Source organism: Biomphalaria glabrata, chromosome 12 (genome assembly GCF_947242115.1).
Source record: "Biomphalaria glabrata chromosome 12, xgBioGlab47.1, whole genome shotgun sequence".
NCBI classification, from domain to species: Eukaryota; Metazoa; Mollusca; class Gastropoda; family Planorbidae; genus Biomphalaria; species Biomphalaria glabrata.
In genome coordinates, this window is record NC_074722.1 from 28783491 (window position 1) to 28855579 (window position 72089).

Sequence of the window (72089 nt, forward strand, 5' to 3'; positions counted from 1 at the left end):
TTCAGCTTACAATGTTGTCTGTACAGTAGGCTATCTTGATGAAACGGTGATCAATATTCTCGTAAGAAAGCTACGTATTTATGAGCAATACGGGAAAAAACTTTGCCAGGCAATGACTTGACTTATTCCTGTGAACTTTCAGGGGAGCAAAGGGCCACAGCCATACCTCTCCACCGAACTCGGTTCCGAACAGCTTCCTTCATCTGATCCAATATCATTCCAGTACCTTTAGATTCGCTGTTTGGGCCTGCCCATTTTCTTCTTTCTTTGTGACATTGGTACTTAGTTTTCGCAGGGGTTGTCCTATCCAGCTCCTATTTCTCTTTATAATATCCTGGATTGTGAATTTTTTTTCATGGATCTCTCACACAAGTTGACAGTACATATCTTTTCGGGTCACCTAATTCCCAATATTCTGCGTAGGCAACTGTTTGTGACGGTCTGGAGTTTTTCCACATTGGTTTTTGTGCTTCTCTATGTCTCGGAACCGTGCATTCAATGTTTTGATGTTACGGCTACTTTTTTCATTTCTGAAAGCAAAAAATCTAATTTTCTAAATCACTTATGCAAGCATTGTTTTCATAAATTACACCACTTTTATAACTATTCACTATTCATACACTGGAGGCTCTTTAGTAGTGGATACATATGTTATACATATGTTATCCATATGTTAGACTTATTTATGCAAATGGTTTTAGATTTTTTTGTAATTTTTTTTTTTTTTTACATTTGTATTGCTAAGTTAAGTAAGTTAGTTATGTTATACTAACTACTACATTTACACACACACACAAATGTTTACTTTTTTTTAAAGAGAAAAAATCTATTTAGTATGCATATAAGTTGGACATAATTAAAAACAACAATTAATAAGTAGTTTTTCATATTATCGCGTGAACTGCAGATCGACACTCCCACCGCAGAATACTGAACTACAGGAAACATTTTTTTCAAACAAACAAACAAATGGCAACTATGAAAACATGAACTTATCACAATGAATTCAATAAGGCTGCAAGAAACACATGTCAAAATTCTAAATATTAAAAAACAAAAACAAAAAAAACAAAAACAAAAAAACAATAAAAAAATACAGTAAAGAAATGGTAAATATGTTTGAAATAACCATGCGAACATTTCTCAGGTCCTAGGCCTACAAAAAATGTATTCTAAAGATAATGGCCCAATAAAAACATGTATGTAATAGTGTAAGTTGAAGAACAATCACATTCACAATGACTCTGTACTACTCAACACAAAGCAACGTTGAAAAAATATTGACTTTGGTCAAATATACATTTCATTTACGAGCATAATATTATACAGAATGAGCAGCATCTATATACATTAAGCGTCCTTGGCAACCGTGTAACCGGAAGTGGGCTCAATTTTTTTTTTGCTTGCTTACAGTATGACGAGTTTTTTTTGTTTTGTTTTGTTTCTTGTTATTATTATAATCACGGTAAAAAAAAGTTAGGTGTATTGTAAAGTAAGTAAAGTTCCCCTTTCAGACCTTGTGATCTATGGGGCAGATGATGTAAAGGTCATCTGTTTCTGTGGGCCACGGTTAACGAGGGTATCATGTGGCCAGCACAAAGACCAAACGCCTTTACTTTTCCCCAACTAATGTCATGCAAGGTCGGTGAGAAGAAAGACAATGCATTGCCAACTCAGTGACAGGGAAAGTCAATGTCATGTCAATGGACTGGTGACGACGACAGTGTTCTGTCTCATCATTCAACAGCTCGAAGACTCGTATTAGGTTCTGAGGACTCTGGTACTGCTTTATATTAATTACAACACAAGCATAAACAACAAACATACACACATAGACGACTGTGTCAAGGCCGTTTCACTAGACGTCACATCCCCACAATGTCACTTGAGCTCTCCATCTTGTGTACAGCATTATTTGAATGAAAGACTTGGTTGCTTGACATATACAAGCGCTGCAGACCTAAATCAAGGGCCTCAATCGTAACGAGAAGTTCATAAGCCTGATAGAGAACGAGGAGTAAAAGGAAAAAAAAATCACTAAACATCTTTTATCTAATAAGTTTATAAATGTGCTAATATAGGTCACGTTGGCATTATTTAAGGTCATCTGTCCCTTTAATAAGCTTCAATCTTGATGCTTTCCGAAAATATAATACTGAATACTTCATAGTCCAATATTAAACAAGTTAATTATAAAGAATCCATGACCATTTCCCCGTACAGACTGTAAATTCATTGTTTATTTTGAATCAATATTGACATTCATTTTTAATGTATCTCGACTCTAGACTAACAAGAAATGTGTGCGATAGGGGACTATTTATAGGAATTGTTTTTGTTTAGCGCAACTCTCGTGCTTATAGCAGGCTCAGTTCAATCACTCTTGTAGACCCTGGGTGGGGAGAGGGAATAAAAGGGCCTAACCTTTTTAAACGTAATTAACAAAAACAAAAACGTGGTTCGCGTCTAAATTCTAATATCGAGCCTCCATGATGGAAGGACGACGTGTTTCGCCACTGAGCTTATCAAGTACTTATAAAAGTAGAAGGTTTTATTAGTCTATTGTTAGCTATGAGAAACGACTCAACTCTGTACACAAAGTCTATCTACCCTTAGCTAAGTTCATTATCTATATAAAACATAATTAAATACGACTAATTGATTGATAAAATGTTATATGTTTTCATTGACAATAATTAATTTTGCAAAGTTTCAACTTGATCTGCGAATGGGAAGTGGGAGAATTAGCGTTAAGAAATGTTTTGACCAGACAGACAGACAATAAAAAAAACAAAGTCCAGCCTTAGCTGATTTTCACGGCGCTTGTCCAGATGTAAAGATAAAGTTTATTTTTATGTTAGTGTTTCTATACAAAATATTACAGACATATTTCAATTTAAAACAATGAACACTAAAATTAACAATTTCATCTTTCGCTAAAAAAAAAAGAGAATACAAACTTTTTATATAAACTTGATTCAAGTGTTTATTCCCACATACAAACTTTTTATATAAACTGGATTGAAGTGTTTATTCCCACATACAAACTCTATGACCGGGTCTCAGTCCATTGTTTTTTACATGAGCAGAGGAATGATGTCAATTGATAAAGAACGAATCATCCAAAATGTTCGCAATATATTCTATTATTATTGGTCATAAGCGATCTGTACAAATGAGAATATAGTGACCACTAAAATCGTCAATCTGTTCATATAATAGGTAGGTCTTCTTTGTTTATGTGAACTGACCAGCCCATTATAAACCAGCCATTCAGTCCACAACATTTTATTTGAATACATACTTAAATCCACAAAAAGAGAGCATCGTAAACCAGGCCCTAGACTGGAACCCACGGGGGAAGAGAAAGGCTGGAAGACCACAGCAAACATGGAGAAGATAGGTTGACCAAGAGACAAAGACACATGAACCAAACTGAGAGGGAATTGCAAAAAAAACAAACAAACTTAAAAATAATATTAAAAAAGCAGATATAAGGAAAAGAGAAGCGCACATTTACAGCCATACATCTAAACATCGTATCATTTTTTTTCCTTTCTATATCAAACAAAATAAATGACCACTAATTATTCTATAAGGTAAAATACTTCCTGTTAATGTCGATCGTGATCTCGGTGTCCACAAAAGTTCCCCTTTCAGACCTGACGATCCAAAGGGGAGATGATGTTAAGGTCATCAGTTTATTTAACGTTAACGGGCAGGGTGTCACGTGGCCAAACGATCAACCGCCTTTACTTTCCCAACTTGAGTCAGGTACCCACCCATTAGATTTCGATGGACTTAGGGGCGCCCTAAAAAGTCTGAAAATTCAAAATCCCAGTGTTCACCGATATTCGAACCCAGGAGGTTCGGAAGCCAAGCGCGTAACCACTGAGCCACCGCGCCCCCAATTATTCAATATAATTGGTCAATTTGTCTTTTGATCGATTCATGCCTTGTTATGGACGATGAATAATTCTGCAAAGTTTCAGCTAGATGGGAAAGTGGGAGAAGTCACGTGTTCAAATTGTGTACCACGAAAGACATGCGCAGTGACATGCGCAGTGAGTGACACAAAGTTAGTCAAAGGAAAAAAAAGGAGCTAGAAACACAAAGACTGGGAGATAGAGAGAGATAGAGGGGGGGGGGGAACATAAGGTCCAGTTTGAGCACATAAAAAATGTATCTCTCACCGTTGTTTAAAAAGATCACTGAGGCGTGTTAACCTTAAACTGACCCCTCTCTCTCTCTCTCTCACACAACTGACCTCACACTAACAGTCAAGTAGCCAACCACTTCTGAACCCCAGACACTTGTACAGTGGACAGGGCGGTACGGTCAGATTGAATAATTGACTAGATTTGTATCGGTCGCCATAGCCCGAAAGACCACTGGCCATGCGACCAGCATTGGTGGACCGTCATATTGGCCCACAGCCACTATTTATGCTAACTTCAGCAGACAATTTTGTGGTCGTTTTTTGTTTCTTCCTTTGGGCAGACGAGTGTAACTCAATGTTCCCTAAAGTGCTATAACTATGAATATATAATTATAGACATTATAACTGACCCCACGATAACCTTTCACGTGAGGAATGATAATATATGTGCTAATGACCTATGGATAAGTTTTCAATAATCATATTACTGTTGCTTTTTTAAAAATGGTCTTTTGTGTTGTGCACTGATTTAAAAAAAAAATTTATCGAAAAGATAATAAATCTTTAGTACCCAGTGATTCTCAAACGTTCACTTGTGACACCCTCATAAATATAAAACTTTTCCAGCGTCGTCGAAGGGGCTGAGCGCCAAACCCGAAGCGCTAAACTGCATTCTGTTCTTCAGAAGTTCATTCCCTTGGCGTCTACAACGTAATGTTTTGCCAAGTGATGGAGGTGCATGAAGTGAAAAAGAAAGTAGGAGGGATAGAGCGGGACTTGACTGACGTGAAGGAGATGTTCGAGGCTGTTCTGCAGATGTTCCAGACTGTTCTGCAGATGTTCCAGGCTGTTCTGCAGATGTTCCAGACTGTTCTACAGATGTTACAGACTGTTCTGCAGATGTTCCAGGCTGTTCTGCATGTTCGTTCGTTCGTAATGAGTTGTGAGATCATCTTCAGCTTCAGCCAGAAGTCTATCAGCGGGTCTGTTTTAACCCAGAAGACGTCAACACGGCTTAGAGTTAACGAAGGTGTCATGCGGCCACCACGATGACCAAAGGTCTTTCATTCACCAACGTATGTCAGGTAGCCTACCACTCCTGAACCAGACATCAGAGTAAGGTGGACTCGAGAGAGCGTTTTAAAAATGCCGCAGTTCAAAGTCCCAGTTTTCACCGGGATTCAAACCCGAGGTCTCTCAGTTCGGGAGACATGGGCTTTACCACTCAGCCACAAAGCTCCATAACGATGCTATATTAGACGGGAGAATGTGGACTGTTATGGAGTATGAAAGATGGGTGGTTCTAGAATTACATTGTCCAAGACTTATTGAATTAGCTTAGACTTTAAAAAAAAATGTAATCCATCGCAGTGCAGAATCCTCTTTAGAAAGTCTAACTTACAAGATGAAACTTTTTTTTTTTCAAGGGCGGGGGACAAATCCAATTTATCTTGTTGTTTACATTTTAACCTATAGGTCAAGGTTAATGTGAACTCCCAGTTACACGGTTCTCTCATTTGTTACAGTGAAACAAATTTTTATCTATTTTTCACTAATTTAAAATTGACATAATGCATTACAATTATAAGACATTAATTTTGTTTTATTAACACAAGTCATTGAGGCAAACAAGTATTAAAGCAAAAAAATCTTCCGAAGTTGAGGTGACTTTGATGACCTTTCTGGGTTCACACTGCATGCTGGACTCATGCATTGGAATTCTCTTTATATAAAAAGGTTAAACTCAACCTTATGACAGTAAAAATAACAAAAGTCTAAAAAAAAAAAATGCCATAAATGGTGTCAGAAGTTTAAAAAGGCTTCTCCTTTGGAGAATCTCGCTAAACAAGTTGAATTAGCTTCGCGAAATATTTTGAAAAAAACACCTATTGTGTTTGGATATTGATCTCGTCAATTTTGTTTATTTTCCGTTTTACAAATGAAGCCTACACTACTTTCGGCAATATGGCGTACATTCTTTATCTTAGGCAAACCATGTGACAACAGATGAGCACAGAAACTCACATGGAGCTCAACTGAGAGCATAGAACTATTTCTGACTGTTTAGAGACCAAAGCAATGAGTTTGTTTTGCTTAGTATAAATCTATGGGTGCATCACTTGACTCAATGTTTAATTCAACATGGCGGACGCGTGCGCGCCTAAAGCTCATGCAATATTTCAAACGAAACGCCTTTTTTTTCCTTTCCTGCTCAAAGACAATATTGGAACTGAAGTAAAAAGATTTATATTCCTTCGTAACCATGGAAACACAGGCGGATTCTTAAAACATGTAAAACCATTCATATACACGTGATATTGATATCACAGCGTCCTAATATGAAACACATTCTAATGTGGCATATTAATTTTTAAAATCACGTTACTGAAAGATGAACAGGAAGGTGTTTGTGAATTTAGGAGTGTCGATCTAGGCCTAACCTGGATCTATTTTTGTTTAACTATTTACATTTTAATATAATTAAAGTTTGTCCGAAATGAAACAAAAAAAAACAAACAATATGATAAAAAAAAAGTTCAGGTTAGATGCGCAAAACACACCCATAAAAATCAGATCCAAGAGTTGTTTTTTTTAATTTTTGTTATTATAAATTTTGTGTATTGTGAGGTAATGTTTCCCGCTTGAATAGAAAGTTAAAGTTTAAAGTTAGCGCCCTTTCATTAAAGACATTAATTTAAACGCTTATATTTAGACCGGAAGTGAATTCTGGGTTTTGTAGCACTGACCCATATATGAATATATATATATAGAGAGAGAAGATAAATTTATAAGGAAATCAAAACCGGAAGATGCTTTTGTCTCATCTTTTTTTGTGTGCACACAAAGTTCAGACATATGTTTGCACGTGTTAGGTCTCGTCTATATATAGCCTATGATTGTACGTAACAAAACAAAACAGGGTCACACATCCAAAGTGTAGAAATTGAGGAGCCGTGGTGAGGGCGATTCCTCAAGAGGATTTCTGTTTCCCAGCTACACGCCGGCAGTTGTCATCCCAACAGGTCAGGAGAGTCGCTCCCGCCGCCCCCAGAGTACCGGTGATCCACCTGCATCTCGGCAGCGCCCCGAGTGGACACGGCGGCGATGCTGGAACCGGAGCTGCTCAGCGTCTCGCTGCTGTCGTGGAAGGTCTCCGCTGCGGGGAGAGAAACAAGGAAGGTCATTGAGGTGGCCGAGGGGATGGTGCAATGAATGTGTGCTGTGTATGTCTAGGTGACTGTGTGTGTATATGCGTGCACCAGTGTTGATGAATGTCATGTGTAAAGCGTTTGTCTGCTTGGGAGTGTGTGTGTGTATATATGTGTACACGGGTGTTTTTTGAATGTTATGTAGCATATATAATGTCAAGCGGATAGAGAAGGAACAAAAAATGTTAATGATATCTTACTCACAACACATGCAGATATACATAACATAGAAATGAGGCGCGGTGGATGAGTGGTAAAGCGCTTGGCTTCCGAACCGAAGTATCCAGGGTTCGAATCCTGGCGAAGACTTGGAATTTTTATGTCGGAATCTTTCTCAGAGTCCACCGATCTCTATTGGGTACCTGACGTTAATTTGAGAAAGGTAAAAGCGATTGGTCGTTGTGCTGGCCACCAAACACCCTCGTTAAAAGTGGGCCGCATCATCTGCACGTAAGGCCTGAATGGTGAACTTTTTTACTTTTTTTTATAACATAGAAATAACCTAAACAAAACAACAACCCCCCCCCCCCCAAACAAAGCAACTAAATACAACAAGGAATGGATACAGAAAATATTCGAGATCGACTAATACGTACGATAGATTAAATACATAGGAGTGGGGGAGGTGGGAATGTTTATAAAAACATGATGAGATTGAGGTATAGACGACAATGGGGAGGGGGGGATGCTGTATCCAAGTGGTAAAAAGCTTGCACACGTTATTTCTCCCACACCCATTTTTGGATCAAGCTGAAATTTTGCATAATCATTTCTTTAACATGACAACCCTCGACCAATAAAACATCAACACCAACGAATGATTAACTATTGGTAATTAATTATACTGTTTGGTATCTCAAACAAGGGTAAGAAATTGTACTTGACTAAAGTACATAAGCTGAATTAGTTCCTGTTGTAAGTCACCGCTTTAAAGTAAGTTTGAAACAAACAATACACAACTATAAAATCTTCTATAGTCATAAGCACCTCACCAGCAGATTGGTTAGTATATTTGTCAATTAATTACTGGTCACTAACTATTTTGTTTGATATCAAAAAGGAAAATTAATCCTTCAGTATTCACAGATATGGCTAAATATGTAGGGTCCTCTTAGATAATTTTGCACATTATTTCTCCACCGGATGAAAATTTTTAAAAATATTTATTGAACCTAACAAAACATGAATCAGTTTAAAAATCAATCAATTTATTATTGTGAATTAATTTATTCGATATCGAATAAGTGAAATAACTTACATTATTGAGAGGTATAGGTAAGTGCGCAGATAAGCTTTTTTTTTTTTTTTGCTTGTTCTGGAATATAATAGATACCTTCTCCTTCCAATCCACCCAGTTCTCTTATTGGACATTTGGGGGAGGAGGTCTAGAAAGCAATATGCAGAATTGTCTGTATCAGGAAATGGACAATGTCACGATACAATTTGATACGACTGGTTTGGTCCATAGCTTTAAAAGTGAGTAAGTACGCAAGCGATTAAAAAACAAAATTTAGTTTTCGTACTGATCGTACAGCTAGTCGTTTGTTCAATACTGCTTGCGCATGCGCAGTCGATGGATGACGTCCTCAGAGGAAAAAAAAAAGCAAACGGGCAGACTTAAAACGTTGACGGCATTAGCGAACAGTGGCAATGACAAGGTCATGAGGCTGTTACTCCAATCAAACTGTTGGAAGCCATCATAGCTCTGAAAGGCAAAAAAGGCGGGAAGACCACGTGCGGTATGTGCGTAAAGGTGCGGCAAAATAACTTCAATAACTTCGGCTTGAACTAGGTTTGGATAGGGGTGGAAAAAAAAGAGGGGGGGGGGAGAAAAATAAAACTCCCAACTGGGATAATGCTTTCGCGAGTGGGTGCTTCTATAAGGGAGGATGGCCAGGGCTGTCCACGAGCTGGACGCAGGAGGTCGACAACAAGTGGAAAGGGGCACCGCTGAATCGCAGAGGGGCACGGCGCACGACAACCTTAATCATCGTTAGCTTATCTTCAGGAGGCCCCCCCACTGTTTTTTTGTCCGCTCCAGCAATGTTCCGGCTGGTTGCCCGGCTCTGGCCTCACAGTTTATCCCTGGTATGTGACAATTCCCAGAATGCTGCTCTTTTGCTCTCCCTACAATTGTAATTTTCTCTTATCAAAACTGGTATCGAAACAGTCCGGGCGTGTCCGGGGGAAATCGCCCCTCATAGGCACTCCATCGCTTAACTCCCTTGACACATGCGTCGAAATCGTGTTATTATAAGATTTGCGCGCGCGTGTGTGTGCTGTGTTGCGTTTAAACACCCGACAGCTTCAAATTAGGCGTACACATAAAAATATATCATTTATTCATATAAAAGAAATGTTCGCCAGCAATGAGTCTACAAAAAAAAAAACGCCTTCTCATTCTATTTTCATATTCTGTCCTAGAAAGCTGAGGGGGGGCCCCATTTTGTACGAAGTCCGCAGTATTGAACACTTGACCACTGGGTAATCTGTTCCTGTAGTGAGACCTTTAGAGTACAAAGGGTGGCAGGCGTTTGGTAAGTGAACAGAAAATCGTGACTTTGACGCCACAGGTGAGGAGATAATTCTTGTCTTAGTTGAGGCGTTTCCTTGAGGTATGATTTTTTTCTTTTCTTTAATAAGCACACGTCTTCACTCGTCACACCACATGTGGCAATAAGATGCTCAAATAAATGTGGGTAGTGCTGTGCATAAAAGGGGGGAGGGGTAATAACTATAGAATAATGGTTCTTTAATACCCTGATAGTCAGTCGAGCTAAATATGAAAAATTTAAAAATAAATACTTTAAAAAACAACAAAGCTTATATTGAGTGAAATTGCATCCATTACTTTGAATCAATCATGTCATTAATTGTAATAGATGAAGTTGCGTGTCAATGTGTTATGCGCCAGGAGGCCCTTTCTTTCTGGGTGTGCTCCCATAGCCTTTGATCATCCAAGATCATCTGCAAGGCAGCAGTTTGTGTTTATTTTCGGAGTTTTCTCTCCTAGATGAACTACTATCCCTAGCTAACGAGTTTCATCTACCCGGGTTTAGAGTTAGAGCGCTCTATACTCGCTTTTTTGCAATCATTTCCCTGGATCTCTGAGATGTTTTTAGTAAATATTCTAACCACTGGAATACTTCACCTCATCCTCCATGACTGCAAACCAGTTGGTCCGCGGCTGTTTATTTGCTATTCACAGCTAACCCTTATATCTAAGGGTCTTTCCCCTATCCGCTACCTGGGGACGCGCTTGGTAGAAGGTGGTTGCCTCCCCAAGGGTTAGGGTTATAAAAAGTAACTATATGGAGAGCTCCCTGATTCGGAAACCACTGCGCAGTTCATCTCATGTATTGGTCTAGTCATCTGAACACTCAAACATAACAATTGGAACGAAGAAGAAGAAGAAGATTAATTGTAATCGATCTAGACTAACAATAAGAAATCTGTTCGATTGGAAATATTTTTATTCGTAATTTTGGTCTAGCGCTACGTTCATACTTGCAGCATGCTCAGTGCGCTATGGTCCAATCACTTTTGTGCACCAGATGAAAAAAGAAGGGGTGGGAGTAATCTAGGAGAAGTTTTCCGTGCTGCCTTTTCAAATGCAATTTAAAAAAAAAAAAAAAGTTGACCGAGTCTGAATTTGAACTCGAGGTCTTGAGCCTCCAAGATGGAAGATCGAAGTGCTGGCCACAGAACTATTCAAATACTTAGAAGTCTATTGTTAGTTTATGTTTTTTTCTTTCAACGACCTGATTCTCAACACCAGGCTTATTACCCCCCAACCCCTTTAGCTTAGTACATTTTCTATATAAAACACACACACACAAGCTTATATAATGGAAAGAAGCGAACGGTTACTCCCATATATATATATATATATTTCTCAATTCTGCAAAAGTATATCAACCTTTTCCTACAAAAAAAAAATAAATTAGCAATTGCAATTAATTATTAACTGTTTTGTGATTGATTCAGGTGCTGCCGTAGACAAAGAGTCATTGCGCAAAGTTTCAAGTTGACCCGAGAATAGGAAGTGGAAGAAATGACATGTACAAGATTCCAGAGACAGAAGAAAGTTAATCTAAGCTTTATACTAAAACTAATGAGTTTTAATAACATTTCTAATTAGACAATACTCTAGGCTTGTTTGGAGGATACGTTTTGGTTTTATAGTACAGAAGTCCGAATTGACATTACGAAATGTTTCTTTTCTGTATTTTAAACTTTACGACTGTGACGAACTGGCCGAAGGATTGTATTAATAAGTTGATGAATTCATATGAAATGACGATCACACTTGCCGGGGATTATATGATTAAACTTGACAATTCAATGAAATGAAGAAAGAAACATCTCTCTGTATTTTCTTCAAACTTCTTTAATAACTTCTTCAACTTTCACATCAAATTAACTTCTTAATTCAATAACAACTTGACACTTCATAAATAAAACTTAAAGATACATAAAACTTCACTTAGTATAACTTCAACTTCAACTACTAAAACTTTATTTAATGGACCCGCTAATATCACAAAACTTATTACTAATCAAGAACTGAGCGAGGACCCCGTCTAACTGACTTTCCCTCAATTTATACTTTTCTTAATCGTACATTCCAGAATCATGGAAACTTCTCCCCTAATTATTTTAATAACTTTGACCTTCTAGAAGCTGACGTGTGCTATTTTTTTCCTTAACCCCTTTCTTTGATTGGATACCTAAAATTAACTTGTTTACGCTGAACACTTGCACTGGTTTGAACTCGAGCTTCTAGAAACTGGTCGAAATAGGTCACAGACTCGACTCGTGACAACGACATTGACAAGAGCCCCCTGTGTGACATTGACAAGAGCCCCCTGTGTGACAATGACAAGAGCCCCCTGTGTGACAATGACAAGAGCCCCCTGTGTGACATTGACAAGAGCCCCCTGTGTGACAATGACAAGAGCCCCCTGTGTGACATTGACAAGAGCCCCCTGTGTGACAATGACAAGAGCCCCCTGTGTGACAATGACAAGAGCCCCCCTGTGTGATACAATCAACAGAAAACGATAGTCGTAAAACAAGGTCGTATTTTATCGAGCATGTCATTTGGTAAGACTTCGTTTTTCTGTACCAAGCCTATGTTGTGAATGTTCACATTTTGTCTGTCAACGAGGTCTACTTTATTGTTTTTTTTTCTATTTTGTCCTGGTTTCTCTTAAAACCTAGCTTCAAAGGACAGTTTCCCCCCTTTATGAAGTATCACGTGGGATTATTGTTCTGACCAGATCTCAGAATAGTCGAAACTTTAACAGACGTCTGCTTCTCTCAAACGTCTGCTCGGGAACGGTGACGAGGTGAGCAACGGGAGAGTTTGGGGTTGAGACCAAGTTCGATCAAACTTAATCCTCTCTCTTTCAACTCGGACTATTCACTGCGGGACTGCGTTAGTAAAACGGAAGTGGTCTACAGGATACATTCACTGACGAGCTGATATTTTTCTACGAGGAAAAAAAAATCGCTCGCTGAAGCACCCCACCCCACTCAATTAGCCACCATAATAGGAGACCTTCTTGTATGAGAAATATTAAACTTGCATGACATGGGCACCTCTTGCATAAGAAATATCAACTGCAATAACAGGGGCCCCTCTTGCAAACAAAATATCAGCTGGCATAGCAGGGGCCCCTCTAGTATGACTAATATTAAACTTGCATGACAGTGGGCGCCTCTTGCATAACAAGTATCAACTGCTATAACAGGGGCCCCTCTGCATAAACAATGGACAACCGCTGAACGGGCATCCTTTGACAGCCCACCCACCAAAGTATCCCGCTACCATAATAGGAGCCCCTCTTGCATGCGAAATATTAAACTTGCCTGACAAGAGACCCTCTTGCATAACAAATATCAACTTGTATGAAAGGGGCCCATCTAGAATTAAAAAGTCGCGATTGCTTGACAAGGGACACTCTTAAATAACTGAGGCTCCACTTACTTACACAATGATATTCCGCTAGCTTACTGTTGGGCCCATTGGCGTGAAGAGGGTGCCGGGACCTTATACAGTGTCCCACTACGATAAACGGGGCCCAAAATTCATGCAAAAGGTTCCAAAGTATGGGGTTATGTTATGGAGTGTGTGTGTGTGTGTGTGTGTGACGGTGGGAAGAAGTGTGCTTTGTAGTGTAAATGATGCATGATAAGCGGCACTGTCGTAAGAGGTCTTAGGTAGGACAGACGTCTCCAGAACGCCAGTCTAAAAAGACGTGTTTTTGTAGTGAGTAGAAATTGTTCAGAATACCATTTTATATCACTACTAAAGTCTGCTACATTTATTGCATTTCATCTCAAGTTGGATTTGCTTATATTGTAATAAAAGTTACATATAACATTGTTCACAAAAAAGTTATTCACGTCATTTCACGTTGTATAAGTTAAGATATATTACGCCTACAGTGGTTTAGTAATCTACCAGCAGTTTGGTGCTACAAGTCAACGACCGTCAACAACAAGGCCCCAATGTCACAAGCGGCCGTGAGCATTAAATTCTAATGTAAAGGGTCTTCAACACCAATTCAAAAGATTATTGAGAACAAGAACACCCACTTTCCGCCCTCCATATTTAAAAAAAAAAGCTAACAAAAAAAAAAAAACACCACTTTAGTAATTGGGCAGTAGGACAATCAGGGCGCCCTTAAGTTGACCAAAACTATTAAAAAGGGGGAGCAGTAATAAAAAAAAGTGGCGGTACATTAAAATGGAACAGTGAATACAACATTTTGGCTAATTTGGCGAAGGACATTCTGACTATTACTAAACCATGTCGCCTACACATTCAAATTTCTCTTTGCTAGTTCCTGTCATTGTTCTCTTCGGTTCTGATTGGGATACGACGCAGCAGCAGCGCGGGCAGACCCAATATCCCCCCCCCCACCACCTCCCGCCTTTTTTTTTCTTTCTTTTTTTCTTTCTAAAATCGTTCTCTTTTCATTTTCATTCCAACAATGTCAACATGAAACAAAAGGTGAAAGAGGGAGATAACAAAGAGATTATGTCTAGAACTGATCTACCACATAGGCGACACAAGAATGTAGGATGAATGACTCAGAGACCGAAAAACCGCTTGGCTATCCAACACTTGGGATCGAACTGGAGTCCCGACTCGAGCAGAGTTGTGACAGATGAGCGCCTAAAGACAGGACGGAAAACCTTCTCCCCCTTACTCCTCCACAAAAGAGATTGGGCCCGCAACGAGCATGCTACACGCACGAAAGGTGCCATAAATAAAAAGCTATTTGAACCAAACAAAAAAATGTTACATTCACGTCAATAATCTATGACCAAATAAGAAGGAAGAAAGAATCTGATGGAAAATGAGACATGCGGAGATTGAATGCAGACCTCAAATAGATGTCAGTGAGTTTAGAGCAGAATGCGGAAAAGTCGTATAACATTTTGTGTTTAAAATTATGTTCCCGATATTACTAGTCACATTGTTCATGAGAAAACAAAAATAGTTATGATGCTTCGAGCAAGGATGATGCAAATGTTGGCTGAATTCTGGAGAGAATCATAGACACCATTTATCCATATTCTTCGTTTCTACACTATTCAATGAATGTTAGAATTACAAATAGAAACACATTCACAAATTAAAAATGAAATGTCTATAGCGCAGCTTTCGTTTGCACTATATGTTAGTGTCCCGAGACGCCAAATGGCTGATTTGTGATTAAAACCTCGGGTTAAACATTGCCTTGAACTGAGATTAAAACCTCAGGTTAAACGGTGCCATGGGCCGAGATTAAAACCTCAGGTTAAACGGTGCCATGGGCCGAGATTAAAACCTCAGGTTAAACGGTGCCATGGGCAGAGATTCAAACCTCAGGTTAAACGGTGCCATGGGCCGAGATTCAAACCTCAGGTTAAACGGTGCCATGGGCCGAGATTCAAACCTCAGGTTAAACGGTGCCATGGGCCGAGATTAAAACCTCAGGTTAAACGGTGCCATGGGCCGAGATTAAAACCTCAGGTTAAACGGTGCCATTGGCCGAGATTCAAACCTCAGGTTAAACGGTGCCATGGGCCGAGATTAAAACCTCAGGTTAAACGGTGCCATGGGCCGAGATTCAAACCTCAGGTTAAACGGTGCCATGGGCCGAGATTAAAACCTCAGGTTAAACGGTGCCATGGGCCGAGATTAATACCTCAGGTTAAACGGTGCCATGGGCCGAGATTAAAACCTCAGGTTAAACGGTGCCATGGGCCGAGATTAAAACCTCAGGTTAAACGGTGCCATGGGCCGAGATTAAAACCTCAGGTTAAACGGTGCCATGGGCCGAGATTAAAACCTCAGGTTAAACGGTGCCATGGGCAGAGATTAAAACCTCCCCCTTGCCCTTAATTCTTGGATGTTCACGTGACTTTTGGCAATAGTTAGGAGTTAAATTGTTGACAAATATTACTTATCATCACTGGCAACATACAAGGACTCCGGTGGTTAAGGAGGAACGCAGTATTTCACGTGGATACGCAGACCTAGTTATGACCTAGATATTTTACCCATCTCAACGCAGAGAAAATCTTTCTCTGCATTTAAACGATTAACAAATTATTATTTTTTTCGAGATACATATATATATATATATATATATATATATATATATATACCAAAATGTGTTATTGAAAGTTAAATGTTTCTTTTTTTTTTTTATAAACCCTGGTAAACCCTCCAATGGTTCATTTCGAGAATTGGCTGGCCCAAGCCCAAAGTAGGTCATTTATTTAATAAAGTGCACCGAGGAAAAACAACGGGCTGATTTTCTGAGCAAATTGCGGCTAATGGCCGTAAAATCCCCCAACAATACTGTATCGGCCAATAAGAAAGCTGTCATCTTGCTTGGTGTGGGGGCGTGGAGGGGTAGTCCAAACAATCAACACCTCCATGTTTTTCGTGAAAAAAAACAACAACAAAAACCTAGCCCCCCTAATGAGTTCTGGAGTAGATTAACGCCGGAAGAGCTTAGAACCAGTTCATTATTTTCAGAAAAAAAAAAAAAAAAAAAAAAAACGAAATCAAACAATGCCGAACACAAATCGATGCAATCAGCATCAGCAATGTCACCGAACACAAAAATCAATCAGCGGCCGCCACACCGTCGCCAAATTTGGTCTTCAGAGTTCGGGACAAGGGGGGAAATCAAGAGAAACTTAAAATGCATTTCAAATTCTCCTTTGTGAGGGCCGTGTTCTGTTTACAAGTGTGTCAGCGAGCGTGTGTGTGTGTGTGTACCAATGTTGACTTTGTAAGTCAACGCTGATGGCGCAGTTTAGTTCCTACAGGAAGCGACACCCTTCTTCCGTGTCCAGCCCAGCAAAGCTTTCTCACGCCCGATAATGTGCAAAGCTTGTTTGGTGGGTTTTATTTTTTTTTTTTTTAAATCTTGTTTTTTCTTAAGCCCATATTCGCTCGTTGTCCTGTAGTCTAGCGCCCTGCTTCCTGTCACAGACTTGGCCACTAATCGCAGGCGGTTGTGGGGCGCCTTTCACTCGTAGCGTACCGCCCTTCTCACCTCACCTGATTCACTTGAGTGAGTACAGAGACTAGAGCCGCCATTTTTCTTTGTTAGCATCCTTCCCTTCATGCCAAGGAAACTCTCTGTGGTCAGCCCACTGACCAACTCGGCATGCCAATGAAACTCTGTGGCCAGCCCACTCTCCAACTCGGCATTCTAAGGAAACTCTGTGGTCAGCCCACTGACCAACTCGACATGCCAATGAAACTTATGGTCAGCCCACTGACCAACTCGACATGCCAATGAAACTCTTTGTGGTCAGCCCACTGACAAACTCGGCATTCTAAGGAAACTATGTGGTCAGCCCACTGACCAACTCGACATTCTAAGGAAACTCTGTGGTCAGCCCACTGACCAACTCGACATTCTAAGGAAACTCTGTGGTCAGCCCACTGACCAACTCGGCATTCTAAGGAAACTCTGTGGTCAGCCCACTGACCAACTCGACATTCTAAGGAAACTCTGTGGTCAGCCCACTGACCAACTCGACATTCTAAGGAAACTCTGTGGTCAGCCCACTGACAAACTCGGCATTCTAAGGAAACTCTGTGGTCAACTCACTGACCAACTCGACATTCTAAGGAAACTCTGTGGTCAGCCCACTGACCAACTCGGCATTCTAAGGAAACTCTGTGGTCAGCCCACTGACCAACTCGACATTCTAAGGAAACTCTGTGGTCAGCCCACTGACCAACTCGGCATTCTAAGGAAACTCTGTGGTCAGCCCACTGACCAACTCGGCATTCTAAGGAAACTCTGTGGTCAACTCACTGACCAACTCGACATGCCAATAAAACTCTTTGTGGTCAGCCCACTGACAAACTCGCCATTCTAAGGAAACTATTTGTGGTCAACTCACTGACTAACTCGTCATTCTAAGGAAACTATTTGTGGTCAACTCACTGACTAACTCGTCATTCTAAGGAAACTATGTGTGGTCAGCCCACTGACAAACTCGCCATTCTAAGGAAACTATGTGTGGTCAGCCCACTGACAACTCGGCATTCATGTCAGAAATGAAATGTTAAGGCAATGCAGTAATCGTGGATAAAATGTGTACACAAATGACGCATCACTGTTTTGTACTGTTTGTTATATATTGTCTGATTGTTCCTCAAGAATCGAACACTATTATATTTCAGTCCTCTTGATACCATTTCAAGTATTTGTGTTTTTCACAAATCAGCAACTAACATTCTCCTGGTTTAGGAAGATTGCATACCTAGTTGAGACGTCTGGTTTTAAAAACCTAGCCTTCTTTCCATTCAAGATACATTTTTAGTGTGTCAGGTTTTCCTTGCCTTTATTCCATGAGTGTTTTAAAGTTTTTATTTTTTCTTAAACTAATTTTAAAACTAGGAACAAATTTAAAGAGAAGGACAAAAGAGAAACTAAGCTCGCCCAATATGGCCAGAGAGGGGCTTTTAGTCCAGTTACTTCCCTGGTAAGAGTATGGGCGGCAAGAAACAGCCGACTGTGAGGGTATCGGTGTATTTACGAGGACTCGAGACTGAGTACTTGGGTTTCCTAACCACTAATAGTTACACTACCTTTTCTACACAGTGGAAGTTGGTAACAGAATGATCGAAGATCGACCGGAACATAAAAAAAGAAAAACTTGGCTTGAATAACAACTACAATAGAGCCTAATGGCAAAACGTAAAAGATCTATAAATTACTAGATGGAAATAAGGTTAAAGCAACAACATTACATATTCCTAAATAAACTAGCACATACGTACGTTAACCTAAAGAAGAAGGGGAAAATAAAAACAGCCTCCATTCCCAAAAAAAAACAGCCCCCATTCCCAGAAACACATTCTTTTAGAACGCGACATAAAAGTTTGACAGTAATTGCTGACGAGCCATAACATGACATGTTTAATACAAGAGGAACAAATCTTGCGATGCTATCTCCGTTAGGGCGACGAGTTGGCCCGCAATCTGGACGTTTTATTGCATGTAGCCCCCCATTTCGCGCTAGTTTTACGCTGAACCCACCCACGAGAGTGCACATTTATTTTTTTTATTTTTGGTTGGCAAGGAACTAAAAAAAAAAAAAAGGTTTAACGCTTCGGCTAGGTCTGGGGTGTAAAGAATTTAAAATTTGCTGAATCGGAAATGAAGTAGCGTAGAATTCAGAACTGGAGACTTCTGGGGGGGGGGGGCGGTCAGTACGTAGCAATTTATCGGTCAAGTCACTGATGAACAGGACGTTGTTAATGTGTGAAGTGAAAGTTGGTTAAAAATAAAAAAGAATGTTCGTACATGACATAGAGATACGTTCAATCTAAAGTTCGTGCTACTAAAAGAAGTGCAGAAAGATTCAGGTGCGAAAAGAAAGAGAGAGAGAGACAGACAGACAGACCGACAGACAGACAGAAGGGGCAGGGATAGTTGGAGGGGATAAAGTACAGAATAACAGAATCGAATAAAGAGAATAATAGAATAAGATAGATATATAAGTTGATAGATAGATAGATAGATAGATAGATAGATAGATAGATAGATAGATAGATAGATAGATAGATAGATAGATAGATAGATAGATAGATAGATAGATAGTACAGCTATCATGGTTGCCTTCCTTTGTTTTCAACGTTTTAACTTTAAAAGAACCAAGAACGGATCCTAATCCCAGACTAAAATAAGAACTTGAACGCATGCCGTCACGACAACAATCAGACTACGGGGAGTGTCTCGGAACAATGTAGAGATAGCCACCACAATACAGTCCTCGTACTCACTGCCAGGTAAGATGAGCTCACGGAAGAGTGCTATCTGGCACCGACTCACCCTGGGGTTCAACCAGGGCGTTCGTTTCCCCTCCCCCCTTTGCCTGCTTCTTTTTTTTTCTTCTCTCCCCTAAAAAAAAAAGTGTATCAAAGCACCGCATGCCACCAACTTCGCAGCTAAGCACTCCGGCAAGTTGACGTCGCCGGCAATTTTGCAGATATGTTTTTGAAGTGCCGCTTCTTTCACACATTAATAGATGATGAAAAGGAAAATTGGAATTTCTCCCCTCACCCCCCTTAAAGACCCATCCCTCCCACGACAATTGCCAGAAGTGCCTGTTACGCCGATGGCTATTGGTTCATTCATCTTCATAAGTGAATAAGATTCGCATAAACTCTTGTGTCCCCCTCTACCCCCCTCCCCTCTTCCCAAAGCTCATCCATTTTTATTTTCTTCTCTTTTGCTCTCAACCAAAATTTCATTGCACTTTCTTTACCTATTTAATTTTTTTGGCTTAGACTGTTGCAGAAATCCGGCATATTGAGCTGTGTGAGACGATCTGAGGGACCAGATAGGAGTGAGGAAGTTGCTCCTCAAGTCATTATAAATGAGAGACGTGCGCACCGCTGTAACGCTGTTTAAACAAAAAAAAAAGGCAAGAAAAAAAAAAGGATAGCGGGTTAGGGAGGTTAAGATGAGGGGAGGGGGGGGGACACGCACAACATCGTTAGTATTTCATATATATTTTATGTCTACAACTGGATCTGGCCAGACAAAATGGCGCCGAGAAAGAGAATTATCAAAGATGGCCAAGGGCTTCAAACTTGAACCGAATTATTATTTTTTTTTCCTTTTTGAAAGCGAAAGTTTGGTCTTCGCCTTAATTAAGCAACTAGTTCAGCACAAGAGGCTTACTTCACAGTACGTTGTCTACAAGTTGAACACTTCTTTCTCCAAACTTAAGAAAACAAAAACACAGAATGTCGGAGTGCGTACCGGGATTTCGTTTCTATAAGACAATAGATAGCGCTAGATACCTGGGAGAATGTCTTTGCGAAAACTTACTTGAGTTTAATCTCGTCTCTAGATCCTATCACAATAGAGGAAGTGACCTCGACATACCAAGATAAACTTCACATTTCACGTAATGACCTTTCAACTTTGTCGAATTCTGATTTCAGGTTGTGAGGTGCAACCCCCCCCCCCCCCCCATAAAAGATCGGCATTTCGCCCTTGTGGAGTCTCACCAGAGAATGCTGACCATGTCCGTCAAAAACTGTATTGTCCATCGAGAGACCCAAACAAAACACTGTCCCCAAAATAGTCCTATGGAAAGAAAACTATACTGCCTAATATGAAAACCACTGCTTAGTTCATCTCACTGTCATCTGAACCCTCCAAAGAGTTACGAGAACGAAGATGAAGAAGCACTGCATCATGCTATAAGAACGGCCACGATAAGATGAGCTACAGCTGAACATGTCGGGCACAGATAAGCCTCACCTGCCACTCGAGGAGACACACAAATGCAAAGCCAAGCCTTCAGGATGACACAGGTGGGCTTCATCAACATCCATTGACGAACTATATATATATATATCCCTTATTCTGTCAGCCTAGTGGCCAGATTTAGAACAAATATCCCAGTATTCACCAGGATTCGAACGCGGAACCCTCGGTTCGAAAGCCAAGCGCTTTACCGCTCAGCCACCGCACCTCCAAATATTAATTAAGTGTGTATATATAAAACAGTGGATATTGCCAAGTCTGGGCTTCTTCTTCTTCGTTTTCATTTTGTTTAATGTTAGAAGGTTCACAATAAGTGAGATGAACTGCGCAGTGGTTTCCAGACCTGGCAGTTCTCCATACATCTTTTGTTCTATAGGGGGGTTTATGGGCCTGTGCCTTGTTCGGGCCTCTTGACAGAGTATGTAGCCTTGAAGGACATTCTGGTGATGCTCTACAAGGGCTAATCTCACTGAGTCCTTATTTTTAGCTTCCGGAACAAATGTGATATCTCATTCTGCTGTGTCCGGTGCTGAGACGTTGGTGAGATGTTGGTCGTGTCAGGACAGCTTGGCGTAGTTTTTCTAAGGCTAAGTACCCATTCCTTCGAACGCTCCCAGTCTACTTGAAATCCATTACGGATTCTACCTTGAACACGCCATCCATAAGCCTTTCACAGTTCTTCTGGATCCAACAGTAGAGTAGCATCCAAGCATAGGTCTTAAAACGAGGGTGGAGAAAGGAGTACTATTCGTTTCGTTTACTACTCTACCTGGGGTCCTGGGTTCGAATCTCGTGTGAAGTTTGAATTTCAGGATTTTTAGGGCGCACCTGAGTCCACCCAATTCTAATGGGTACCTGACTTAAGTTGCGGAAAGTAAAGGCGGTTGGTCGTTGTGCTGACCACATGACACCCTCTGTAACCGTTGACCACAGAAACAGATGACATTTACATCATCTGGCCTAAGGATCGCAAGGTCTGAAAGGGGAACTTTTTTTTTACTCTATTTGGCGACCAAAACGGTCCTATCATTTACTTTATTTTTATAATCCCTCTATTCAACTCGGAACTTCGTGGAAACTTGTGGGTCGGTGTGTGGAACCTGAACACATATCTCAACACGGCTCTAACGATTTTCCTATAAATTTGACAGTTGCTATATATCATTGAAAAGAACTACTAGCTCGTTGGCCACACTGGGAAAAACTCTAGTTTGACCGTAACAATTTTATCAAAGAAAAAAAAAATTGGCTTGAAAAATAGAAAAAAAAACATAATCGAGAACGGCACGATACGTCTTCGGGTATTTCCGCAACCATTCAAGAGTTGCATAAATGAATGTTCAGGCGCATATTGAGCATCGCTTTCTAATCTAAACAGCTTGGGGGTTAGGGCGTGGAGAGGAAAGACCCAGGAGATGTGGAGGGGTGTGTTGAAGCAGGCCAGAGCCCCTCCATGCGCTGCAGCGCCACTGGGATGGATGGATGGATAGTAGACCTATACATTCGCTTAACTCTTTCTCTCCGTAATTATTTACCACATTCTGGTGGAATCAACGCTGGTATCGTCAGTTAGGAGAGAAAGAGTTAACTAGGAGTTTTTGTCAGGGGAAAGGGGGGAATGGGGCGAGGTAAAAGAAAATGTTCTATAGTTTTCAATCTTACATTCATTAGTTATTCAAAGAAAAACAATCGCTAAATAAATTACATAAAAGGCGAATTGTCTTTTTTTTTTTTTTTTTTTTAACTATTTTCTTTTTCTTGTTAAATGAAATAAAAAAACGGGCAAGGCAGCTGGCGTATTCTTGTTAAGCTTCTCTTGAAATATTCAAGACGAACGTCATTACTGCAATACCCCAACATCATTAGGAAAGAGAACTCGCAGAATGCTAAGAGAAATATAAAGGCCGACAGTAGTACGGCACAAAATGGGTCCTTTCAAAAGAAGTGGATAAAAACAAACAGCGGCCTCAAGTTAATTAATAAAAACAAAAGTGTCCATGACCCAGTCATTGAGCAGCAAGGCCAGTGTCCACCGTGTAGTTATAACTTCACTAGATATCTGTAAAATTACAGGCCAGGGCGCCACGGGGGCTGCGGTAATTAAACATCATACCCCTGCGTTGCCGTTGTTTTTTTTTTCTCCCCCTCCTCCTCCTCAAAGAATTTAAAAAAAAAGAATAATAATAAAAGGTCAAAGGGAGTTAATCACGAAAAAGGCAACAAGCACGAGCCACACAGAAGTAGACGCACGAGTTACTGCCCTTACTTGTTTATCCCAATAACAGAGCTGTGTGTCGGAAAAAAAAAGGGGGGGGGGGAATAATGACACAGAGGAGCTGTTTGGGGAGGGAGAGTTCATTAATTTTCATTAACTCGGCAGGGGCAGGCTATTCATTTCACGTCCGTATGGTCACTTTAGTTAGATGCACCTTTTTTTTTTTTTCTTCTTCCACTCACGCGCTGACATTCCAAACTCCTATTAACACACGCACACAAATACACACAAACACACACACACACACCGTACAACCAACATAGGCATTGTGTTTTAAAAAAAAAAAAGACAAAAAGCCAAACTTTTGCTTATTAGAAATGGATACTGGACATAGATAAAGTTAAATACTCAGAATTCAAGCATACACAATTACAGAACATTCAACTACCACCTGATTTATTTTCCAAACGTATTCCGAGGCAGAAGACAAAGAAGTAACTTAGCAATAATACATAAATACAACAATAAATCATTACTTTAAAAAAAACAATAGTAAATGATGGTTAACAAGGGAGTTATGTGGCAAACACAACGACCAACTGCCATTACTTCCCCAACATAAGAGTTAAGAAGACTCAGGGGTGGCCTAAAAATTATGAAAGTTCAAACTCCCAGACTTTACCTAGATTTGAACCCGAGACACTCAGTGAAATAAAAAAAAAGGGATGCAGACAAGAGTTGGTTGAATGACACCAAAGAACTGCTTAAAGTTTTTCAGACTCCAGAACAGCAGAAGAATGAAATGTATGGTGTTAACATTGTCAAGTACAGGTGGCCAATGGCTGGGAGGGGGAGTTTAAGAAACCTCAGTGATATAAATATAAATCTGTAGTGGATATGCAAAAAAACAAACAAAAAAAAAACAACTTTTGTGTCTTAGTAAATGACATGAAAACTTTTGTTTAATTTGTTTATTTTACTTTCATCTCCCAGTTTAATTAAAAAAAAAACAACTATCCTCACATTTGTAAGTAAAAAGTCTCATCTGATTAAGGTAGCCATTAAAGGTTTTACAAGCCAAATAGGCCTTTATAACCAACAGTGTAGTTTTAAATAGTCATTTTTCAGTTATTCCCTTTGTATACCAAATGGCATAACTGAAAGGGTTATGTCTGCAATGAATTAGCAAAATATGTAGGTCGCAGCTGGGGCTGCGGAGCCATGTGAAATACTGCACTCGTCATTAATCTTTGGCTTCGAAGCAAAGCCTTATAGGGAAATAATGCATTAAAAGGTTCTACACTGGACCCACATGGAAGTCTGGGAGACCAAAGCAAACATGAATGAGATCAGTTGACCAAGAAGAAAAGCTGGCGGGATGGACAAGGACTCAACTGAGGGGCATATTGCCCAGATCAGAGTTGGATAGCGACAATGGCGTAGCTGGTGGTGTGTTCAAATGTGAAAATTCCCCCCAGGCCACCACTTGAGGGGTACCCCAAATGAGCGTCCAAAATGTGTTTTGACTTAAATATTATGCTCTTATCTCATGTCATGTTGTTGAACGTCAAAATGCAGGGGACCCATAAAAAGGTCAATCCCGCTGGGCCCAAAATCCCTTGATATGCCACTGTTGCGGTTCAACTGGGAGTCAAAAGCTTTTAAGTCAAGTAAGTCAACTAAGTCAGTAAAGTTCCCTTTCAGACCATGCAGCCTATACGGCAGATGATGCTAAGGTCATCTGTTTCTTTGGCCAATGGTTAATGAGCGGGGTGTCATGTGGCCAGCACAACGACGAACCGCCTTTGCTTTCCCCAACTTAAGTCAGGTACCCATTAGAGTCAAGTAAGGCAATATGACCTAAATAGTTGGAAAAATGGAATTTAGAGATTTCTAAAACAATTATTTAATGAAAGTAAAAATTGTAAGACCTTAAACATAGGTCAAATTTAAAAAAAAAAAGAAAATCAAATGATAAATATATTTGACTTTTTTTAGCATTAAGTAAGGCCTACAGAGATAGGCGAACTCGAGTGGGAAGGTATTATCTTATCAATATTAAAGTGCAATACTAAGCAAAGTCTTCCACTTTATAATCTGACCCTAAAGATGCTGTCCTACCATGGCAATCGATCTACACCAACGGATCTAGCTTGAGACTAATAATCTACACATAAATTATGTATGTACAGATTTCATGGTAGATTGGAGGGTGGTGGTGGTATGGCAATTGTATCCTTCCCCATCTCAACTGAACATACGAAACATGCACCTCAATTGTACCTCAAACTCCAGTGTCAGTCAGTGCCTTCTACTGTCATTTATTTGACTTAATTTTGTTAGCATCTATAGTGGTGTGCTATAGGCACCAGGAGAATGAATTTGTACAGAATAAAAAAAAGTGCTTGCTGTACATTTTATATAGGTCCTTCTCAATTTAATATAGATCCTTCTTTTGATTGTATTCTTTATGCTTAAAGAGTTAAGATTTTCTGAAGGTTTTGTGTTTAATTGTACCACCGTCCCCCAATTCAAAAGTTCAGGATCTGCCCTTGTAGGCTGTATGGGATAATAATAGTGATTTCTTAAGTTCTTTAGGTTAGAGGTTATACGGCATTGTGCTAATAAAGACTATGTACCAAAGTAAATTTGGAAGAAAAGATTCTTATTAGTTTTATTAAGCTTTTGAATATGCTTATTCTTGACCATAAATTGAAAAATAAATTGCTGAATTCCGTGTCACGACCCATGGTATAACAAGTTGACATTATCAGTGTCATACAGATGGCATGACACATGGTATGACTAGCTGACATTAACTGTGTTTTACAGATGACATGGCACATGGTATGACTACATATAGAATGACTTTACATCAACAGTGAATCTAGCCTGCTATATTGCACAAAAGAAAAACAATAATTAATTCATTAGAGTTAATGAATTTAACATCTTATTGTGGTCAACTAGGCAAGACCATCACTATACAGCCTCAAAACCTCTCTTGAAATAGCTGCAATTATGCGCAACGGGCTATGCACCTATGTCACTGTAACGTTTAAGACCTAGTGGCCTCACAGACCTCCCAATGGAATTCAGCAAGTTTGGGGACAGTCGAAATGAAAAGCAAGTCAATGAACCAATGAAGATGTACTTTAAATGGAGATCTCATTATAACACAACACATCAACCAATGTCATACATCAAAATAGTTATCACTGAGATTCATCTCTTGGCAGGTACTCACTTTCTCTGTCGGCACAGTTGGGTCCACCCTCGTGTGCTGGGGACTCCATCATGGCCTCCTCCAATGTCCTCCTCACCCTGTCTTCCTCCTCCTCACTGCTACGGGGCTGGTGGAGGATGGTGGACTCTGTCCACTCGCTGAACACATCACTCAGAATGGGAGACTGCTCATAGCTTCCTAAGGGTTGTCAAATCAACATTTATGTTAAGGAAATGTCAAGTTTCATTAATTAAAAAATTAAACTAGTCATTCAATGAACACTTTATATTTGTGTCTGTTCTATTTATGTGAATGTTATTTGTTTGTAGTCTTTGCTATCCCAATGAATTTCCATAAGGATCAATAAATCAGTCTTAGTCTTAGTCTATACTTGACATTGAATATATAGCTAAAACAAAATCATACAAATGTGTTACTAAAGAGCAATAATTATCAGGAAGGAGAATTTGTATAAAAGTTGAGCAAAGATGTGAGAAGGGGTGTGGGGGGAGAGAGAAGGAATGGGAGAGCTATTTTGAGATTTTGTTAAATCCAACATTTAATGAAAATTATTCTTTCAATGGACATAGAAGAAAAGGTATATTTAGACAGGGTTTGAAGAGTTTTCTGAGTGAGCTCTGTGCTTAGAATACAATTAGAAATGATAGAATGGCACATTACAGGCAGCTCTAATAAAACACCCCAGAGTATTGGTTAGGAAAAAAGAATGCAGTTTGTATCTGGTTGTTTTTTTTTTCAAAGCTTACATTAACTCTTGTCTGTCTGTCTGTCTGGGTAGAAATGATTTCTCCCACTTCCCATTCTCAGATCAAGTTGAAACTTTGCAAATTTATTAATTTTCTATGACAACACATAAATCAATGAAAAAAATTTATTATTTTATCAATAAATCCTAATTAATTTATTTTGTTTTAAATAAAGAAAATAGGGTCTACTAAGCAAAGAGGAGATAAGTCTTGTGTAGAGTATTACGTCATTAGGCCTCTAAAATTTTTAAACTAACCATCTATTTTTGTAAGTATTTGGATAGCTCAGTGGCTAACAAGTCGGCTTACCATCATGGAAGCTAAGTTCAAATCCAGACTTGAGCAACTTAAAAAAAATGTTTTTAAAAAAAGGAAGCATAGAAACCTTCCAGATACCCCCACCCCCACCCCCCACCTGATTGGTCCATGACAGTGCTTGGACCATAGCCCACTGAGCATGCTATAAGCAAGACAGTTTTGTTACACAAAAACAGTTCATACAAATACTTCCAATCATACAAATGTATTCTTGTTAGTCTAACTCTACAAAAGATTAATTACCTGATTCAAAATAATTGATGCCATTTAACTCAAAATAATAGTTTTAAAAACACCCTGTTATATTTGACTGATTTTCTTTTATTCTCTTTATAACTGTTGACATTATAATTTTGTTTTTTGTAAGATTTATCTTGTGTGATCCAATATAACAAAATTTAACTGTGTATATCAGAACATTTATAAGATGTAGAATGCACTTCAGGACTTTTGTGATTGTCCCGAGTCTAAGCCATAGCAGCTTCATCTACTTTCACCCAACGAGTTTGGGCTAAGCTGTAATTATCTTTATATCTGAAGGAACATTACAAACTTATAAAACAAAAAAAATAAAATATTCATCAGTGGCTAGACCAGTGACTGTGTGGTTAAGCACTTAGCTTGGGGTTCTGGGTTCAAATCTCTGTGAAGACAGGGATTTTAAATTTTGGAATTTTTTGGGCGCCCATGAGTCCACCCAACTCTAATGGGTACCAAACTTTAGTTGGGGAAAGTAAAGGTGGTTGGTTGTTGTGCTGGCCACACGACACCCTTCTCATTAACAGTTGGCGAAAGAAACAGAAACAGAACAGATGACCAGCTAGAAAGAGTGGGTTAAAATAAATACAAATAAATTTTTTTTTCTAGAAATAATAAGATCACACTGACCTGCTTCTATATACATAGGTGCTGAGTTGGTACTTCTGCCTGGGCTAGTTGTTCGCTCACTGGTGGACGACCTTCTGTAGGCAGGCCGTATATTAGGCATAGCCACTGGGCTTGACCGGCTAGGATGGAGTCTGTAATGATTTGAAGTAAACTCATAATTTAGGTACAATCAGTAGATTTACTGGACACAGTAAACACTGGAACAGAAGCAATTCAATAATAAACCTTGAATCAAATTGAAAATCCATATATAACATTAACACCCATATCTATACTATAACAAATAGGCATGTATTAAAAACTCCTGGCTTATAATCAAAGGGGCATCACTCATATAAAAAAGCAATCACTTTTTTATGCTTCATTTCTCTTCTTCAAATGTGAGCAACTCTGTAGCCTCTGTTACAGCCGACTCATTTCTTGACTTCTTGGTCAATATTTTCGCCAATCGCTAAACTCTACTCAACGTAACTTTCCGATCTTTTCTTTACAGCTCAAGACAACAATGCCTCAATATTTTTGTAATGGTTTGTTTTAGAATGCATATGTTATGTTACTTAAAACCATTACTGTACAGATCAAACATATTGACTTATTATGTTCCACAAATAAAAAGATTTATCCACTTTTCCTGAAAGTTTCAACTTCCAATTCTGTTTCTTTGACCATCCCATTTCAATAACTAACAAATGTTACATGGAACGGCACCAATCATGTTGGTGTCAGAAGAACACGAATCAAAATGATGCAGAAAAGATGCGCTGTGTTATACACATGAGATGTCAAGGACACGGCTAGCTCAAGACAGCCACAGAACTATCCAAGACTCTAAAACAACTGTTAATTCTTGTCGCCGAAAAAAAGTAAACTTGTGTTCTTATAGAAAAAAATAATTTAATGTGACTACTACAAGACGAAAAATTAGAATGAAATCCATCAAAGAAAAAGTGAATCCTAACATAGAAAATAAATTTTTCAACCTTTTTTTATTTTTTTGTTTCCTATCTTTTGTGCCGATGTTTTGGCGGGCTGGTCTGAACTACATCACAGGCCCGTGGGCTGTAGTTTGGGCATCACTGGCTTAGAGTGATCAAGACCAATCATTACAGTAGGTCTGAACACAAACATGTGATGTGGCAACAAGCCGTTGGTCTCTACTGACCACAGGTTGCCACGTCACAGGTCTGTGTTCAGGCCTACTATAATGATGGGTCTCATAGCGATTCTTTGTCGTAAAAATGTATTTTTTGCTTTATACAGCTGCATAACAAAGTTCACAGTTTACAGAGTTACAAGCCAACAACACAATTCACTTAGAGAGAACCTAAATGTGTGCTACACTGTACAGAGGATATTACCCAACTTACGGAGCCAACTTACGGAGGATATTACCCAACTTACGGAGGATATTACCTAACTTAAGGAGGATATTACCCAACTTAAGGAGGATATTACCCAACTTACGGAGGATATTACCTAACTTAAGGAGGATATTACCCAACTTACGGAGGATATTACCTAACTTAAGGAGAATATTACCTAACTTAAGGAGGATATTACCTAACTTAAGGAGGATATTACCTAACTTAAGGAGGATATTACCTAACTTAAGGAGGATATTACCCAACTTACGGAGGATATTACCTAACTTAAGGAGAATATTACCTAACTTACTGAGGTTATTACCTAACTTAAGGAGGATATTACCCAACTTACGGAGGATATTACCTAACTTAAGGAGGATATTACCCAACTTAAGGAGGATATTACCCAACTTACGGAGGATATTACCTAACTTAAGGAGGATATTACCCAACTTACGGAGGATATTACCCAACTTAAGGAGGATATTACCTAACTTAAGGAGAATATTACCTAACTTAAGGAGGATATTACCTAACTTAAGGAGGATATTACCTAACTTAAGGAGGATATTACCTAACTTAAGGAGGATATTACCCAACTTACGGAGGATATTACCTAACTTAAGGAGAATATTACCTAACTTACTGAGGTTATTACCTAACTTAAGGAGGATATTACCCAACTTACGGAGGATATTACCTAACTTAAGGAGGATATTACCTAATTTAAGGAGGATATTACCCAACTTACGGAGGATATTACCTAACTTAAGGAGAATATTACCTAACTTACTGAGGTTATTACCTAACTTAAGGAGGATATTACCTAACTTACTGAGGATATTACCTAACTTAAGGATGATATTACCTAACTTACTGAGGTTATTACCTAACTTACAGAGGATATTACCTAACTTACGGAGGATATTACCTAACTTACGGAGGATATTATCCAACTTATGGAGGATATTACCTAACTTAAGGAGAATATTACCCAACTTACGGAGGATATTATCTAACTTAAGGAAGATATTACCTAACTTAGGAGGATATTACCCAACTTACTGAGGTTATTACCTAACTTAAGGAGGATATTACCTAACTTACTGAGGATATTACCTAACTTACTGAGGTTATTACCTAACTTACTGAGGTTATTACCTAACTTACTGAGGTTATTACCTAACTTACAGAGGATATTACCTAACTTACAGAGGATATTACCTAACGTCCTGAGGTTATTACCTAACTTACTGAGGATATTGCCTAACTTAAGGAGGATATTACCTAACTAGATTCAGCTAAGTTTGATTACACTATTATTGAAAAAGAAGCTTGATATTCTTTATTTATGAACTCACTTTAAACTCTCCAGGTCACAGTCGTCAGTCAAAATGTCCATAGTGGTCACGTGAGCATTGGCTTCTGGGCTGCCAGAGAACAATGAGGAGGATGAAGATGAGAGAACTGTGGTGGACTGAGGGTTCTGGTAGGTCTTGAAAGAGAACTGGGGGCCCATCCACAGGCGACGATGGGGGCCCACGTGAGTTATTATCTCCACCTGTTAAATGAGTATATAAAAAAATAAAATAAAATATAAATTGTAGTAACCTTATAAAACACTACAGGAAGACATGTCTTGATCCTAGGCTTTATTGTACAAAGAAAGACAAAACAGTTCACAATAACACAGTATACACACACAAGCTGACCTGGACACCATGACATTTTGACACACCAGTACAGACAGATCACAACATACAACAAGAAATATAAATAAAATTTGAACCAATCATTGTATAGAGCAGATGATGTCAAGTGTTTTATCAATCAGTTTATAGAGCAGATGATGTAAATAAATTTATAAAGGTAATGAGAGGGCCGGCTATGACATTCTGTGTCCCATTGGTAAGAGAATATTAAATCATTTGATGTATTACGAACCATACTTCAATTCCAACTTTGGGATCTTTAGGGTGCCACTGATCCCACCAAACTTTAATGGATACCTAAAATTAGTTTGGGAAAAGTGAATGTGGTTGGTCACATTGCTGGCCACATGACACCCTTGTTAACTGTGGGCCACAGAAACAGATGACCTTTACATCATTTACTCAATAGATCGCAAGGTCTGAAAGGGGGAACCACTGGGCATTTGCCCAAACAGTCCCTGAACCAATGATTTTAATTTCCTTAAAAAAATATCATGCATAATTAAAGCTGAGTAGATTCAGGAACTTCCTACAAAACCTGAATCATTGACTTCATAAGAATTCAAGCTCAGGGTCTTTATATTTAGATACCAAGCGAACTAACACTCAGCCAACATATGTACAAAATATTCTATGTTAATGTATGACTTGGCTTCTCAATGTTATCTGTGCAAATGAAACACAAATTCAGTCTGTTCAGTGACAAGTTGAGACAAGGGGAGATAATCCATTTTATTTATTTTATTAACAAAAGCTGAACCCAAGGTTCCTTACTGTACCTGGGATACCCATTGCTCATCAGTTTCCTCTTTAGTTCCACTGGATCCAAAGTCACTGGTCAAGCTGTCCTTGGACCCGTATCTGGTCACAGTGGCAGGCTCAGAGCCCTCTAAACATAATTCAATAGAAGAAAAGGCTTACATCTTCATCAACTCAATTCTCTAGCAGTCAAGAATAGAAATGTTAGGTGAAATGGACAAGATCATTTTAACCAGCAGCACTTCAAGGTATGAAAAAAAAGTATACTTCTATACATTTTTTTAAGGTGTCATGAGGTCGTGACAAGGTTGACAAAAAAAACAACTCTTCAGGGACACCCACACAGCCTTCACCATTGACCCTGCCTTCTGGGAGACGGAATCACATGATAGAGCATCCATCATGTCATCGCACTAACTAAATTTGGTTTTCAACAAAATTTCTAATCAAGGACCTTTAAGTAACTGACTTACAAAGTCTCCTGTCACTAAACACATCTCCTTCAAATTTTTTTTTTCATAAATGGTATTCTTTAACTTTATTCTTTCACTGCGCCCACCCTTATGAAACCGTAAACCATATCCTCTTTGAATGCCCCTTCCTAAACCACCTTAGGCAGACCCTACTTCCACTACAGCCCAACATAAACAACACCCTGTATGGCAGTGCTGAACAACTGAAGAAAACAGCACACTATTTGTCTGCAAAAGAGCTCACAGCTCAGCAGTAATAAAGCTGGCTAGAAGAAGAAGAAGTATTCCTTTAAAATAAATGTCCAAAGTTGGAACATGGCCGTCTTCACAGGTCAGAAATGTTAAAAAAATATTTTCAAGTATCCAGACCTTCTGATTGTTTAGTAGTAGTAGGTCAATATTTTTTTCCTTTCTTAATTTTATTTAGCTATGACTATTTGAAGGGTCATAAGAGTTAAATGACTAGAAAAAAAAAACATTTATTTTTCCTGGCCCTTTCTGATGATCAGTAGGGCCTATTTGTAATATAAATAGCTTTTAAAAAAAAAATAGGAAAAAAATTCACGCATAGCAATTCAAAGGCTACAATAAAGGAAAACAAAAAGTAGAAAGAAAATAATATACAGGACGGCATGTGTTCCATACCTGCGGAGAAAGTGGCTTGTTGGGTCTGTACAGCTTCTGCCGCTACGATAAGTGGATTATTGGATGCCAGAGGAGGCTTAACCTCACTTGATGACCTTGATCTGGGCATTAAAAAAAAAAAAAAAGCAAAACTTTATTTTGTCTAATTCACTGAATTCAGAAATAAGAAATAGAACATTACATTGACGACAAAATGTGGTTCTTATGACCGTGAAGTACCATCTTAAATTACTTAATATATTCTTAAAAACTATTTTCATGAAGGTTCTTTTATTTAATGTGTAAATTTAGAAGTTGGCAGCATTCATCGAAGAAAAAAATGTAGCCAAATGACTCACCGCTGTAGGTTCCACTGGACAAGTCCTTTCACTTCCAGCTCTATAGGCGCGTCATCCAAGTGTTTCTCTGCACCACTCACCTGCTTAGGGTGTGGCTCGAGATGATACTCTGTCAAGATACCATTCTGGTTTAGAATGAAGAGTGAGTCCACGGCAGTCTTCTTTAGATGATCTATAAGATGACAAAAAATGATAAGAATAAATTTAGGATCTCTCCGTTTATTGCAGTTAATGCCAACATGTAGATTTTCTAAATGTTACATAAAGTAGAATCTCTTTTAGAATATTTACTTTCAAATATTCATTCAGAAATAACTAATATTACTTTCTGACTAGCTTTAAGCACTCAATTTATCAATTTAAAAAAAAAAGAGCTGCACTACAATTTTAAACAATTAAAATAAAATAAAACCCTGACCTCGTCTCTCCATGGTTGTGGTCCACAGCCTCTCTGGGGCAAAAGCTGCGCACACTGCAAACACATTGTCATGTGAAGAACTGGAGTGTGTTGGGCTCTTGGGGCGCGGCGAGGCCCCTGAAGTAGGCCCCAAGCCAGGAATGGAAAGGAGCTGTTTTATCTGGGCCAGCGGAGCTATTGGGGTCGGATGAGGATAGGGTGGGAGCCGAGGGTTGCCCATATTGTTTCTCAGAGCATTTTGTCTAATAAGACTTGGGTAACCCTCTTGAGGACCTGAAGAGAAAGTGAAATAGAAAAGAAAAAAAAAACATAGAAAAAACATAGAAAAAAACAGAAAAAAAACATAGAAAACTTATTATCAGCTAAAAAAGAATTTTAATTGGCTGGTCACTAATTGGACTCATATAGGTAATTGTGGTTACATAGTGTTAACGCCAAACTGATACCTACAACATATAGTAGGCCAAAACATACTTTCTCTCACTAACAGATGACAAAAAAAAAAAAGAACAACAACCTATTTGACCCAAAAAGATATATTTACATTATAAATCAATGGAGGCGCAGTGGCTGAGTGGTTAAGCGCTTGGCTACTGAACCGGGGTTCCTGAGTTCAAATCCAGGTGAAGACTGGGATTTTTAATTTTGGGATCATTGGGTGCCTCTGAGTCAACCCAGCTCTAATGGGTACCTGACAATAGTTGGGAAAAAGTAAAGGTGGTAGGCCACATAAAAAGAGGACCTTTACATCATCTGCCCTATAGACCACAAGGTCTGAAAGGGGAGCTCTCTTTTAATTAGAAAAAAAAAACAATAAGAGAAGATCATAAAACATCTCCACACACACAGAGGTGTAGCTAGGTATGGGGGGGGGGGGGAGAATTTGAAAATCCCCCCGGGCATCAACTTGAGGGGATGCAAAATGAGTGTTTTTTAACATTAAATGTTCAATATTATGCAATATGCAGAGGCCCCCAAAGAGGTCAAGCCCCCAAATGATGGCAAATTCCTAGCTACCCCCATAGTACACACAATTCTCTTTTAAACTACTGATGACCAGATTTCACACACACCTATGCACTAAGGATGTAACCCTTGAACTCTGGGTGCAATTTGAAGAACAATTCTTAAGCATCTTGAACCAGCGGTTAAAGAATATATTGAGACCTGTTAGGCAAACAGTGTAGGAAAACTTAGAATGTTTCTGCAGAAATAAAGATCACTGCGCCCTAGTCCAAACTTTCTTCAGGCTGGAAGGGGGTGGCAGTGGGCAGGAATTCAATATGCATATCACAAGACCAGGCTGCCATCCAAAATAGTACAGAATGATACCAAGAGGGCCAGTAGATGAAAGGTAATGAAGTAATGTAATATATACATATTATTTCTGTAAGTATATTTGGTAAAAGTAGGGACTGAGTGCCAAAAACCGCTAGGCCACCTATCAAGGAGTCTTGAGTTCAAATCCCAACTTGAACTGAGTTGTGTTTGCAGTTAAGAAGCACTGTAAGATAAATGGAACCAAGTTTTTTATTCAAGACAGAAAATGTTGAAAAACAAACTAAGAACTTTGATGAGTCCTGACTTAGTGTGTATTTGTGAGATCCTAAAGGAGACAAATTTATGGAGTGGGGGAGCTGGATCCCTACCAGGTGAATGTCCTGACTTGTGTGGTGATGCGGTCAGGAACTTGTCCATGATATTAAACTCCCATAGCGATGGTTTACAGAGCAAACCTACATACACATATACATATATATGTCAGGGTGAAAGTGCCTCTGAATATGTGCATTTCTTTTTTACAATGATGGCGCATGAGATGAAATGGTAGTCAGAATTAAAGAAAAAAAAGTTATGAATGAAAATAATTTAATGAGACAATTTAATCGACATTTAAGTTAATAAAAAAAAATGTAAAACATATCAAGGCATGACAAACAAAAAGGGACCCAGAATGTCTCTCGATTAAAATCTTCGTCTTAACTCTAAAGTATTTTCAAAACAAATTTTAACAATTGATTCATATGCTAAAAATATTTGTATCATTCCATCTACATTGTTTACATACTTATCTCTCCATAACTCCAAAATACATACTTATCTCTCCATAACTCCAAAACAATCCAGGACTTCTTTACCACATTTAAGTTTAATGATCTGTCTAATATTAAATTAGCCATTAGAACTCTAAGAGATGTATAGTAATAAATACTGAAGAAAACTTCATAGTTAACTCCCAGATGCATGAGCTTACCCAATGTGACAATGCTCATAGCTATTCAACAAGACGATTACCTCCACTCTGACATATATATATAACTATAAATATAATTATGCTAAACATGCATAAACACTTCATAACATATACACTAACACACGTGAACATGGATGGAACATAAAGGAGCTCTGTATATGTCACCTGAACTGCCAGGACTGCTGGACAAAATAGGACTGCGCTGACCAGCTGCCCCTGGCTCAATCTCGTCAAGACCAGCAGACTTGTGAAATCGACTGACCCTGTTGACAACCCTGGCCTGGCAGTGAGTACGAGCACATATATTTCCTGGAAGAGAATGATTCAATAATAAGTCAACCTTGTAATGCCACAAGATGAAATGGAATTATATTATGCATATATTCTGTACCAAAAAGTAAACTATAATCTAGGAATATAGAAATTTTAGTAATGAGAGCCATGGAGTTTATAGGCATAATACATGTAAAAATAGTACTTTTTAAATATATATATACTTTAAAGTGTGAACAAATTTTGTTTCTCTTATCAACTGTGATATAAATATATATAAAGATCACAGTTGTCAAGAGAAACAAAATTTGTTCACACCTTTTGTTACAGTTCGATCATTGAATACAACTGAGATCTATAGTCTGTTTAGTTACTGCACCAATTAAAAAAAAAACGTATAAATGGCTCACTGCAAAAAGAGGCAAATAGATTCTTAGTCCTCTTTTGTTCCAAATAAATACCCTTGAAAAAACATCTCTGAAACATGAGCTTCCCAGATAGTAATAAATGGCTAGGACAATGATGGACAAAAAATTATGTAAATAAATGGACAAGCTTTTTTTCTTTACAAAAACCTACAAAAAAAAAAGGAATATTTAATCGCAAGATCAACTTCCTTAGTTAGTCATTGTGAAAAAAAACAGTGACCATTTTTTTAGTCTTTTGGATCATTTGTACACATTTTAAATTGTAGACTAAAATAAAACACAAATTATTTTGTAGGGGGATTTGGAGTTTTGAAGAATACAATGCAAAAAAAAAACAAATTTTTTTTTTTTTAAAAACCTGTAGAGAAATAATTGTTCAGTACATGACTGACATGTTAATGCCTTAAATAGCTTTGAAAAATAGTGAATGAACAAATTAAATACCAATCCATAACTCACCCCCATATGGTGTAATTGGAAAAACATGAGTTGTTCCCCTGTGGGTGCTAACTGTAATCCAACGGCTGTCATTGGTGAATGATATGTCTATAACCTAGAAGAGTGATAAAGCACACAAAATAATAGAAAACATAATAATTTCCTATAAATAAAGATTGAAGAGTGAAAAATCTAATAGCATAATAAAATATTATCCTTTTAAATTTATTGCATAAATTTAGTTAAAACAATAATAATAATAATAATAATAATAATAATAATAATAATAAGTTAGAAAAAAACAATAAAGACGAGTAAAAGAAAAATATTCATTAAAAAAATGCCATCATAAGGATTCTATATAACAAATAAATGGGAATGAAGTCTATATCTTGGGCAAAGTAAAGCAATGAAATCCACTATCAGCTTTCAAAGGATACCTACCTTAGCAGTAGTGTCTCCTCTGTGAAGCGTGTACAGGTGATGGACAGCACCCAGAGACGAGGAACAGGGGTGGGCCACAAGGCTAAACACATGAAAGTTATGACCTGGAAAGAAAAGAAAACAATCAACATAGAGCCTAGATACCTGAGAAACCACATCAATAAGCTATACATAAATAACTCGGAAACCACAATTAAATAAGAATCTTAGTTTAAATGAAATGAAAATGAATTTTAAAAAAAATATTTATACATTTATTTGGAAATAGTAAAAAAAAGTAAAGTTTCCCCTTTCAGACCTTGCGATCTATGGAGCAGATGATGATAAGGTCAACTGTTTCTTTGGCCAACGGTTATCGAGCAGGGTGTTATGTGGCCAGCACAACGACCAACCACTTTTACTTTACCCAACTTAAGTCTGGTACACATTAAAGAGTTGGGTGGACTCAGGGGTGCCCTACAAATCCCGAAATTCAAAATCACAGTCTTCACCGGGATTCGAACCCAGGACCTCAGGTTCGGAAGCCAAGTGCTTAACCATTCGAGAACCGCGCCCTTTTATTTGAAAATAACTTTTTTTTAAATTGAGTAAAACAATTTGGAATTTAATTATACAAAATAATCACAATAAAAAAACAAATAACATAATTTTTCTTTTTAAAAAATCAATTCCTAATTTATAAATATGACGATATATTACTTTCCTTTACTCCATTTATTTCTTGTGATGAATGATTATGGCTAGGAGACCTACCAATGAACTCTACATAATCATGTTCTTCTAACAGTCTACATAAGATGAATAAAATGTTCAGGGTATGTCTACTTATTTATTCAATTCTACTGATTACAAACACACATCTGAGTTGAGTGTGGAAATTCCTGCTGATCCTTGTTCAAGACGTAAGCCAAAATTAATTTTAAGAATTATATTTTGTGTGGCCAATCTGGTAGTTATTTTTTTTCCCAAAGTTATTTACAAACTGTTGAATTTTCTAAGAAAATCATCAGAGCTGCTTTCAAAAAATATTTAGAGTAGTACACCTTATTTACAGATCTGTTACATTAAAAACTTTACACATACTATCTTGTAAAAAAGTTTTTTCTATTACCAAGTTTACAGGCAGTTGCCAAAAGCACTCCAGTCGGGTCAAAAGCCATGGCAGCCACTGGCTCATTGGCATGGGCATGGAAGTGAGCAATCAAACCCTCGATGTCCGGGTCGTCTGAGACATAGAACTGGGACACATCTGATGATTTGCCACCCTGTGAGCATCAAGAGTGAGAGAGTTAATACAGAAAGAGAACATTAATATCCTTCGGCTATCTTCTCTTTTGTCATTTATCATGAAGGCAGCTAGTTATTTAACCCAAAAGTCAAAAATCCATTAGAAAAGCTAAAAGGATGTCCTGATATCCAGAAGTAAAAATCAGATCTCACAAGATTAAACATAAGACCATATGTTCAGTAGTCAAACAATTTACTTTTTCTTTGCCATGCATTATGTGTAAGGTAATGAAGTTGTATAAAACTATTGCTAGTTAAAAGTTAGAAAGAGTTACTTGTAAAACCAAATCCTGCTTCTTTAATTTTAGCTGTTATCAACTATTGTAGGGTATTACCTAAACAAAGGAGCACTTCTATGTTGGTGTTGTTTTTTTTTATTTAGATTACGCACAAAATAAATGTCAGTTTATTAAAATGATAAATAAATAAGATAAACTCTGGTCAAAGGAAGTCATTCATAATTAAATGATGGAAGACATGAAAGAATGGACGGGCTTGTCTTTGAAAGAGATTCTATTCAAGGAGAAAGACGGAGAGGAATAGCGAGATAGAGAGAATAGTTCAACAGATTAAGGGATAGGTGAAGGTAAAGGTGAAGCAGGGTCTGGAATACATTAAAATTTTAGCTAAAATGTCTTTATAAACGAAAAAAAAAACCATAAAAAACATCAAAGCACTAAAGTTGTCTCTAAACACAATGACAAACTAATTTATTTTTAAAAGACTTCAACATTTCAGAAATAAACCCTGGACAAAAGTAGAACAATGACATCTGACTAATTCTACAGAAATGTCTCAGATCAACAATTACATAAGAACCCAAGACTCTACAAAGAGATCACATACATCTAGTAATACAAGATTCATTAATTTTTTAAAACTGTATTTAGCTTGCCTGGTCCACACGGAGAGACTTAAGATCATACACAGAGACTATGCCTGGACGGTAACCATTCTCATCTGCAGGAGATGGCTCTGGCTTTTTAGGTGGTGGAGTCGATTTGGCTCCTGTGACACTGCTAACCATTGCTTCTCCAAACATGGTCAGACCTTTGAAAGCTCCCTGTATATATAAATCATCAACTATTTATTTATAGCTAAACAAAGACGAAAAAAACATAAATAATATCTTGCCATTTAAAATGTGACAGAATTTCTTTGCTATGCATGCCCGGAAAGATGTAGACAAGTGTCAGTAGTCATTTCCAACCCCTGTCTCTTAAGCAGACAATTCTAAACAAGTAAAGGTCTAGTCCAGACTAATGAACTGCAAATTCACCTTGAGCCCTTCATCACAAGGCCAGAATAAGATAATGAAATTAGTGCATTGCTGAAATTTTAGTATTAATCTGACACCAGGCATTGCACCAGATTAGTAGACCATTAGGAGTAAATCCCCTTCACCCAGTGGGGGACAAATGGTAGAATCAAGAAGATAATACATTGAATGGACAACTATTCTGAAGTTTCTGTTTATTAATGTCATGTGTACATAAAACACAGTCTTAAGTTAATACATTCAAGTCCAAGTGAATTCTTTTTTTATTTTCTTTCTCAAATTGTTTTTATTCTTTTCTTCTTTTCCATCAGAACTTCATGGAGGGTGGGGTGGTGGAACCTAAAAGCTAATCTCAAACACGGCTCTAAATATTTTCCTACAAATTTAAGAAGTGATGTATATCGTTGGGGAAAGAATTACTAACTTGTTGGCTACACAGGGAAAACTCTAGTTTGATTGTTAACTTTTTCAAAGTAAAAAAAAAATTAATTAAAATTTGGCTTGAGAACTAGCCCTAGGTCTAGATCCAACATTGGTTTTGAAAGGACTATATTGCATTCATGAATTTCCAAATGTAAGGCATTATGAAGTCAAGAGTTTAATAAATATAAATTAATGTTCAGGAAAATTTTTTGCATCGACTTCTTAGTCTAGCTCTAAAGGCCTATCATTTGCATATTATAAAGTTTAGATCTATTCACTTGCTTCTCCAGGATTCTTTCTCAGGGGGATGGGGGGGAGGAGTAAAAATGTTTGTTTAATCTTACATTCGTTAGTTAGTAAGTAAAAAAACATTCCTTTTTAAAGGAGGTATTGCCTTTTTGAAAAAGTATTTTTCTTGTTCTTTATTTTTGTATTTGTTAACATTGTGTTTATGTGTATGTGTTTGTTATTAGTATGTAGAGTTATTCCCCTTGGTAAGAAAGTTCATAGCACAGTGTTGTGTGTAACCTCGTACTATGAGGGTGTGTAAATAAATGGACTGTTGAATATGGCGTTATAGTGTTGTGGTCGTTTATAGTTATTAAGTGTAGCGTTTCTAGATTAACAAGTGGTAGCAGAGCGTGTAAGTAAACGTATTTACTTAGTTGATCCTATTTAAAGCGATAATGGCCACAAGAATTGAGTTTCCATCCTTTTTGAAAGATATGCCTTATGAATTATATAAGAAAGAACTGCTAGCGTGGAATGAAATCACGGAGCTAAAGAAAGAGAAGAAAGCGAAAGTCGTAGCCCTTTCATTACCACAAGGCAGTGAGTCAAGGATTAGAGAGAAGGTATTTGAGCAATTAGAGCTGTCGGAGCTCAAGTGTCAGGAAGGTTTCGAGAATCTATTGAAGTTTCTAGATACGAACTTGGCTAAAGACGACCTGGCAGACAGTATTGATAAATTTGATGATTTTGAAAACTTCAGGCAAAGGGAAAATCAATCCATACATGATTTTATCTCAGAGTTTGACACAAAGTATAAGAGATTAGAACAGAAACGAATGAAAATGTTACCTGAGATTCTGGCCTTCAAACTGCTCAGAAAGGCAAGAATTACGCAAACTGAGAAGATGCTAGTTCTGACAGGTATGAACTTTGCTAGTCGGGAGACGCTGTATGAAGAAGCAAAGGCATCTCTTAGAAAGTTCAAAGGAGAAGTTAATAAAGGGAAAGAGTTGGATGCCTGTATCAAACTTGAGCCAAGGTGTTTGTCTGAGAATGAGGAGGCTTTATGGGCGGCTGGCTACAAGAAACATGAACCGTTTAGCAGTTTGGGAAGACGAGGTGAACAACAGTTGAACCACAGCAGACGTGAAAACTTCAAGAGCTTTGAAAGACGAGATAAAGAGCAGTTGAAATCTACCAGCAAGCTGAAAGTGGAACATCATGGAAGTAGATTATATAAAGGTGGAAGTCACTTTAGAGGTGAAGGTCAAGTCAGAAACATTGCTCGAGATCAGTTCTCTCAACCAAGAAAGAAAGGTTTAAACCCATTAGGTCGTGATGGAAATGTTTTGAGATGCTTATCTTGTGGGTCATATAGACATCTTTTGTCTAAATGTCCAGACAGCTGGGAGAATCTGACAGAGACGTTCAAAGTTGTAGAGGATGAAAAGGGAACTTGTCCGTTTACTGGAGACCACAGAGAGAAAGATTTCACAGCGAGGTTATGAGGGCAGTGCACGCTCCAGTAGAGCGATGAATTTTTTTAATGATTGACAGTGGTGGAGAAATTCAAGGCTGACCTGCTTCTAGAATGTGCACGAATTTTGAAGCTACACATGTGTAGTAGAGCTGATAGTATAGTTTGGACAATACTTCTTCAAGGTCACGGTCAGAGAGAATTATAATCCTACTGTAGCTGACTGTGTGTGTGGAGACTACTTTCAGTTCCTGTGACTGAAAAAACAAAAACAAAGTGAACACACCTGTGTCGAAATATTAGGCAGAATATTTTGACTTGGTGACCTTTTGTTCTAGCGACCAGAAGGAAACATCTGTGTGTTAGTCTGAGACAATGTGAATCTATCTGCTCTACCCACAAGTTTGCTGAGTATAGAGACATTGTTTTTGTTTTCCTTAACAACTGGCATTACTTTCTCGTATCGCCATTGAGTCACTCTTGATTCATACGATGTGTGTCAAGTTTGAAAACAGCACTGCAACAGAGCAGATTGTTAACAGTTCCTCTCCCCCCCCCCCCCCCCCCAAGTCTTGTGACCCCACTATATTGATCAGACTGCAGAGCATTGTCAACATTTCTTTACCCCACTACATTTAATCTTCTTTGTGTGGGAAGAACGTTTTTTGAAACCTGGGCGAATGAGACAATGTATTTATGGTGAATGCCTACACCACCAACAGAAAGATGCTATCTACACTTGTCACTGTTAACATCAACGTTACCATCAGAGAATACAGAACTAGTGAAGAAACAAGGTGACGTCTGACAGTACAAGTCTTTTGGTGGGGCAACTTACCACCATAACATCCTCAGAACAATATACTCCATTCATGATGTCTTTTGAGCCCTACATTCTTAGGCTGTATGGCTCCATATATAGTGTTGTACCCCCCCCCCCCCAATCTTCAGGACATTTTATTGTATTCCTAGTCTTATCAACTCTATGTCGACAACCCATTGATTCCATTCTATGTGCACAGTTTGACATTTAGATAGTCTTCAACTTACAGCCAATGTTTGACCAAATACGAAGGTACACGAATCGCCGTGATGAGTGACCAAGGCCCTGCATTACCAAACACCAAATAAGAATGCTGATCAGTTGAGACGGACACATAAAGAAGACTGGCTGAAATCTGGCTGTTTCTAATTTACATGTATTTGTATATTGTGCAACATGATGCACCGTATTATTTTCCTCTCATTGTTATGATACTTGTTTTTAGTTTTATTTTCGCTTCACACTAGTACTTTGCTTACGTTTCTCTGATACCTGTTCTTTTGTTTTCATTTTGTTCAAATTTTGATTATATTTCTTTAATGAACACACAATGTCAGAAGACGTAATACAATTTAATTATTGCTCTCCAGAATACTCCTCTTACCATTTGACATATACTACTCAAATCTATCCATTTACATGTGCAGGTCTAATATCATGTCATTTTATTGTATGTCATTGATGTTCGTAGCCTACACTATTACATTATGCATACATAAAATTTATTATTTTGATTAGTTAAAATTTTGCTGTACAAGTTTTATTGAATGTAGGCCTAATGCTAAGGCAACTCTGAACATACTAGACAGAGCTACATTTCTTTTTTTAAAGTTGCCATTTTTTTTTGTTTTTCTCTATTCTCACTCTACACATTCTCCTTGATGTTTGAGAAGATTGAATTGTATATAGTAGACAAGGACACTTGTAATGTATTCTTTTATAATTTGAGGTAGTCAGAGGTACTATCATCTATTTTTGTTTCGTTATGTAGCCTATATGCTCAGTTTTACTTAGCCTTCGAAATGCAATAAAAAAGAGAAAGAGAGGAAGACTTGAATGAATGAAGAAAGGAATGAAAGAAAGAATGAAAGAAAGAAAAAAAAAAGAAATTGTAATTAATGTTAACATTGTGTTTATGTGTATGTGTTTGTTATTAGTATGTAGAGTTATTCCCCTTGGTAAGAAAGTTCATAGCATAGTGTTGTGTGTTACCTTGTACTATGAGGGTGTGTAAATAAATGGACTGTTGAATATGGCGTTATAGTGTTGTGGTCGTTTATAGTTATTAAGTGTAGCGTTTCTAGATTAACAGTATTCATATTATTTCCTTCTTATTTTTCCTTTAATGCTAATCGTTGATACTTACAAACCACTTTTTTTTTTATTATATAAATCGATATCACTTCGATATTTCTTTTATTAAAATGAAAATCAGGGATTCTTTTTACATTCCATTTTTTGTTAAGTTAAAAAATACTGGTAATTAATTTCTAAAGAACTTCAAAAAAAAAAAGTCACTATGTAGCTCTAGTAGCTAACTGAATGGTATCAAACCGCTACTCCCACCACTCTTGCGTTCTTCATTGCTATCAAGAAATAATTAACGCAGATGTATAGATCTGGGCGCAACGTGTTCACCCCATCTTTTCTGTTGTTTTTTTTCTCCCATAGGACAGCCTCTGTGACCCGCTCCTAAGCTAGTTTAGAGAGGGGAAAGAATGATAGGAAAAGTTTAACATGATGGGTTAAATTCATATTTGCCTAATGGTGGTAATTTTCGTGAGATTTTTGTGTTATGGAAGGCTGGTCTGAAAATAATTGTTAGTAAGCAAGTGAATCAGTATGTTACTTTCCTTATCTCTTCACAAGAAGAGCAGCTATTGTTGTTTTTTTTTCTGTCTGTGTATTGGTAAAATAAAAAGTACTTTTTGAAAATCTCAAAAAAGGTGCAAGGGTTACTTAAGATCTCCTTTAAGTCTATCTATTTTATAATGTTGTATCCAAAATTATGCACACACATGTAAACTATAATTTAAATACATTTTTAAAAATTCCTGGAGTGTGCACTCTGTAGCATTGATATTAACCCGTCTGTTAGCATTTACAAGTAAATAACATAAACTCACTCAGTAAACTTCCAGGTGCTTTTTTTTAAAAACATTTTTGTATGAATACTTTAAAGATACCCTAACAGTTCATGTTACTTATGACCCACCTTGGCAGCACTAATGACTGTAGCGGCATAGGACTGGGCTCCATCACCTGACATCCCCCCACAGGATTGGTGAACTGGTAACAGCTTCAAAAGTACAAGGAAAAAAAATATTAACCTCAAGTTACAGTAAAATAATTGTTCATAATTATTTATGTGTGTGGTTTTTTTTGTTCCGCTATATATTACTATCTAAAACACAGTGAAACTGAATGGGCAGAAAATATTATCACTCACCCTTTTATCTGCATACGCCAGCCACCTGTCTCCCAGTGCTATTGGGTTTATTTTTGGTCCAGGACATGGATAGCAGCCTAATGGAGTAGAACAAAACATTTGAGGGGTCAAGATGTAAGTATTACTCTTATACTAATATAAACTAATAAACATACACAGAAAGCATACAAAATCATACTTCATTTACAATAAAAGATAATAAATTAGAAACAAATGATGATGGTAGCAGATATCTATGGATGATCAGGGTTCTAATCCTCTTTTAGCATTATTTTACTCCTCAACAAATATTTAAGCTCATTTTTTAACTCATATAAAGAGACTGAAATCAGAGGAGGAGGGGTGGTCATGGGCTAAAGCAATTCACATGGCTTCAGAAATGAGGTGAATCCTGTGAAGGCTGGCAGTCAAAAACATAAACAAGTCATTTGCCAGGGGAAGGAACAGAGGGTGATGGCTGTATGACAATCTAGTTAACAGCTGGCCACAGTAACAACTAGGAATGTAGTGGCTGAATGGTGAAGTACTTGCCTTTCGAACCGAGGGGCCCTAGGTTCAAATCTCAGCAAACATTGGGATTTCGAATTTCGGGATTTCTAATTGTTACCTAACATTAGTTGGGGAAAGTAAAAGCTCAAAAAAAAACATTTTAATATTAACCTGATGGGCAAGAGCAGCAGAAGCAGTGGGAATGTGCAATTGATAACCACTACTGACTTGTTTTACTATCATGTGAAAAAGGTCTTAAATGTAATTAAAAAAAAAAAATTTATATTTTTATAATTTATATTTTCTTAGCCATTCCAACCTGTGATCAGTAGAATCTGTCTTAGTCTGCAGGCATCAAACACAACAAGTTTCTCCTGTAAGACGATAACCACAAACCTGCAAAGAATAAACCAAGGTTAAACTCGAATAAATAAAAAAAATATTAAGCTATCATTCACAATGACAATTCCGAGTGAGTACATTTTGAATTTATTTTGAAAGCAATAATTTCCTATAAAATCTATGAGATCTATATTTATAGTAACATGGAAATATACATTTCTAGGATTAACTCTTTCTCTCCATAATTATTTACCACATTCTGGTGGAATCAACGTTGGTATCGTCAGTTAGGAGAGAAAGAGTTAACAAGCATAAAGAGCTTAGAAATGCGATTTAATTTTTGATTAAGGATGTCTCAAGTTTTTAATATTTTTTAGGACTAATATTTTTAAGACTATTATTATCTTTAATATCTAAATGGTTGTATTTCTATATGTTTATTTCTTTTGTGGTTGAATTTTTCACAGTGTCTGGCAGAGGCAGTTCAGAGCATGTTCATCTCTCTAAATCATTTTTTTTTACCAATAATCTAGTCATTTATCTTTAAATTTTTGCTTCTAAAAAGCAGCATCTATTGACTACTTTACCAGTAATATTGAGCACTAGAGATTTTGTGTCATGGGTACCTGCAACTGTCATTTATGATTGCCAAGACACTTTTTAACTACCATACCTGTCCTGCTTCTTGCAGTAACTATAAAATTATTTATTATTAAAAGACATAGCACCAACCTCTTATTGCTCTCTATATTGTGAACCAGCTGCGTCTTCCATGATGCACTGCTGACTTCATCGCCTGTCTTCAAAGAAATAAACTTCACACCACAGAATGGGTTACCAGCGCTGAAACAACCAAACGAAAAATTCATAATTCTGTATCTAATAGCAAAATACCAGAAAATTTGTCCAAATGAAGTTGCTCATGATAAAAAAAAAATTCTGAAAAAATTAAATAAACTGTGATGGTGAGAGGCTATTTCACTTAGCTACCTAACGAATGGAGTCTGAAGTTCGTGTTCGACTCCAGATGTAGACCAGGAATTTTTTATTGAGATTTGACTCAAGCTGAGTTGCGTTTGCCGAGCACCCAAATGTACCCCTTCCATCTACACTTCCACAAAGGAGATTACCCCAGAGCCTACTGAGCATGTCATAGCATGAAAGATGAAAATACAAAAGAATCTACACTTCCACAAAGGAGATTACCCCAGAGCCTACTGAGCATGTCATAACATGAAAGATGAAAATACAAAAGAATTTTTTTTTCTTAATAACAATAAAAAAACAACTTTTTTTCCAAACAACTGCCATTGTAGGTATAAATTTAAAAAAAAAATAAAAATTTAAATGCATAGGGAAAACTATACTCTTTTTGTTTACATAGCTCTATTAGATTCAAGTCAGTCCTTCATGGAAGGTGGATGCTGATCTCAAAATCAGCTCTAATAATTTTCCTATGAATTTAACAGTTGCTGTATATCACTTAGAAAAGAATTACTAGCTCGTTGGCCCTATGGGAAATATTCTAGTTTACTTTTACAATTTTTTCAAACTACAAAAAAAAATTTAAATCTAAATTTGGCGAGAGACTAAGTCTAGATCTAAATCGTACATTAATTTTGAAAGGACTACCGCATTTTGAAAAGACTATTTCTGAATGTAAGGCTTTATTGATTCAAGAGTTGTATAAATTATTGTTTAGGAAAATTTTTTTACATTGTCTTCTAAATGCTTATCATTGGAATATTAAAAAGTGTACTAGATCTATAAATTCACTTAACCAGGAGTCTTTCTCTGGGAGAAGGGGTAAGGGGAAGGGTAAATTAAAAAAAAAAATCTACCATTCATTAATTTTAAAGAGAAAAACAATCACTCAATAAGTTACATAAAGGAGGTAATGTCTTTTTTAAAAATGTATTCTAGCATTCTCCACATGTATTTTCTAATGTTTTAAAAAAAAATAATTTTACTCTCTGAAAACTCTGAGTACCTTGATGAGTCACAGATAGCAGCTATTGGTCTCTTATTTTTGTATGTGTCCATCTCTGGGCTAGGAGTGGGCAGGATACGGAAACAGGAGACTGGACCTTGTCGGAGAGAGAAGACCTCCACAGCTTCACCACTGTGCTGGAAAAAAAGTCAAAGTCTCATTAAAAAATATGAGACTTTTTTTTATCAATGAATTTAGCCAAAAAATAAGATTTGGAGACATCCGTTAATGATTCTAGCAATGGTAAAGTTATGATGGTCAGTGGTGGGAATTAATGATTCTAACAATGGTCAAGTCATGATGGTCAGTGGTGGGAATTAATGATTCTAGCAATGGTCAAGTCATGATGGTCAGTGGTGGGAATATATTAATGATTCTAGCAATGGTCAAGTCATGATGGTCACTGGTGGGGATTAATGATTCTAGCAATGGTCAAGTCATGATGGTCAGTGGTGGGAATTAATGATCTAGCAATGGTCAAGTCATGATGGTCAGTGGTGGGAATATATTAATGATTCTAGCAATGGTCAAGTCATGATGGTCACTGGTGGGAATTAATGATTCTAGCAATGGTCAAGTCATGATGGTCAGTGGTGGGAATATATTAATGATTCTAGCAATGGTCAAGTCATGATGGTCACTGGTGGGAATTAATGATTCTAGCAATGGTCAAGTCATGATGGTCAGTGGTGGGAATTAATGATTCTAGCAATGGTCAAGTCATGATGGTCAGTGGTGGGAATTACTGAATGGAATTAAACCTCAGACCTTCAGAATTTGACTATTCGGAGTAATTGCCACCTACCATGATGAGCCATACTTGTACTCCATCTGGGTATCCTAGGATGGCAACGAGGGGAACAGCTTTCTGCTCCAGTCCTCTAAGGTTTGGGTTCGAGTTTAGATCTGCAATAAAGTGTTACCATCAATGAGATACAAATAAAAAAGCTGTTGTAAACAATGATGATTTATGTCAGACTAGGCAGTGGCGTAGCTAGGGTATTTGATGCCTGGTGCGGCAGGTCCTCATGATGCCCCCCCCCAACAAAAAGTCCTTTTTTTTCTCCAAAAGAAATGTGTATTTAATGTTAAAGTATTGCTAATTTGGAAAAAAATCTATTTTACAAAAAAGATACTACAAATAAATCTTATGCTTTCTTTTTAGCAATTTATCAATAATTTTATCAACATCTTTTTTTAGCGGCCCCCGAAAAGGGAAAAGTCGCTATTAATTTGTGTTGAAAGTCTTTACACCCGTCCGTCCGTCCCGTTTAGATCTCATAAACTAGAAAAGATAGTGAAAATCCGACATCATAATATTTTAGACCATTCAAAGTTCTGATGCAACAGCTACTTTTTTCTTTTTTGAAAGCGAAAAAATTAATTTTTCAAATCACTTATGCAAGCAGTTTTTTTTTGGTATAAAAATACACCACTTTTACAACTATTCACTATTTATAATAACGAACATGGGAGGCTCTAGTGGGGAAGGTTGCTATCTACCATATTTTTAACTCATTTATGCAAATAGTTTTCGATTTTTTGTCAATTTTTTTTTTACATTTGTATTGCTATGTTATGTAAGTTCTGTCATACTAACTACTACATTAATACACAAAAAGTTTACCTTTTTTAAAGAGAAAAAATCTATTTAGTGTGCATATAAGTTGGACATAATTTAAAACAACAATTAATATGTAGTTTTTCATATTATCGTGTGAACTGCAGCACTGTCTCACTGCTGTAAAACACCGAACTAAAGGGGAAAAAAATTACGGAAATGTTTTTTTCTTGAGGATTTGAATAAGAGATTGGCACTTTACAAAACAATTAGATTAATTAGATATTAATTATAAGACTCTTTCTATTCATAGGAAATTTGTTTTTGCCAATATTTCTATGAATACCATCAAGAATTTTTTCATCTGAGGATTCAATAGTAGGGAAAGCGACACACCGCATCATGATATTGCTCAAATTGGATGATAACTTCTTATATGTGTGTTTCTACAGAATCTTCGTGCTTTTGCTTGGTATTTTTATTTTCATTCAGCCAATATTGCACTAGTTTTGGAAGTTTAATCCAGCCTTGACATGTCAGGTGTAGGGGCTACTGTCCAATAAAAATGAAATTTTTGAAAATTGTTCACTTGCTGTAGGATTTGATTTCGTAATCGTCCAAAATTACAATAAACTCGTTTTGTATTTGTGTGGAACTAAGCTTGGTTCGAAGCACATGTTATGTCAGGAGTGGTTTGTTCTTGGATAATGGTTTCACCAAATCCAAGAAATTGCTTTCATTTTTGACCCTCCACTACTTCTTTAACTTGTTTGCGATGTCCACGGTGTGCCAGATTTGGCTTTGTACTGATTCCCAATTCTTTAATTAAATCTTGCGCCTAGGCGCCTTGCTGTCAATACAGTTCCCTACTCGCAGACAACTAAAAGTTCCCTCCAAGCGGTTGCTGAATGTGAGCTCTATTGGTCACATTTATAGTTTTCCATTTTCATAGATAACTTCCATTACTCATTAAATCTGTCGTTGAATTTAAATGTAGATGTAGTACTTTACCTTGTTGAGAAGAGTAAGCAGGGGTATCAAAAATAAATTTTGTTTAGTAATACATCCACTTTCTCAAAACTGTGGCATTAGCTGGAAGAAGGAGACTTTCCAAAGCTTTCTGGCCTGTCCTATTGCTGAGTTTGTGTTTACATTTCAACATTATAATGATGATCAGATGAAACAAAAAATGCGCCGAAAATAAAAGTCAAAATGTAAAAATATAGGCATTAAAATTGATAAGAAGTAGTGAATTCTTTCCGGAATGACTAAAACTAAAAAGAATCACAATGAAACGAAAATAAGCTACAAAAGTTAACTAGAGTCAAGAGGCATATTAATATAATCTAGATTTAGAGGAAACCCATGTACTAAACAATTTAATTTAAAGAAAATGTAACAACACAACTTTGTCCCTCATTATAATACAGAGCTTTGAACAATGAATGTACCATGTGACTCTGAAGAAAGTGTAAAAGTGCGTTCGCTTCAGAGCTTTAAACAAATGTAAATTAAATTGATTCAAGATAATCTGCAGCTTAAATGTATTGTAAGGAAGCATATAGGAGAAAAACCAATCAGCGAAATAAATACATTTGTTAGTGTTTCCTCTTTGTTATACAAATTTGTAGTTTTTACTGACAAAGTTTATCCTCGGCTTGATGCCCCCCATCCCTTGATGCCCTGTGCGGCCCGCACCACCCGCACACTGCTAGCTACGCCATTGAGACTAGGTAACAATTCCAATTCACTTTAGGATGATAGCAATATTTGTGTAATAGAAATGGTGAAGAAGAGTAAGAATATATTAATGGGAAATCAACAACAATAAATGTTTTTAACAAAAAAAAATTGTTTACAAAATATTTACTTATAAAAATACATTTCTGACATAAAGAATGTTAAACTATTTTTTAGAAAGGATTGATAATGATCATCATTTGTCAAATCCAATAATGAAAGGTAAATATTAACCACTGCACTACTATTTCTGCATTATTATTATGTTTTGTTTGATAGTTTAAAAATTACTTGCAAGCACATAAGATAACGATGTGGTGAATATATATGTCAGACCACTTGGCTTTTTTAACGAAGTGGTTAAGTTATTTAGGATATTACCGAATACAGATTTTTAGGGGAAAAAGCCCCAATTAGTGCAGTCAATATACTGTATTGTCAAGGAAGCAAACTAACAGCCTGGTCAAGTAATGCCAGCATAAACTTATCATACTTAACCTGTTGGGGCATACTTTGCCCATCCTCATCAGAACCATGACTTCTGATACTGTCACTGTGGAGAGAGCGTCAAAAGTGTTGCAGATCTTGTACGAGTGTCCCCCAGCTCTGGCAGTTAAGATGGACAGTAACTCAACTTGTATGGGGGCTACAAGGCATTATACCATATGACATTCCTTCTCTCGGAGTTTAACATCTTAACTCTAATTAAAGGCATTTTAAAGCCATTTCAGTGACTGGTGCAGTGTCCAGCAGAGAGAGCAAATATATTCATATAAAGATCAAGTTGCTTCAGACACACTAATCATTAATTATACTCCATTTTATTGAGTATTAACTTTCTCTAATTTTTACCCCACCAAATGTCCATTTTTTTTTGTCATGCTTAGGGACGTTAAACAAACTGAATCTCTGAAATAAAGACTTTTAGTCATACTAAGTAAGAAAACTTTCATTTAAAAGAAACTTATTTAGTATGTCACCTTTTTGTGCATTACCAAAAATCCTTTTTTTTTTTCATGTCGTAGAATTTTCTATTTTATTTCATATATAGAATTTAAAGTTGAGAATATCTTAAATTATGAGGCAACCTACCATTAACATCACACTGTTCAAAGCGTATCCAAGAAACTTTCTCTTTGTCATCTGTTTTAGGAGACGTACTGCAGTAAGCCTGTCCCACCTGAGGCACAACATCGGTAATGAAATCAAAAACACTTTCTGCAACTGTCTTGTCACTGGGGAAAAACAAAAGGAAATTCCACATGATTCTACATATTAAATAAATATATGTATACTGTATGGCCTTCTTCAGTGGTGAAGTGAATATGGATCATCTCATAGATAGAAACCTGAAAGTCTGGCCAGGGGCGTTAGCTTTGGTCCAAACAATGTGGCCCCCACAGCAGTCCGCCCCCCTTTTCATGCAGCTGATGTCTCCAAAGGAACAGCGAGTGTCAATACAGTTAAGGATAAATGATGTCAAATGTTCTGCCCTGTATAGCACTATGCGTCACCACTTTCACCTATCCCTTGGTCTGTTGAATTGTTGGGGTACCACACAAGATCTGTTAACCGTCTTTCTCCATTCCTCTCTGTTTTTTTGACAGAATTTCTTGGTAGGCCTGTCCATTCATTTATGTTGTTTCCCATTACTATCTCTATCTGCCTCTTCTTCTTTTTCCTGGTACAGTTCCCTAAAGGGAGGTCTTTGTGAGCCTTGAAGACCTTAGAGCTTAAGTTTGCATTTTTTTTATCAGGTCATCGTGGGGTCCAATTTCTGTACCAAGTCTCAGCCTGTCTATAATTTCTTCTTTATGCTACAAATGTTTAAGAGTCACCAGCTCTGGATTTTTCCTCAGGGTTGACTCCTGACACCGCCCCAATGTTTAGTTAACAGTTATAGCTGCAAATCAACTAAGGTTTGCTGGGTAGCCAGCCAGGCCAAGGCTAACAATATCCCCCAGTCAGATGCTTACTACATCTAGTTTAGTAGTTAGATCTCATCTAAGTATTCTAGATTCGAGTCTAATAAATATGTCAGTCTAAGACTGACTAAGTCTAAGTCATCTATACCCTAACTCTAAACTTATAAGTTCTACTAGTTATAGTGTACTGTATAGCATGGGCGTAGCCGGGGGGGGGGGGGGATGGGATCAGAATTTAGTAACTGATTTTTTCTTTGATTTTGTTTATTTTAGGTGAGATTTTAATACTAAACCATCACTTGCCCCAGCACTACCAGGGGTTTTTGCAGTTAAATCCCCCTCTTCTATAAAACAAATTTTAAAAATGCATACGAAAATCCCCAAATTCCAAGAGAACAGTTAAGGAAGATTTTGATTTTAAACTCCCCCTCCAAAATTTACGATAAACCCCCTCTTCAATAAAAAAAAAAGCAAATTACACACACAAAATTCTATGAGCGTAGCCAAAGGGGTTTTGAGTTTAAACCCCCCGCCAGCGGGGTTTGAAGCTAAAAAACACATCTTCAGTGTAAGAAAAAAAGCAAATTACACACTCAAAATTCTATGAGAGTTGCCAAAAGGGGTTTTGAGTTTAAACCCCCCTTCAGAGGGGTTTGATGCTAAAAAATACCTCTTCAATATAAAAAAGCAAATTACACACTAAAATTATTTGAGCATAGCCAATCCTATTGGGGTTTTTAGGTTTAAACCCCTTTCCTCCAGATGGCTTTTTTTAAAAGTTTAAAACCCCCTCCAGATGGTATTGAGTTTAACATTCCCCTACAGAGTGTTTTGAGGTGGAAAACATCTATCTTCAATATTATTCTAATTCAAACTACAGTTTCTAAATTCTATTACCGTAGCTAAATGGGGTTTTGAATTTAAAAAAAAAAAACAACTCCAGAGATTTTTTAGTTTAAAACTACCAACAGATGATTTTGACGATAAAACTTCCCTTTTCGATATAAAATCTAAAGCAAACTACAGTCACTTAATTCCAAGAGCGTATTCAAGATAGGTTACACATTTCTACCAGTGGCGGGGCTCCATTAATAAAGTGCAATGAATAGTCATCTGCCGAAATTGAAAAACACTAAATGTGGCTCAACAAAGATGGCTAAGACATATTTTAGGAGTCAGTTATAGAGATCGTGTCTAAATCAAGGAAATCCTATGCCGAAGTGGGAGTCGACCCCCTAGTAAGATTGTGATAGAGCGTCGCATGAAATTTGCGGGGCATGTTTTCTGACAAAATGAACTACGCATAAGAAGAGTTGCGATGACATCCTTGTACAACTTGGCACCACACATTCATGGAGGTCCTCTGAGCAGGTGGAAAGAGGCTTCAGACATTACCAGTGACAGATTTTTATGGAAACAGCTTGACGCAAATGCACTGAACAGCGCGGGAGGGTCTAAGTCAGTAAGAATAGCACATTAGGTTTTTGAAATAAAACTTTTTTAATAGCAGGAAAATGCACTGTAGATACCTCAGAATATGCATTTTGTTGACTTTCAATACCAGAAATAGTGCTTGGCGCAATGGGGGAGCTCCTAGCGCTACCCCAGAATGTAATAAAGATGATGTACACACACACACATAAATATTTTTAAAATTCGCGGGGGGGGGGGGGGGGTCAGGGAGAAGAGACAAATTCCCCAAAACCTCCCCCGATAAAAAATCCTGGCTACGCCCATGCTATATAGTAATACTATATTACTTTATTAGTATAGTCTCATAGTCTATCTATAGTCTATAGAAGTATAGAAAATGATAGATCTACAGACATTAGAATTAGACAACTACTACGACTACAGTACAGGTACAGTTCTAAATTACCCAGATATAGAATCTAGATCTAGATCTAGATTTAGAATTTAGATAGACTAGTTATTCTTAGTATTGATCTACTTCTACTACAAAATCACAAGTACAATCTACTATATAATAATTATATATAAGACTATATAGATCTACTGAGAGTAGAGTAGACCTAGGAGAGGACGTCTAGCCCCCGACTAGCACTAAAGTCTCAGTCTAGATTACTCTAGATCATCACACTCACAGTGACAGTCACACTACTCACAGATCTACATCACTCCTATTGACTAACCTGTAAGAATGCGGACGAACAATATTGCAGACAAATTTTGTTCCTTTTCTAGGTGATTCGGCAGCCATTTAATTAACTGTGAGTTAGATCTAGACTAGATCTACACTACAGTTGCTTTGTCTTTTTACATTTGAGTGAATGAAGTTTGTGTTTGTTTACAAAATGTTTGGTCAGAGGAAGCTGACGTCAGTAAGATATTTTTTTTTCTTCTACATAGTCTAAGGGCAGCTACTCAAATAATCTTGTAAATTGAAATTTGCATTAGGAGTTGCATGATCCTCCTTTTTTTTTTTTTTTTTTTTTTTTCAATTGCCAAAGAGCTGAGTTTAAAAGATTCTTGGAGGAACTCGCAGCCAATCGAAGCTTTATCGCCTCCACCTATCTGAAAAAAAAACTCGTGTTTTGGAAAGATACAAGCAGATGTAAATTATTACATCCTATATTAAGCGCTATACAGATTTCGCCTTTTCGCCCTCACAGACATAGAGGGAAAGTAGCTGGCCTCTAAAAGAGTCAGTTGAGAGCTCACTCTCACAAAGGCTGCAGGCAGGCCGGTCTTGGGCCACTGCAACCTATGCGGTCGCAGAGGGCCCCGCACTTTCATAGGGTCGCGCGAATTCTAGGTGTAAATTATTAAATTAAACCATTTTAACTTATTATTAAAGGGTTCCTGGAATTCTCCTGAAATTCTAAAATATACGAAAAAGTCATGAAAATCTCCTGAAATTATTAACATCTTCTGAAAACTGATGCGAATCTCCTTGAAAAACAAGACAAAAGTGATATTTTGCTAATCAATAGTAAATCTAAAATTCAGATCTAAATGTTTATCAGCTTTTTGTTGGAAAACTAGTATCTACTGTAGATGGCTCGTAAAGTTAATTTGACAGTGATTTTGTACTTAGTAAAGTATGAATAAAATTAAAAGACGAATTTATTTTCAAACAAAAAATCTAAATTTTCCCTTATTATTCTTATCGCAACCCAGAATGGGCCCCGCACAATCCATTTCGCACAGGGCCCTGCAATCTGCAGGACCAGCCATGGCTACAGGACAAACATTTGAGACTCAAAGATAAGTCAGTTGCGTAGATAGGAATTTCCATCCTTTGGAGTTTGGGGACCCTGCATTTTGCGTAATATTTTAATTTTTATTGTAAAAAAACACTCAATAGGGGGCCTCTGTCACGTGGGGGACCGGGGGAATTTTCAAATTCTCCCCCGTCCTCCCCCCACCCTAACTACACCACTGAGAAAAGCCATTACGGAAGACAGTCGCAGAAGACGGAAAGGAAACTAAAGTAGACCGCCAGCGGACAACGGCTTTGTCTGCACGAGATGCCAGTCACAACTGGGTTTGCGTAGTAAAACATCCTTAATCTTTAGAATCGAAGTCATTGACGTTATTATTATTACCGATGGCTTGTATCCCAGGACGCTCGGATTAGAAGCGAGACCATAGGCCGAGCACACCGGGGAACTCCTCCGTGTTCCATCTGAAATTGTCTAGTAGAGTTGTGCGTCGCACTTGGAACTCTAAGACCAGCAAAAGCGAACAAAAGCTCACTTCCACCAGCCTAAATTGGGCGTCGAGTTCCTCCTTCCCGCCACCCTGTCCGACGGGGGGTGAGACTCGGGGTTAAACTTAGAGTTTGTTTTTGCTTTCATTTCCAGTGGACACGGACACTCCGGACTCGCGGACTAGAGACACGGCCGAAGGCCGCACCAGTGGGACCTCCGTTGTGTTCCCATAATCTACCAGGCTAACCGTGCTGGACACGCCATTTATGTAACGGTCCCTTGAGGGATGGTGCCTGGACGTTGACAGATCGTTGCGGGAGCTCTTTTTCATCCCCGCACAGTGCAATGAGGATACTCTCGCACCCTTTTAGGCACTTCCGCGGGAACCTTGTTTTGCCACCCATTTTGCCTAGCCGTCCCCTCTCACGACTATTTCCACCCGGGCGCCACTAAGAGGCAGGGCAGCAAGCCCGGGCCTCTGTGTTCCTTCTCAGTACCACATTCTCTGTAGGCAAACAAAGTGGATTCTTTTTTTGCTTAAAAAAAACAACAACAAAAAACAATGTTACAAAAGACAGTTTGTGTGGAAACACAAACTCAAAATCGGCCCCCGAAGTGGTCCACCCAGGCAGGCTTCAATATTTTCAGAAAGAACATCCGAATGAAATTATATCAAAGACAAATGAGAGATAAGAATGGAGAAAGAAGGTTAACAGATCTTGTGTAGTGCCCCAAGTGTCCCTCATATCAAAGGATAGGTGAAAGTGAATGTAAAGTTAGATGTGAACCTGGCCTAACTAGTTCTCCTTTCAGACCTTGTGGTCTATAGGGCAGATGATGTAAAGTTCATCTGTTTTGTGGCCTACGGCTAACGAGGTTGTCATGTAGCCAGCACAACGACCAACCGCCTTTACTTTTCCCCAACTAATGTCAGGTACCCATTAGAGCTGAGTGGACTCAGAGGCGCCCAAAGATTCCAAAGTTGAAAATCCCAGTCTTCACCAGGGTTCGAACCCCGGATTGATCTAATTGTTTTGAAAAGACTTAATCTCTTTTTTTTTTTTTTTTTTTTAAAGGAAACCCCAGAATTTGCGCTTTTCAGTTTTAGCTTTATCATCATAGGAATCCTTGGGCCTTAGGCCTCTTTTCTTTGCCTCTTTTTTGGGCCTTATGTGCCTCTTTTATGGGCCATCTTGCCTATTTTGTGGGCTTTTTTTTTTCCTTTTTTTTTCTATGTTTTTATTTGTAAGTTATCATAATTCACAAGTATTAAATCATAAACAATTGAAAAGTGATTAACCTAAAAATATAATAATAGTAATAGAAATATTATTTAATATCAAAGACATACTACCTAACCAATGAACCCCCTAAAGACAGAAAAATGATACAAGTATCCTCTACTCCAGAACAATCAACACAATATCAGATATCCCCGACCCCCAACACCCTATTTCTGGAAAAATTAATCTCTTATTCGAAATCTCTAAAATTCCGCATCAATATAAAAAAGTTAAGGAAAATAAAGTTTACAAGATTACTATTCGTTTTGAATTAGGTCTAAATTACAATACATACTAATTAGCTTTTTCTCTTTAAAAAAACTGGTTGCATAACTGATTTTAAAAATTAGATTTTTCGCTTTCAGAAAAAAAAAAGTTGCCGTTGCATCAGAACTTTGAATGGTCTAAAATATTGTGATGTCGGATTTTCAATATCTAAACGGGACGGACGGACAGACGCACAGAAGGACAGACATTTCGCACAAAACTAATAGCGTCTTTTCCCCTTTCGGGGGCCGCTAAAAAAAACTCATATCCTTTATGGTTTAGATCTGTAGAACTTGAACGATATCTTGACTTCTTATGCCAAATAGTGTCAACATTAAATTTGCTTGCTATTGTGAAAACTAATGGAGTAATACACAGTTTCTCAAACCCCCTCCTCCACTCAAATAACAAACACGGAAAGTAATATTGATAGTGTTAGTAATGTTCCCCTTTCAGACCTTGTGATCTATAGATGATGTTAAGGTCATTTGTTGTTGTTTTTTTTTTGCCAACGGTTCACGAGCAGGGTGTCATGTGGCCAGCACAACGACCAAGCGCCTTTACTTTCCCTACTAAAGTTAGGTACCCATTAGAGTTGGGTGGTCTCAGGGGTGCCATAAAAATCCCGAGATTCAAAATCCAAGTCATCACAGAGATGACACAGGACCCCAGGTTCAGAAGCCAAGCGCTTTACCACTCAGCCACAGCGCCCTCGATAGTGTCAGACTATGAAATTATCTTTTTGACTAGATCTGGTAATGATTTCATTATTGGTTAGGCCAATAATAGAATGTGCATCCTCTGTTTAGGATCCTCAACTCAAGAAAACAGAAAACTGGAACAGACACAAAATAGAGCAGTGAGATTCATAACCAAAGAATAAATTCACTAAATTTAGAAATTCTTCAAGATAGAAGACTTCAAAGTAAAGAAGCAATTATACATAAAACACCATAAAACCATAAAACATACATCTTTGTGTCTTTCTGAGTATTTCATTAGGTTTTGTTTTTCTATTTGTAAGTTACTAGTCGACCGGTGGCGTAGCATACGCCGCTATTTTGCAGGGCCTGCCTTAGGTGACCGCAGTGGGCTCCTCACTTATGCGACTGCAGTGGGCCCCTCACTTTCATAGGACCCTCGCTAATCATATGTGTATAAATTATTAAATTAAACCATTAATAGCTTATAACAGATTTCCCGCGGTCTCCTGGAAATCTCCTGAAATTGCAAAATATACGAAAAAGTCCTGGAAATTTGCAGGAAATTATGAAAATTTTTAGAAAACTCATACAAATCTCCTGAAATATAGAGACAAAAGTTGTTATTTTGAGGTGTCAGTCAATATGGTAAACGCCAATCCTACGTGCGATTTAAAAAAAAAAAAAAAAGCGGCATTATGCAAGACCCGTAATTGTGGAATTTAGTGAAAGAAGCTTCTCGAGCCTCAAACTAATGAAGAATTACTTGAGGTCAACAATTCTTGTAGATAGATTGAAACATTTGGTAATTTTTGCTACTGAGCGTGATCTATGTAGTGAATAAAATTTTTATGATATACTGTATGACTTCACTACATGCAAGGCTCGTAAAGTAATTCTGTATGTAGTAAAGAATGAATAAAATGCAAAGACGAATTTATTTTCTTATACAAACTCTTAAATTTCACTTATTATCCGTATTCCTACCCAAACTTGGCCCCGCGAAATTCGTTTCGCATAGGGCCCCACAACGTTTGAGTCCGGCCCTGCTTTTAAGTGAAGGTTGAATACAGAGTAGATTACTTGTACTCCCCCCCCCCCTCTTTTTTAGCCGCTTCGTGAGGTAGAAATAAAAAAAATAGTGATCTTTCTTGTGTGAGCAGGTCAGGGTGGCGCTAACTGAGTGAGGCCTTTTTGTGGTATCTGCTGCTCATCATTTATTCATTTATAACAGTAGGCAGGTGGTAGCTCTACTGGGTGGGCCAAATCTGTGCACCTCGGTCTACGACCAAGGGGCTAGAGTCGCCTAAGCAACCAGACAGCACAATTAAACTAAACTAAACTAATCTAGCTAACTAAAAGAACAAACTAAACTAAATTTATAAAACTAAATATAAATACACTTTATTCACAACAAACTTACAAAGCAATAAAAATATAGATGAATACAAAAAAAGATAAACTTTACAGAAACAACCAAATAAACTTAGAAATAAGCAACTAATCAACCTGACTATACCACTACCAACACTAATAAGAAACCCAAATGTCTAACTATCTTTACTAGATTACACCATGGAACTATACTAATGGAACACCAGCTTCGAGTTTTTTACATAGCCAAAGAGAGTCGAAGTGCCGTCGCGCATCATTTTTGCGCATGGTGCAATGTGGAGAAATCCATGATGATGCCAAAGAAGAGATTTACTCCGTCAGTCCCTTGCAATGGGTGTAAAACTTTCGTACGCTCTATTTGATTAGATGTGTAAAAACTTCATCCATTTTCTGACTATCTGATATAAAAGATAAAATTTTCCCGAATAAGAGATCGTCACAAAAGTTTTTTTTTTCGACCACCCTATAAAATGCCACATTTTTTCAAAAAAATAGAATCTAAATTCCGAAAATACAATCTTTCGGTGTTTCTGTGTTTGGTTTATTTACACTAAATCTGGATGAAGACCTGTCTACCGTTCCTCTAAATGCGTATTTGTTATGATATACTAAATTGCACGAAATAAAAATAAAAATAGGAGGTCTAATACAGTTTTGACACTCCAAGCTACGCATTTCTAATCGTTTTTTTTTTATTATTATTATCGAAAGGACTAGGCTATAGGCATACACGTCTCGTGGGAAACAAAGAAAAAGTTCATCTCGGTAATATTGTAGCCTAAATAAAATGACAAAAAAAAAAAACAACTATAGCCTAATCTAAAATGAAATAGATCTAGAGCTAGATTTTCTTGGACGAATGATACAAAATAAGTATAAATAATAAGTCATAGTCATATGAATCTGATAGATCTAAAACAAATACTGATAGTCATTCATTAATTAATTATTAGAATTACTGGACTACCAACTGGGTATTTTTATTGCCAAAATACAATGTATTTTATGTGCATTTATTAAAAACAACAACCAAAAATTAAGCGTTCGACGCAACTAGATCTAATATTAATAATATAGATTCTGGTTCTAGATCCAGAAAGCTACTTCTCTAATTCAGTTTTCTAGTTAAATTCTAGTTAGATCTAGATGTCTAGACCAGTAGATCTAAATCAAGCCAGGGTTTTTGTCATGGAATAGATCTATAAACCTGCAGCCGCCTACTGATCACGATATGACAGATACTATTGATGAGATACTCTCTCTACTTCTATATAATATATAGAAAAATAATATAGATCTACATCTAGATCTAGTAGATCACAGTAAAACTCAATGTGTACTTCCGACTTTAGCTCAACAAGTCTACTCCAAAGTATACTAGTAAAGTCACAAAGTGTAAAGGATCATTATATATTCAAATAAAAAATTTATAGGCCTAAATGAATCGAATAATCAGTCACTGATTTGACTAATCTAAATTGTTATTTTTTAAATGGCAAGTGTTATTGATGACTTCTGACTTGTAAACGAGTTGCAGAGATTCTAGCTTTTATTTTGATGACATGTTACGATATATCAATGATATTTAGATAAATGCAAGTACCTAGAGGAACAGAGAAAAGGACCATTTAATATAAGGCAAAGAAGTAAGATGTTTATAATCCATCAAACTCACAGAGGACTTGTGTCGGCATTTCATGCATTTACAGAAGCTACAAACTATGCTACAAAAATGATAGGCTTGTCTTTGATTCCTAAGACTTATGAGGAATGCTGTTTCCAGAGGCTACTCAGCCCCAGCTGTGACCTACATATTATGCCACACTGAGCACAGGCATAACCATTGTCCACCTGTGGTAAAATCAGTTTTTTTTTTTTTTTTGCCATCTACCCTCGGCAATTAATTTTCATTGGTGTATACCACACCTTTGTAAGTGACCTCCTGCTGTCTCGTTCTGAAGCTGTATGCAACCAGGTGCTCTCTTATTCTATGTCAGTTAAAGTAAGTTGGCGCCTAAGCATTTCTGTGGTACCTCTTTACGTGCATATGACATGTTAGGCAAATGGTTTAGCCTATCGGAATGCCATTTCGGAAAGTATAGGTGCTTAAAATGAAACTCCAAATATCTAGACTTCCAGTTACCAAGAAAATAAGCTTAGGATTCAAAGAGACGACACTGGCATTTCAGCTAAGACGATCAGTGAAATTAATAGCAACTTTAATTGCAGTCCACCAAACAAGATAAAAAAAAAACAAGTGTGGCTTCAATAGCATTGATGATATTAAATTTACTTTTATCTCATTTACTAGTATTACTATTTCATTGACTATGGTTTTTTATTGTCAAATAGGCATAAGTACATGTAGTAGTTCCTGCAATTTGATGAAAAATAATAATTAAATTGTGTATAGTCTATATACAAATGTTTATAAGAGATCACAGCTTAGCTTAATTTACTTAATATTTTAAAACTATGATTTTGTGTTCTGACTCTACTCTAAATAAATTATATTTTATTTTAAGAATGCAAAGTTGGAAATTCTGTTCTGATGAAAAAAAATTATTAAACTAAAGTTGATGTTTATGGTACTTTTGTATTTATTTTTAAATTATTTATTCATTAAAAATTAATTGCTCATTAACATTTACTTGAAGTAAAGATCAAAAACACAAATTCAATACATGATCAGCTCCCAATTCAAGCAGATCACAGCCCATCACTTAAATGTATTTACTGTCAATTCTACAGACTATTCATTTCAAAATGTTGCTTTAAATTGTTATATGACACAATCAAAGTACTGGTACCTCACATTGATGTAGGACTAAAGCAGCTGAAATAATGACAAATTTTCATTCACTTACTTGTACTGTCATTTATTATCAGACGTGTTAAAACTAATGACCTGTATATATAATTGATTAAGCAGGAGCATCAACAAATCTTGAACAATAATTGTCTACAGAAAAACTTTATTCTTATCCAAACAGTATACATTTACAATGTATTTAAACAAGTTAATTTATACAAATCTGTATGGCCTAAAGATTATGGTGTATTTTGAGCATTGTGTGAATACCAAGTTACATTATTACATGAAAATAGTGTACTCATTTTTTAAATATTCTGGGTAATAAAAATTAACAACTAATATGATACAATAAAATTGAAGCATTAGTCAAATAAAAAAAAAAAAATTCACTCAAGATCTATGTGAACTCTATGCTTGAAAAAAATCATTTTGAAATTAATTTAAAAAAAAAAAAAAATTATGGTTCTTTAGTCAATGGAATGATAGCAGCAATTATTTTACAATTTCGTGATTATCCATTAATCTCAATATACTTATAACGGAAAAATAATTCATAAGGTTTAGATACAACCATTTGAAATAATGATTATAATTTTTTTCTTAATTTGCTTAATTCAAATCTAATATAAACAAGATTTCCTCTGTCAAGAAAATTATGAGGGAACAACATGCATGTTCTTCTCAGTAAGTTTTGCAAAGGGAATTAAGAATATATGATGTTGCTTTTTTTTGCCAACATTTTAAACCTTCGCACCAGGTTTTAGTTTTAAGGAGAATGCACCATATTTTATGTTTACTTTTGATAGATTCTTATTTTAATTTTTAAAAAGTAAAATTTCCCTTATATATCTTGCAATCTATGGGGCAGATGATATAAAGTTTATCAGTTTCTGTGCCCCATGGTTAGCGAGGGTGTCATGTACCCAGCACAACAACCAACCACCTTTTGAAAAAAAATCCCATTTCAGACGTCACAATCTATAGGGCAGATGATGTTAAGGTCATTTGATTCTTTGGCCAGTGCATCATGTGGCCAGCACAACAACCAACCATCTTTACTTTCCAAAACAAAAGTCAGCTACCCATTAGAGTTAGGTGGACTCAGGGGCACCCAAAAATCTAAAAAATTTTAACCCGAGTCTTCACAGAGATTCAAACCCATGACTTAACCATTCAGCCATGGATCCCCAAACTGCCTTTACTTATTCCTTACTATTGCCATGTATCCCTAGCCTTTTGAATTCTGAAATTGAAAATCCCAGTCTTAATTGAACCCAGGAACCCTCAGTTCAGAAGCCAAGTGCTTTACCACTCATTCACTGCACTCCCTATTGTTTTAATGGGGCTCAGATTAATAGTTTTCAAGTACAATATCAAACAGATTTAAAGAAATACTAAATCCAAACCTGTTGGCTGAATGACAGGATATACATAAATATGTATAGAGCTTACAGTATAATATATATATCTTAAATTAAAATTGGTCCAAGACTTTTATTTTGCAACATGATGGGATTTTCCTTTCTGGTGGTGCTATGCAGGAGTCCAAGAATCTCATCTTTTCTCATAACAGAAAGTTATCTAGTTATAAAAATAAATAAAAGGATTTTAAAAAAATAAAAATATGTGTAACATATGTGTTGACCATGCTAAACGTATATATGTTATTAAGTATAATTATATAATTTTGCTATTCTAAAAATAGTCTGTACCTAAAAGGAGCTACTGTGTTAATGTGTAGACATGGCCCTGACCTTAATAGTTATGGATTATTACTAAAGGTGAAGGCAGATATTCAGTTAATTTGATGGACATTGCACTCACCTAAAAGCAACTATAACATACATTATGATTTACATTTTCATGGAAAACTAGTTTTTCAAAAATACAAGTACTTCAGCTTATGAGAAAAGTGCATAGGGAAAAATTGCAGTACCTTACCTTTAAGAGGTGCAACCAATCATTGACTTGTCAGGAATGCATGCCTTTTTCTTGCATTTCCAAACATAACTGTAATTATACAATTAGGCATAATGGCTAATTTCTTTTGAAAACATTAAAATTAAAAAATAATATTATTAAATTGAATACATTGTTGTATCAAACATACAAATTATCAGACATAATTTTGCCTAATTTCATCTAACAGTTTATTGTAAAGGAATGGCCTGCACAACAGCCAAGTTTATTAGGCATTCATGAAAGATGAATTTGCTTAAGAGTGTTATAAAAAAAAACTAGAGAAAAATGTTAAATTCCATCCCCGATATTTGGATGTTGCTTGACCATGAAAATCACACTTCATAAAACATCTTTTAGATAACTAAAATAAAAATTGTATAGTAGTACTTACAATAAATATTGAATGGATGCCAATATTATTAATGTCTGCCCAGAGAGTAGAAATAGTATAAGTATGATCCTTGAGCCATTCTGGTACATCATCAGAACTGGTTGGCATGGTTCTACTTGTTAATAACTGAAACATTACAAACATTTTTTTAAATTTATAATTTATCACAGACTAGAATAGAAATGTTGCCAGGAAAAATACCAATGGTTAGAATGCACCTGATGATACTTTTGTAGCCTTAAAATGCACCAAAACTTCATTCATTAAATCTGATAAGAAACATATATGTATCACACAAGTCCAAGTTGATCAGAGTGTCATAGCAAATAATTAACTAGATATGTGAGTTTTATATTAAAGTGCTGAATTTCAGGGGATAGATCCAACTTGACACCACATCATTTATTATTTCATGAACTCATGGGTCTGGGCATGGCATGGGAACTATTATTTAATGTATGGGGTGTAGGCGAGGCATGGATTATAAATTGTCTTGTATAGATTAGATTGGATAAAACTTCCCATCGAAGGTAACTTTTACTGATAGATCTGGATCAATTATAAATTTATGGGATCTAGGCCTGCATACATTTTATCTTTTATTTATATATTTTATGTGCATATATATATATATGTCTAGATTCTATAATTATATCTTAATAATAATTTTTGTAGATGTCATATAATATCTAAAATATTAAGTATAGATCAGTAGATTTAGAATTTTAGCTGGTAAATATTTGTATATTCCCAATCTAAAGTGGATCTATATATTGTATATCTATCTAGAATTTAGATCAGTAGATTTAGTATTTTAGCTAGTAAAATACTTTTATATTCTAAATCTAAACTGGATCTAGATCTAATTATTCTAGAAGCTTAGATCTAGAAGACTAGTTGTCAAGATCTGACTACACTATGGCTAAGGCACTAGCTAAGTAGGCCTACTAGATAGATCAAGAGACAGAGTACTAATAGTAATAGACTCTTGCCTTGTTGAGCCTCTCAAATCAGCTACAGACTTTAGAGACAATTTAGGAAGGTGAATTTCGACCAATTCCAAGATCTACAAATTACAAGTTAGAGTCTAGCTAGAGTCGAGATGCTAGATCTAGTCTAGAAGGCTGATCAATTAAAAATAAAATCAATCATTTCTAAAGTTTGTAAAATTATATTTTATAGATCTAATCTATCTATATATAATATAGAAATCTATGTCTACTATTTTAATATTTAAAATGATATGGCTGATGATATTAATTATTTTAATTGAGACATTGACATACAAAGAAACAAAATAATTAGATCTTATACTAACTCATAGACTCTACTTATACTGTATTGTATTAAACCTTCGAGTTTACGTTCCACTATCTTGACTTGACTACATTGACTAAAAAGGGCACTATCACGGTGACTATGATTATTTATAGATCTAGAATACTAGTCTAGATTATTATCTATTATGATGATGATAATCAACTGGTAGAGGCTCCTAGAGCTATAAGTATAATCAGTATAAACTATAATATAATCACTGCATTCGTTTCATTCACTGTCTGTATCAATAATCATGTGATGTGAAACTAGTGAAAGTGAAGTCTAGATTTAGATCTAGATTAGATAGAATTGATAGATTATAAATCTACTTTCTACTATTAAAAAGTAATTAAAAGTATTGTTATTATAGATCTACATCTACTAATATTAGTAGCCTACAGGTACTAGATCTACAGGCAATACATACACTATTGACTATAGTCAGTATAGTGACTAGATCTATACTAATATTAATACAGCTATAGGCCTACTGCTATAGCTATAGTTATAGTATAGTGACTATAATAGTCTATAGTAAATAGTAGTATGAGTATGGACATAGTATGATGATCGATAGATATCTAATCTAGAGTTCTAGACGTAGACTAGATCTATAAACATTCATATTGATCTCATGTATGGTCTAGATCTAGAGAAAATAGAGTGGAAATCATGACTTTATTAGATCTATTGAGTTATTTTTTTAAAAATATCTTTAAATAGATCTAGAACCATAGTCTAAGTCTGGGTGTTGTAGATCTAGATTATTCTAGATATAAGAGATCTATTTCTATAGATAAGTTCGGTTTTTAAAAAATGCGCATTCGAAATTTAAAATACCCAGATTTAAGTATTAATATACCAATATTGGTAGGGCCGCGATAATCATTTATTAGATCTATTAAAGCATGTCTATATAAAAGATATTATTATTAAAATAATATATTATTATATAAAAGATATAGTTGTGAATATTTACTAAAAAAATTAAAATAATGAATTTTTTACTTTTGCCAATTAACACTCTGGCCGGCAAAAAGGATGACTCCTCAATACTGTGAAAAGACGATAACTGCATGAGTTGGTTTGGAATTGTATTTTGTAAGACTAACTTTTTAAAAAATATCCTTCAAGAGAATAAACGAAAAAAGGTTTGTCAGAAGAAAAGCTGGCTGGACTACGCAAATAATGGACCAGCCTCTCTCTCTTGATATCTGTTAAGAACATTGGTGACCGGGAAAAGTGGAGGATTTGGTTACGCGGGACAGATGATAATGATTTCATGTACATAAAAAAAATCCAGATTTTGTGTAAAATACCCAAATGTGAAAGTACTGAAAACAGCTATTTTAATGGGGTGGCCTTAAAAAAATAACTTTTGTGACGATCCCTTATTCAGGAAAATTTTATAAGTCACAAAACATTGTGAGAAAATGGATGAAGTTTTTAGAGATCTAATAAAATAAAGCGTAGGAAAGTTTTACTCTCATTGAAGGTCAGTCCAAGTGAATGGAGGAGTAAATTTCTTCTTTTGCATCTTCCTGAATTTCTCCATATTGCACCATGCGCGAAAAAAAATGCGCGACGGCACTCCCCTAGTAAAAACTAGGAGCTGTTGTTCCATTAGTATAGTTCCATGATTACACCTAAAAATACCAACACTAAACACAACAGTACAGCAGACAGCTTAACTGTGGCAATAATATACTAATAAAGGCAGCTAGGCAGTGGAAATAATGACAGTACTACCGCACAGTTAGGCAGTAGACGTAACGACAGTTACAGTAGATGTAACGACAGGAATTATAGCAGGCGGTCCCAGCTGAAATTACACTACACACAATTAACTTTACACAGGCACTACTGTCAGCACTGACCACTGGTCAAGACAAAAGAGGGCTCAACGTGGTTCCGGAGCTAGCTATAACTGGTCAGCGCAAACATATCGGAGAGCATGACGTCACGCTAATTACCTAAAACTAAACTGGACTACTGATTTCCCTAATTTGTACCTAGCCGTACGCTATAATAAAATCTAGAAAATTACTAAAGACACGAACTACACAACATTATATACCAAATTAAACAGCATAAAAAAGAGAATCTTAAAAATTAAATCTTACAAAAATACAAAAAGGAAGAAGAAAGATATTTATGTTTTAAACTCGTACAGGGACCCTATACAGCTTCTAGACTTGCACTTAGACTGAAATTAGAAAATAACTACTAACCTAACCTAAGCGCTAAAGACAAAAATACGTAGAACTAATCAGGGACAAAGAAATGGAAACAGTGCCAACAACTCTAAGGCTAGTTAACTATTTTAAAAACTACTTTTCCTCTACGAGTAAAACACAAATAACAGAAAAAGACTAAAACTAGCAGAAGTTATAAATAGCGGAAACTACAAAATACTCAGCACTGACCTATGCAAGAAGAAAAGACACTAAATTAAATTATTCTAGCCTGGCCTATATAAAGTAAACAGATCGAAATACAGATAAAAATAGATAACAAATAGACCTGGGGTCGCACGCTCACACTTGGTCACAACGGTCCGGCCCTGCTATTTAGTGACGGGTGAATACTACTTGTTCTCCCCCACCCCTCTTTTTTTCCTGGCGTAGCTCTAGTTCGTCCGACTTGCAGAAATAAAAGAGTGATCTTTCCTTTGCTTCTTGCTTGCGTGTCCAAACTCTTGAGCCATGAAGAGAATTATATATATTGTCAGGGAGAGGTATGGCGAGAATGAATGTTAGTTTGATATTTTGGTATGATTGTTATATCCCCTTGTTATGAATGCGAAGTGTTGCACGTGTTGTGAACTGAGTGATTAAGTCTTCGTTGAATGTGTGAGAGAATGTGTTTGTCAGTAATGTCTTGCTCCCTGTCCAGGAAGGTTGGACGTTTACTTCCTGGACTGGTTTTTATGCATTTATATATTTATAAGTTGGACTGGTGTTTTGTGTATTTCATAAGAGTGATATAATTGTGTTCTTTATTAAGTATTAAAGTATTATCGATATTCGTGAATATAAGGAGTTAGAGTTGATGTATATTAAGTGTTCGTATTTGAGTTAAGCAAGTATTGAATTATAATTGAGTAACCAAGAAAGTACCAAGCAAGTATTATTTAATATTCAAGAAAACCCTAGTGAGCCATGTTAAGAAACACAACAAGACAAGAGACAAGCAGAGCAGAGCAGAGCAGAGCAGTATATATATATATAATTTAAGACCCCAGACATCTGGAGGCTTCGTCCGGGCAGGTATCGTTGTACCTGTTATCTATCATTTGTCGTTTCGATCAGCCAAACGAGATACTACCTTGACATATTTGAGTGAATCTGTATTATTTAACACCAGTGTATTAACCAGTGTACTATTAATACAGTATTATTATTGACATCTGTGGGCCCGTCCGGTCAGGTACAGTGTCTGTTGTACCTATTTTTTTCGTCACCTTGAAGAAGTCATTGAAGTAGCCAGAGCCTGCAATTTTTTTTTTGTTCACTGGTTGACCTCTACACACGATTGTGACTGTTATTGTTTTTTTAATAACGGGACATAATCTATATCTCTCATTAAGTAGCATTTATTGCCCTTATGCGGCTTATTTCAATATCAAACAAAATAATTAGACACCAATAATTATTTAACTAATTGGTTAAATTTTTTGACTTATCAGGCTCAATGAATAATTGTCCAAATTTTAATTTGATCCGAGAATGGGCAATGTGAGAAAAAACATGTTCAAACTTTTGACCAGACAGACAGAGTTGATATAAGCTTTGTTAAGAAAAAGACAATAATTGAAGATATAAAAAATTAAGAAATTATATTTGTAAAATAATTGACATTATTCGGATGTTCCCTACGAGTTGAAGAAAATCCACTTCGTAGCCCAAACCTCCCGCAGGACGACAGAGGATGGCAGGTTATGAACCCGGGGCCATCGCGACCACAACCAAGATCGCAAACCGCAGGTAGCCATTTCCATTAAGAACTAAATAAATACAATTATGTTTTTAGTACACCTCAGCTTTTTAGATTTAGACTATTTATCAGAGTGAGAGTAGTCAAGAGAGTGGGGAAGAGAAAGCGAAACTCGAAGTTATGG

General features: G+C 36.9%; 1 protein-coding gene and 1 long non-coding RNA gene across 5 annotated transcripts; both read right to left on the minus strand.

Annotated features, from left to right (window-relative positions):
• Positions 1-1809: 1809 nt before the first annotated feature.
• Positions 1810-56512, minus strand: LOC106065585 (BCAS3 microtubule associated cell migration factor-like). Of its 3 annotated transcripts, none has more exons than XM_056005851.1 (22): positions 56315-56512; positions 53329-53471; positions 49741-49841; positions 48936-49072; positions 47678-47788; positions 46923-46999; positions 46115-46191; positions 45881-45964; positions 40328-40495; positions 39257-39410; positions 38146-38249; positions 37723-37816; positions 36728-36871; positions 35958-36044; positions 34309-34581; positions 33891-34062; positions 33553-33653; positions 32455-32564; positions 31325-31524; positions 28600-28730; positions 26648-26824; positions 1810-2000 (listed from the first exon to the last, which is right to left on the minus strand). In XM_056005851.1, the coding sequence occupies exons 1-22, from the start codon at positions 56380-56382 to the stop codon at positions 1993-1995; spliced, it is 2721 nt and encodes a 906-aa protein (XP_055861826.1). In that variant the 5' UTR covers positions 56383-56512; the 3' UTR covers positions 1810-1992. The 3 variants fall into 3 exon arrangements, with proteins under 3 accessions (XP_055861826.1, XP_055861824.1, XP_055861825.1); XM_056005849.1 differs by lacking the exon at positions 1810-2000 and adding an exon at positions 2808-7316; XM_056005850.1 differs by lacking the exons at positions 1810-2000; positions 35958-36044 and adding an exon at positions 2808-7316.
• A 7927-nt stretch (positions 56513-64439) lies between these two features.
• On the minus strand, positions 64440-68303 carry LOC129922167 (uncharacterized). 2 transcript variants are annotated; one of them, XR_008774145.1, is made up of 4 exons: positions 67968-68303; positions 66650-66775; positions 66238-66306; positions 64440-65877 (listed from the first exon to the last, which is right to left on the minus strand). It is a non-coding gene; the product is annotated as an uncharacterized LOC129922167 (long non-coding RNA). The 2 variants fall into 2 exon arrangements; XR_008774144.1 differs by lacking the exon at positions 67968-68303 and having other exon boundaries at positions 66650-67223.
• Between the last annotated feature and the right edge of the window lie 3786 nt (positions 68304-72089).

Excerpts from the sequence above, each read along its gene's own strand:
- LOC106065585 (XM_056005849.1), bottom strand. The coding sequence starts at position 56,382 with ATGGCTGCCGAATCACCTAGAAAAGGAACAAAATTTGTCTGCAATATT. Across the intron at positions 53,472-56,314 it reads GTTCGTCCGCATTCTTACAG|TGACAAGACAGTTGCAGAAA; the intron begins GTTAGTCAATAG and ends GTTTTTCCCCAG. Across the intron at positions 34,063-34,308 it reads CACAACCATGGAGAGACGAG|ATCATCTAAAGAAGACTGCC; the intron begins GTCAGGGTTTTA and ends GTCATCTTATAG.